Raw genomic sequence first — 72,089 nt, forward strand, 5'->3', positions numbered from 1 at the left:
GTGCTGCCTTTCATGCTCCATTCACACTCTGGACCACACTGATATTTCACACTTTACACTTAATCCTTTATTCTGTAGAAAAGATGCAGATTAAATAAACTATCCTTGAATATAAAGAAATCAAATTTCATAATTTTTAGTGGCAAAAAATCATACCCTAAGGATTCATGCAAAATTAATATTGAGTCTGTTAGTATGCCTCAAGATTCCTGGGTATTATTGTTGATGAGAGTTTGAGTTGGAGAGAACAAATTGACTGGGTTACCAAAAAAATCAATAAATCCATTGGCATTATAAGATGTGTTAGTCATCTTGTCACGACGAGTTGTCTCCTTACACGTTATTATAGTTTAATTTATCCTTATCTCTCATATTGTAATATAGTTTGGGCAAATACTTTTCCGACAAATCTTCACAAAATTCTGGTCCTAGAGAAACGTTTTGTTAGGATTGCAACTCGATGAGAGCCACACGCTTCATCTACTCCTTTATTTAAAAAACTCCAGATTCTTACTATTTATGATATAAATATTTTTCAGATATGCGTTTTTATTTATAAGCTAAATTCAAGTGAAGGTAATATTCCTGGACAGTTCAAGACTTACTTTAAATTAAATTCAAAGGTTCATTCTTATTCAACTGGACAATCCTCAGCTCTTCATCCTCCTAAATTTATCACTTGCAGAGGTCAATTTTCGTTGAGATTTAGGGACTAAATTGTGGAATGATTTTTCCCACTTGGCAAAGAGCTCGTCCTCTCTGAAATATTACAAAAGACGTTTGAAGGACCACTTGACTGCTGTTTTGTAACTGTTTTCCCAATGTATTGTTGTTTATGTATCCATGTTCTTTTTTGTTTGTTTTTTGTTTTTTTTTGTGTTTCACTCATAGTGACATGTACAGTCTTATTTGCTCAGGAGTCAATATAATATAAGTTGTAAAAACAATACCCCATGCACACTCACACACACTTATTTTTTGTCTTTATTCTTTATTATTTATATATTGCATTATTAGTTTGCCATCACTTTTGTGTAGTTTTACTTTCTGTTTTTTGTATGTTAATCTTGACATGAAATTTTAATATCTTCGGTGGAGGCTTCAAATAAGCCCATTGGGTTTTTTGCCTCTTCCTGCACCGTATAGTATTTATCATTGATATTTCCTGTATATTTTTTTAAAAAACTGTGCAAAACAATAAACTAAACTAAACTAATCACAGTGGCTCTGTGTAATTTTCTTTTTTTCTTAGAGCAAATTCATAGTGTAATCATTTTTGAAGAAGAATATCAAAATTAACTGTGTCAAAAGCTTTGGATAAATCAAGAAAGATTCCCAAAGTGTATTCATTATTATTGATTGCAGTGTGAATTTTATCAACCAATTGAAGTATAGCCATTTCTGTAGAATGATTTTTCCTAAATCCATACTGGTGTTTATACAGTATATTACAGTCCTGCAAATGTTTCATCATTCTGTTATAGACCAATTTCTCCAGGATCTTTGAGAAACATGGGAGAACAGAAATGGGCCGGTAGTTTCTAAATACACTATGGTCTCCAGATTTGTAAACAGGGACTACTTTGGTAATTTTGAGGTCATTGGGTATTATTCCAGTTTCTAGAGATTTGGTGAAAATATGGCCGCCTAATGGTCACACAGAGTAATGCACTTGTTTTCAAATATACTACATAGATGAAGGGGAAGACCGAAGGTTCAGGACAAACTTTAAACCTCACAAATACAACCAAACAATCAACACTGGGAAGCACTTTTGACTTGTTAAAATCCTATCTTTTTGTCCCTTTTTGTAATTCCAGAACTCCCACAAGAAAATGTTTGTAAGGTGGAGGAGGACGGGGTTTTCAGTGACCAGCACCTGGATAACCTGGAGAGGAGCTGCAGCCCGGACCAGGAGGAACCAGGGCATCCACAGACTACAGAACTGGAGGAAGACTCCAGCGGTCAGGAGATGAAGCACGAGGACGTAGAGGTGGATGTCTCATTGGTCAATGTCGCTGATGTGAAAGTTGAAAATGGTGAACCAGGACCAAACTGTGGCCAGCTGCTGTTGCACACTTCTCCTGAAGCTCAAAACAAAGATGAGGAAGGGACTGAAACTTTACGCTCAGACTCCAGTAAAACTGCAGATCCGGAGCCAATGAGACGACACAGTGACCACGAAGATGCTGCTGTCCCGTCAGACAGCAACTGTAAATCAAAGCTGACCAGGACCCACACGGGGAAGAAGGTATTTTCTTGCAGCACTTGCAGGAAACAGTTCAGTAAAAGTAGTAATTTAATGGATCACATGAAGATCCACACTGGTGAAAGGCCGTACCTGTGCAACACCTGCGGAAAAATCTTTACTGAATCATCAGATCTTAAACGGCACATAACCACGCACATAAACATTATTTTGGGAAGATTCTAGGTTTCAAAGACTGTAATAATTTTCCTTGTTGACTAATTAAGAAACATTTTGAGTGGATTTCTTTCCTCAAAACACTCAGAAACACAGCCATGAAACCTTTTGCATAATGTTACACAGAGAACAACCTGCCATCAAGACATTTATGAAAATATCTATATTTTTCCGTTTTGCAGGTTTCTACTGAGGAAATGCCTCCAGAAGATTCTGGTGTTACAAAGTCTTCCTCCACAATTGAAGATTTGGAACAGGTATATATTGATACTTTTAATAAACATTGTACATTATCTGACTATGAAATACTATTTTCTGAATGAATAGCAGCGGGGTGCAAAAAAGATTACTGTAGGTTTTAATCTTAACCCGCACACTGTGCTCGTAAATTATTTCTTCCAGTTTGCACATTTCCATTTTTAGGGGCAAGTGAAATACTCGCTCTGTAGAGCCCTGCAGTAACGTCACATTGGACTACCAAAACAGCCAAATCACTGACCAAGTGCAACACTATTAAAATATGCTCCGTTATCTCCATAGTAAAGCAATACCAGAATAATATGGAATATATCATATATATATATATATATATATATATGTGTGTGTATATATATCATTCAAAAAGGTGTACCGTATTTTCACGACCATATGGCGCACCGTGTGGAAAGGCGCACCCTCAGTTTTGTGTGTCATTTTTGGTTTTAAAACACACATATGGCACACCGACCCAAAAGGCGCCGTCTACAGAGACGGAGCTGCACACACACGCGCTGCAAAACACACACGCGCTAAAAATAGAGCGGAAGCAAAACTTAGTTTGATATTTTATTTCACTTTTCAAATCAATCAAACCCTTCAAAGGTTCATATTCTGTTTCCGCATTAAAGAATTAAAAAAAAAACCACTGGGTCGCTGCACATAAACCTGTCTCAGCCACCAGCCCTTTTCATTTCACTCTGGCTGGAAAAGTCTCAGCAACGCTTTTCTTTTAAAAATCACCATCGGCGGCCGTTTCTGTCCATCAGCGTGGCAGACAAGCACAAGAGTAAATAAACTTTTCATACCCCGTTGTGCTGCGGATCCCGACCGCGGCGGTCCCGGGTCCCGCTGGTCCCGCTCACACACACGCATGTCGGGGGATCTGGTACCGGGTTGTATCCGACAGGAGCTCCGCTCCGCTAATTCAGCTGCGCCACTGTCTCAGCCACTTGATCATCATCCCTTCATCCAATCACCTCTTTTCATTCGCCCTTATAATGACTCCGGCTGGAAACGTCTTATGCAAAGTTTTTCTTTTAAAAATCACCATTAAGTTTCTGTCCATCAGCGCGGCAGGCAAGCACCACATAAATGAGAATGTGTGTGTTTCGCGGCGCAACACACACACACACACGCGCATGTCGGGGTCCGGTACCGGATATTGCTGAAAATCTCGGAGGGGGAAGCTGATCCGACCTGAGACGTACCCCAGAAATCTCTGCTCGCAAAGCGGCCGGGAACCAGGTCAACGGACCGCTTGGGGAACCAGGAAGTCGGGCTGAAGCAGCGCGCATCACCGCGGCTTCAACCGGGGAAAGTGACCGGTTCCGACCGGCCGGGACCGGAGGAGCCCACATGGACTGGTAGCAGGGACTCCCGGGGAAAGAGCACCGGCATTTCTGCCGGATCTGCCCCGGGGAACCGGCGATCGGACCCCGCAAACCCACGGCAGGTGCATCCTCGGTTCCGACATGCAAAACACACGCGCGCTGCAGAACACACACACACACACACACAGTGTGTTTGTGTGCTTATTTAAATAGAGCAGGAGCAAAACTTAGTTTGATTGTATTTTATTTCACTTTACACATCAAGCAAATCCTTAAAAGTTTTCATCTTCTGTTTCCGCATTAAACAGCTCAGTGGATGGTCTCATTCACGTCTGCAAGGCTTCACCCGCCCCCTTCTCTTTTTACCGTTCTCATGGTGGCCGGCCTCACATTACCGTAATTCAGGTAATAGACACGGCGCACCGTTTCATAAGGCGCCCGGCACATTAAAAAAAATAAAATAAAAATGTATGTGCGCCTTATGGTCGCGAAAATACGGTACTTGAAAACAGGGTTTTGTTTCTGTAACTCATATTTGTTTGTATCTGTAACTGTAGTTTTGTAAACTTGTACATAGTAGTAGCTATTAAATATTTAGCTGTATGAAAGTGAGCTTGCAAGTGTCTGAATGCACAGACTTGTAAAACGGAGTTTGCACACATGTAGAAGTTTACGAAACTAAGCTTACAGATAAATGCTTGTACTTAAAAGTTTGCAAAACTATAGTTACAGTTACAAACATAAATGCACAGCTTTACAAAACTATGGTTACAGATACAAAACCCTGTTTTCAAGCACTCCTTTCTGACTGATACAATATTCCATAAAAAAGGTGCCACCAAATCATGTGCTGGTGCAACCAACTTTCTCAGTTGTCGCACCAGTGGACAAGTTAGTCTGGAGCCTGTGCAAGATATTGTTGACAGACCTTCTAAAGCTGTATTTCCACACTTATTTTTATCCTGTCACTTAACTTAAACTTAAACAAATGAACACAGGCAGACCACGGTGTTAATTTTGAACACATCTGCTCTTGTTCTCCATCTTAGATGGACACGGAGAATCAGTTCTGCAGTCCAACTGAAATGGAGACAGTTGTCAACAGTGAGAGGGTAAGTTGAATGTAATGTAGACATTTGATGGACATTTGTTTTTTTTAAATACTTTTAAGATAAATACATATGATTCTGAAATGTCTTGCTGCTCAAACTGTCTGGTAACAATAAATGTTACAATAAAAACATTCCAACAGTGTCAGAAACATAGCCTGGTGTGTGCAACTGTCTCCCCCTTGGACAAGTGTCTCCAGTGTGTGGGACCTGTGTCCTCCCTCAAGTGGCTTGGCTATAAATGCAGAGGTGAGATATTAAATGAATTGGCACTGTCTGGTGAAAGGTAGTAGGTGTATGTGCTGTGTTCTGTGGTACGATTAACCACTCTATTAACACCTATGGAAAATGATCCTGGTACAGCATAGGCTACTGTACCTACTATTGTTTCAGTTTAACTATGGTGTCATTATGAAATTGAAGACAACTACCGTACTTTATTAGAGTGAGATTGATTGCTGTGCGTGTCATATATGTCATCTAATTCAGATTACATAAAGATGTTTCATTCTGCCTTATTGGCACTGACCAGTTCTGCGAGGGTCGTACTGTAGGTTTTCCTCAATCCACCTTGTTCTCCACTTGGATGTGCGAACATTTACATCAATAGGTGTCAGTGAGGTGCTCAAACTCGTAGTCTTTCACTTTCTTTTTTAAATCAGTCACATATGCATCAACAGTCTCTGATATTCCTTGCACTTGAATAAAGAACAGGTGCCTCAAATACGTCACATTTTTCCTTGGCTCACAATGTTCTTTCAATGTATCATAGTCATCTACGTCTTCATCAAAGTCACAAGTTTTATATACCTTTAATTGCTTTGTCCCCGGCCACATATAGGAACGTGGCTCTTTTCACTGAATCAGACTTTTCGGCGATTCCGCTGGCGACAAGAAACAGTTAAAATCTCTGGATCCAGACTCCAATTTTCTGCTAGGTTTCCTACAGTCACAGTGCCACCTAATGGTCACACAGAGTAATGCACTTGGTTTCAAATATACTACATAGATGAAGGGGAAGACAGAAGGTTCAGGACAAACTTTAAATCTCACAAATACAACCAAACCATCAACAGTGGGAAACACTTTTGACTTGTTAAAATCCTGTCTTTTTGTAATTCCAGAACTCCCACAAGAAAATGTTTGTAAGGTGGAGGAGGACGGGGTTTTCAGTGACCAGCACCTGGATAACCTGGAGAGGAGCTGCAGCCCGGACCAGGAGGAACCAGGGCATCCACAGACTACAGAACTGGAGGAAGACTCCAGCGGTCAGGAGATGAAGCACGAGGACGTAGAGGTGGATGTCTCTTTGGTCAATGTCGCTGATGTGAAAGTTGAAAATGTTGAACCAGGACCAAACTGTGGCCACCTGCTGTTGCACACTTCTCCTGAAGCTCAAAACAAAGATGAGGGAGGGACTGAAAGTTTACGCTCAGACTCCAGTAAAACTGTAGATCCGGAGCCAATGAGACGACACGGTGACCACGAAGATGCTGCTGTCCCGTCAGACAGCAACTGTAAATCAAAGCTGACCAGGACCCACATGGGGAAGAAGGCGTTTTCTTGCAGCACTTGCAAGAAAGAGTTCAGTAAAAGTCATATTTTAATGAATCACATGAAGATCCACACTGGCGAAAGGCCGTACCTGTGCAACACCTGCGGAAAATTGTTTAGAAAGTCATCAACATTCAATAAGCATAAAATGATCCACATGGGCGAGAAGCCCTACATCTGCAAAACATGTGGAAAAAGTTACACAGAACGTTCCAGCCTGCTGGTTCACTCGAGGACCCACACCGGCCAAAAGCCGTACCTGTGCAACACCTGCAGCAATGCCTTTACTTATTTATCAGCTCTTAAGCGCCACATAACCACACACACGGGCGAGAAGCCCTACATCTGCAAAACATGTGGAAAGAGTTACACAGAACGTTCTACCCTTGTGATTCACTTGAGGACCCACACCGGTGAAAGGCCGTACCTGTGCAACACCTGTGGAAAAACCTTTACTAAAACATCACATCTTAAACGGCACATAACCACTCACATGGGTGAAAGTGATATTTGTGCAAGACGTGCAACAAAGGTTTTAGCTGCAGAATGGATTTGCTGAGTCACATGAAAAGTCACCCGGAGGAGAAGTCTGGTGACTCGTGACAAGTGAAGCTCATGTTGTCGTCCTCCGGGGGCAGCTGTCCACTCCTGTCTGACCCACAGAAGAAGAACCCGCAGAAGTCCAACCACCACCTCCTGTGGCTGATGGGCCTAATCCCCTCCCCACAAGGGTTGCAGGTTCAACCCGGATTTATGCTTCTCCGTCAACTTGACGCAGAGGGAACGATGTGGTTGTGTACTTTTTTTAAAGTTCTGCATTGAGTTTGTTTGAATCCCTGTTCCTTCTTAAAATCGTTATTTGTTGCTGTTGGTAACTTGCCGTCTCCACGGTGCAAATAAAGAGCTGTTAGTATTTGCTGAAAGTTTCTTTAAACGTGACAGTTTATTTCATTCATCTACAAAGCCTCTCTCACACGTCCTTTTTCCCGTCTGTTTCTTCTTCACTCACATTCTCTTTGTAAAGTTAATCTGCAGCTCCATGTTGTTAAAGGTATTGTGACATCATTTTTAACATGCTTTTAACACTATTAAAAGTCTTGGCCAACATCCCTCAAATGTGTCTAAAAGAGTGTAACAAGAAAAACTTCACTCTAGTAATCTTTTCCTGGCTTTTTATTACAGTGTTTTTTTGCGCCGTGAAAAATGCTTCCTTTTCTCCCTTTCCTGTCAATCATTGCTCCGCTCCTCCTCCAAACCTCCTCCTCCTCCAGCCATACGCTCACAGCGGCGTCGGAGAGAGCCGGGAGCGACAGGCGAAGCATGCACGGAAAAGCAGGAGGGCGAACCACAGTAAACAATCATAAAAATAAAGGCATGCAAGCAGCAGTGTCCCCTTATCTTAAGTCCAGTCAGTGGCCGCGGGTCTTCTTAGCAGTTTTCCTCCGGTGATTAGAACAAAATAGGCTCTAAACAGCTCCTTGTTAAGCCTCATTTATGGTTCTGCCTTAAATCGACGCAGAGCCTACGCCGTAGGGTTCAGCGTACGGTGCGCGTCGCCACGTAACCCTACGCCGTAGGTTCTGCGTCGGTGTAACGTGGAACCATAAATCAGCCTTTATGGCGCGCTGGAGAGGAGAGGAGACAGGGAGCTGGGTGGAGGGGTGGTGATTTAGCGGATCGTTACGTAACGATCCGCCACCAAACCACATGCGCCGTTTTTGCATAGTTATGCAGAAAATCCCAGAAAGCACACAATACACTGAATGTTAAAAGTTCCTTGTTTTTTGGGTGTAATTGATGTCAAGACACCCAACAAAACACAAAAAATCAAGAAAAATGTGTTTTTCATGTCACAATCCCTTTAAACTCTCTCCATCGTTCAAAGGTTAGTCCAAGTTTGATATTTTTACGTGTTCAGTTTTTACAACGTTCCTCTGAAAAACATGAAGAAACTTCAGAGAAACGAGGACAAAAGAAGAAACGCAACCATCAACACGTCAGAAACAGAACAGCCAACCATCAGTCACCATTTTATAAACTTTGATATCTGCAGCATTAAACAAAAAAACTTGAAGATTTCAGAAGTCAGTGCAGTCAGATACGGTTTGCTTTTATCTCCCCTTTAAAATGTTTTTATTGATTTAGAAAACAAGAACATTTGGTTTGCAAATGAATGAGGAAATGAGTGTGATGTGGGAAACACATCACGATACTTGAGTCACGATACAATACGATATTGCGGTATCCAAATTTTGCGGTATATTGCGATATTATACATAATTCGCTGAAAACTGTAAAAGGCTTTATGCGTTTTAAAATCTGAGCTGCACGTACATCAGATTATCGTGATAATTCATGGGACAAACTAAGTCAAAACAATGCAATTCAAATGATCCATGCTGTGTTATTGTAACTATACAAGCTAAAGTTACAACATATCTGTGTATGTTTTTCATATTATTTACATAATGAGATTTTAACAATATTATTGAATCACATGTATAAAATCAAGTTGTACTAGATTTACAACTCGTCTGACACATGATTTATTTTAAAGCTGATGTTGAGATCCGTCTTGAAGCTGCAGATCTGCAGGTTGGAGAGCAGGAAGAAGAGGGAGGATCATCGGGATCAGATTCCAGGAAGAGGACACACTTTGGATTTAACCCCTTTATATCAGACATCCGTTTAGGAGTAAATGTCTTTTTACCTCACCTCATATGTAGTCAGAAATAATAATAAAAAATGTAATTAAGCTTTCATTTTAGATGGATGAATTATTTTATTGTTAATTCTGGAATATTACACTCTCCATAGAAAGAGCAGCAGTGCCCCCTGGTGGTGAGTTATAAAAGCTCAACAGAATCAGAATCAGAAAAAGGTTTATTGCCAAGTTTGTTAAACACACAAAAGGAATTTGTTGTGGTGATTGGTGCAATACAATACAAATATAAAATATAAAAGCAAATATATAAAAGAAAATGTATAAGCAAAAATGAACAATATGAGGTTTTTAAAGTGCCGGATATGAGTCTGTGCAAAAGTGACTTAGGATGTGCGTTAAAGGGGACCTACTATGGCATTTAATGTATATTTTAAACAGGCATTGAATGTCTTAAAAACAATCTAAAGATTGTTTTTTCTACATAAATCAGAAATTCAGCCTCTGGGCCATGTCTCTAGTTTTACCGCTTCTAACCTCCTCTGTGAGGGATTCTGAGGGGGCGGGGTTATGATAATGAGGCTCTGCGCTGATTGGCTGCTTGAATGACGTGTAGCAGGGGTGGGAACAAAGCCTCTCCGGGCAGAAGAGCCGGCTGTGTACACAAAGCGTGTCCCATGAGATGCGATCGAACTTGAGTGACAAAATAAATTCCATTGCTTTATTTTTTTTGTATTGGACTGTCCTAACTGGCCGCGAGTTTAACGGTTTCAGTGTGGACAGAGAGCGTCCGATGTCACGCAGCTCGACACGATAGTTGGACGCTCGCATGCAGTTATGACACGGTGTGAACGGATCTTAAAGCCTGAATTACGGTTCTGCGTTAAATCGACGCGTACCCTACGCTGCGGCTCTGCGTTGGTGTAACGCGGAACCATAAATCAGCCTTTAGTCACCTCGTCTTCACACAGGAAGATTTAATTGAATTCTAAACAGGTACACCACAGTTATTTACTCTGATTCCTCATCATTTCATTTTATTATGTTACAAGACAAATGAATCACGTTAACTGTAAAGAAATCACAACACTGAATTTTCACAAATGGCAACTTTATTGTTAAAAAAAAACAACATAAGTTGTATATAAATAACATTTATGCACTATTGCTGGCTCAAGGAAGGACCGTGCATCTTCTGAAGGTGTCGTTGAACAGCTTCAGATAATGATCTTAACTACGCTGCAGCCGTCTGGACATGTGGTTGGGTGGAGCGGGTCGTCCTCCATCCTGAAGGTCGTGGACTGACCCCAGTCTGAGGAGTCTTTGAGCAGGACACTGAACCCCACACTCCCACCTGATATGACGACTGGGCTACGATGTAGAACATGATTACTACTGTAAATATCCAGTACTGATACTTGAAAATCAAACTTGTCGTCAGTTCAACATTTACTGGAATTTAAACTGAGCAGAGAGAACTTGGAAGCAGGACTGAAGATCACAAAACTGCATCTGGACGAACCAGCAAACTTCAGGAACCGTGTCATCAAGATTCAGGTGTCTGTTCCGGGACTCTCCTGTGTTTCCATGGAGATGCCCTCTGACCCTGATCTCTTCCTCATCTTCATCATCAGCACCAGCAGCAGGATGGCAGCAACTATCAGGACGACGGAGCAGAGATGACGTGGACTCTGAATGTGCGGAAAGACTCCGCCCTCCAGCTCACGTCCAGCCGGTTGTCCAGACTCAGGTGAGACGCTGCACAGGTGTACTTGTGCTTCCTCTGCAGCTCCTCTTCATCCACCACCAGCGTCTTCCTCAGCTGGTAGAGACCGTTGCCGTTGGGCAGCACCGAGCCAACGGTCATTTCCTCCCCGTCCACGGGTTCACCGCCCCGCAGCAGCGTCAGGTTGATGTGGCGAGGGTAGAAGTCTGTGGCCAGACAGGTGATCTGGGCCCCGCCCCCCCCCCCGGCTGTGATAGGAGGCGTAGTCGAGGTCGAACACGACGCATCACCAGGTGCTTGTTGCTCTCCAGCAGGTGTTGCAGAGTCCGGGCACAGAAGGGCAGGTAGATGTTTGAGAAGCGCATCTGAAAGTAAATCTGCTCCATGGTGTCCAACTGGAACTCCCAACCATCACCACCGCCGTACAGGAAGTGGGTCGTGTTACACACTACGCTTTCGGCATCATGACCATTCACACCATCCCTGACCATGAGGAAATGATGCTGATCGTCTTCCTGGTCCCCACAAACCACCATCCTCTGTTGAATGTAGATGCCTGGAGAGGTCAGGTTCAGCTGTTTTCTGGCTATGTCCAATGTTGTGGAATTTATCAAAAACCAGTTCAGAAGTCCGCTCGTGGTATAGAGAGTTTTTTAATCAGTTAAGCCGGCGTTCGACATGACCAACACAGATCGTGTCTGTATTTGGTGTGTCGACCCAGATGGGTTCAGTCAAAGGGTTTTTATACAAAAGTTACAGGAATAAACCAGCCCAGTGAGAGAGGTGGGACCCTTTAGCTTTGGGACCACCCCTGAGGGATCAGGAAGTCCGTATATGTTCTTTGTCTCTGTGGGGGCTGGAAGTCTCGGCAGGGACGCCGGACCTTGCGTGACAATGTCCCGGCAGGGGTCCCCAGGAACTGGAACCCGCATGTCTATGTCATAAGGGGGGGCACAGGCCAAAAGCAATCCGCAAAGCGCCGCTGTGTCCCTGCAGGGGGGCCAAACGGCCAAAACGCTTCATCAATTCACAATTTTTTTTTTTTTTTTTTTTTTTTTTTTTTTTTTACAGTGGAGTACATCATTTTAGTAATAGTTTGAGTGATACATATGTTTGCAAGTAAACCTTAGACATGTGGTCGGAAACCAAATAACAACAAACCAACAAAGCAAATTCAAATATCAAGTAACCAACGTGTCCTAATTGTTCTTTAAACCAATTAAACAAACTACTTATGACAGGTGTATGTAACATTTTGGCAATATCTTTCAAGTGATGCGTTATTTCTTGGACTGTGGCATTGCGGGTATAAATGTACAACATTCAGTTTTAATGACAGCACAAGTTCCCCCTTGAGAAGCTAATAAATCCATCATCCCTACAGCAGTCATTTCTTGTGAGAGCATAGGCATGTCTTTTGCAGTGGTGTTGGCTAATCTTCAACTGCATGGGATAAATCTCTTATCTGTTCCAAAGCTGCCATGACTCCGTAATTTGGAACGAGGGCACCAAAAAATCTTGACCATGGTGTTTGTGTGTGTGTGTACAATTCTCTTTTAACAATGTGAACGATTCTCATGGCTGGTACCGCATGGCCCAGACCACATATTCCAGACCAACCGTTTGGAAGATATTCACAAGCCTTCACACCACAAATCCAGTAAACATCCTTTGGTAGAGGTATGGAACAGCGATTAACCATTGTAGCAAGGTAGCTATAATCCTCAATGGAATCGGGCAGTGGATTTTGGCTTGTTTTAGGCTTAACAAGCGGTTCTTCAGAAGGAGAGCATGTGGAGTCACAGTTTGGCCTGTGCTGCTCCTTTGCTCCCCTGCTCCCCTGCTCCCCTGCTCCTCTGCAGAGGTCCCAGGTGCTGGAGCTCAGCTACTTCCGGGTAGGAAGAAGAAGGAATCGGCTGGTTTCCGCTGCATGGTCGAGGAGTTGTGTTCTTGCAGTGGGATGCGTGGAACCAGGTTAGCGCCCCTCACACTCGAGTGTCGGTGGTGCAGGACGTGTTGAGCCTTGGACCAGCGAGGTTTTCTCTGACACAAACCCAGTCTCCGGGTTGTGGCATGGTTTGCCACTAGGAGGAGACTGGACAGCTTTTACTTGTCTGTGGATTGACTGGACAGCAAAAGTTAGAGCAGAACAGAATGATATCATGGATTCATCCATGGCATGGAAGTCCATCTTCTTCATATATACAGAACTGAATTGCTTGGTATGGTCATAGGTCTACCCATAATCCTTTCATGAAGCGTGAGTTTTGTGCTTCCTAATGGGTGTTAACAGGTGTCAACATTGTCCATTTAAGTCCAGTTTAAAATTCTCTGCACATACAAAAACATTTTCATACATGAACATTTTCATACAAGAATAATTTCATATCCCTCACATAATGTCTATTTGCAGAGCTTCAAAAAAAAAAATCACGGTGGGGGGAAGTGTTGATAATGTTTGCAATATTTTTATAGGATGCAAATCTTGGAGCTTATCAGTCTTTCAACACTATCTGACACATTCCCCCTTTTGCTCATCTGTGATTGCCAACTGTGATCAGCTATTCACGTGTACAAGGATGTGGGTGCAACAACGCGGCCGTCGTTGCTGACCCATAATTGTTTACATTTTTACAACCATGGGAATGCTACAATCCGTTTTTTCTTCACCTCAGTAGTCTTCTTGTAGGAGGGCTACATCCTTAGGAGAAACCAGGTCGTTAGCGGGTATTACAGGTAAGCCAAATTTGGCTGGACCCTGGAGGAAATCCATCAATCTGATCTCGTGACAGACCACAATTCTCTTTTGCTGTCAACATTATTTTAGCATAAAGTTCCCTGGGATTATCATCTACTTCCCTTTGAACTGTTAAGGCGATACATATTATAAAAAGGTCTGAGCTTGCTCTGGTGTGATTTTGGCGACAGCTGTGGGATTAAAGAGAATTCTTCAGGCATCAAGTACTTTACTTTTCAAATCATGTGGCAGTTAGTTTAACAGCTGTTTCCTCTAGCCATTTTTGTTTATTTATTTAAAATCTCTTACTATTATTTGGCTCCAAATTTTGTAGGCAACAGATCTTGGATTTTTTGTAAAATCTAGTCGTCATCAGAAGTGTCATTGTCACTTGATTCTTTAATCAGTTTCACCGGATAAAGGTTTTGATTTTATCATTTAACTGGTTCTCTAATTTCATTTTTGTCTGCGTTGTGTTTTTGAATCCTTCTAGTAGAGCCATCAGCTTTTTATTTTGATCAGTAAGCGAAGCTATTTGGGATTCTGCATTACGGCATCTACTTTCATCAAAGATCTGAGGGAGTTCGAAGTGCTTTTAGTTATTTTAACAATATTTAATACTAACTAAGTAACAAACAAAACTAACAAATAAAACTATCGGTACCGTGATTACCATACATGTATTTAAAGAACTGAAAAACTTCCCAAAAACTTTCCAACTATCAGTCTACTTGAGCATACAAATCATTCGGCTTAATGTAAGGAGAGCGAGTCGATTCTTACTGAAATGAAATATACCCCAAGTATTTGGGAGAGCTAGTCATCCCCACTTATAAAATAAAGAACAGTTCCTCTACATACAGTATGTCTATTTCTCACAAATATATCAGTGTTCTAACACTTACGGACCCCACGTCCTGCATATGCATAAGAATAGTCCCCCTGGACTATCTTTTTATTGGTACCAGACCAACCATGGCGCTCTTGGCCATTTCTCTCTTTAATGTTACCCGAGATATTAAACCTTTTTTTAGAAGAGCGAGTCAGATTCTTAAGGCAGGAGAAGCAGAACATTCTCACAACACAATCAAATTCAAGTGTTATGAAATTGCCAGCGTTCCTAAAAACATCTCTACAATAACGTTCCCAATAACACAAAAGTAATAAAATAACCCTCACAACCACACAGCGGACTTACCTAAATTTCAAGATAACGTCAACTTTCTCTGGCACTCCAGTTCACAGACTTTCGACAACAGCCCAGAAACAATAATTTGGGATTTTGAAAAAATGGACCCCTTACCTCTGATTTAATTTAGATAGAAGTCGCTGGTTGTGTCGTTGGTCTGGAAAAAGGAGTTCCCATCAAAAGTCTATTGTTATCCGGGTCAACGGCACCAAATTGTTGTGGAATTTATCAAAAACCAGTTCAGAAGTCCGCTCGTGGTATAAAGAGTTTTTTAATCAGTTAAGCCGGCGTTCGACATGACCAACACAGATCGTGTCTGTATTTGGTGTGTCGACCCAGATGGGTTCAGTCAAAGGGTTTTTATACAAAAGTTACAGGAATAAACCAGCCCAGTGAGAGAGGTGGGACCCTTTAGCTTTGGGGCCACCCCTGAGGGATCAGGAAGTCCGTATATGTTCTTTGTCTCTGTGGGGGCTGGAAGTCTCGGCAGGGATGCAAGACGCCGGACCTTGCGTGACAATGTCCCGGCAGGGGTCCCCAGGAACTGGAACCCGCATGTCTATGTCATAAGGGGGGGCACAGGCCAAAAGCAATCCGCAAGGCGCCGCTGTGTCCCTGCAGGGGCCATCCACTGCTGGAATGCTCCGCAAGGCGCAGCCATGTCCCTGCAGGGGGGCCAAACGGCCAAAACGCTTCATCACCAACCTGATCCTCATCCCCTTCATATTGTTCCACAGCCCATTCAAGGCGAAGTGTCCCACGTCAAGCTCCTCCCCTTTCTCACCTCCAGCACCGACCTTCATCACTCTGTTGGTCTCTGAGTCATAGTACCCCACCTGGATGTCGTCCAGCAGCAGGACCGCCGTGTACTCTGGGAACTGGGTTGATCCTGAGATGTAGGTGAGCAACACCGACAGCGAGTGCCTGGAGCCTAAAAAAATGCACAGAATTATGAGTAAGACCAGGGGTGAAAGTAAGCCGGATCGGTCCGGAACGGGAATCTGGAAAGAAATATAGACCCGGATCCCACAGGAAGGCATTTTGAGCAGAGTGGGAGGAGAGAGAAGAGTGGAGAGGACAGATGATCCAGCTGTTATTCTCAGTTTACTGATGCTCACAACACGAGCAGAAACTAATCAAATGTTAACTAGAAGGAAAACGTATCCCTTTATCTAACGCTGACAGTTTGTCCCTTCAGACGAGCAAACTACACTACAGCGGTGTAACGTTACATTTACACCGCTGTAATGTAACGAGCTGCCCACAGCGCCTCCTGGTGGCAGAACACAGGAATATACAGTGAACATATACAGAACACACCTGTCAAGTCTCCCGTTTAGGTGGGAAACTACCGTATTTCACCCCTCTTTCCCGCTGTCTTCCCGTATTAGTATTTTCCTGTAAATTTCCCGTTTTCTAATAGCCTATAATTATTTTTAAACCGCAAACTGAATTGTCACTAGTCTCGCCAGAAACTGCCTCTTGCTGCAGCCTGGGGGGCAGTTCTCACGAGGTTAGTGGAAACAACGGGAACAAACTCGGAACAACAAATCAGAGATGGATGGATGTAACCAGAGAGAGGAGACATTTCTGACAAAAAAGCAAAGACCTCGTGTAAATATCTCTAAAAAATGGAAACCGGATTTACTTTCCTAAAGAGGAGCAGGACCATGAACAGTTACGAGTTCTGAAAGTTATTTCAGCTGGAGACACAGAAACGTGCGTCTGTGTCATCAGTCATTGATGGCAGAGAGCCACATGAGTGAAAATGACAAATTAAAATAAAATGTAAATGTTTCACTTGAAGACAATCAATGCATATATAAACTAAAAATGTTTAAAATAAATAAGTGTGCTTTAATTCACTAGTGTTTTCATTTAGGCTCTATTATAGGAATTACCAACACAGGAATGTCCACAGCATTTCAGTGTCAACAAAGGTAGAACTAGCAGATTCTGAGCTCATAATTGTAGTTTGTAAGTGGTTGACAGGTAGTTATTTTAGATTTCTCATAAATCTGTCTTAAAATGTAATAATAATATAATACTGGACCTCGTTTGCGATGGTGGGACAGCGGCGGAAAATTTAACTTATTTTAAAATCCAAAACTTGACAGGTATGATACAGAATCGCCATCAAAATGCAGAGAAAGATTTACGACATATTTAAGAGAAAAAGGAAGTCCGACTCCGAAGTTAGAGATGAAGAAAAGAGGGAGGAAGCAGCAGCAGAACCAAAAAGAGGGGCAGGCTATTGACAGAATTAAGGGCCAACTAACTAAATAATGTTAAACTTTACTGTCTCAGAACACACACACATAACATTACACTGGAAATTATATTAAAATATTTTTTTTTATTTATTTAGATGGGATAATGCATATTGACACATAAAGCAGTGTAAATACAGGCTATTATCTAGCTCTGTGCAGCTCTCATCTAGAACATTACATGTCTATGTGAGAACAGCCTTTTTACAGTTAGTCTTACTCTGAATTAGGTAAACTAGTTTTACTTAACTTATAAACTATAAGCATACTATAATTTTAAAATTGTAAAATTGAATTTGTGTCTGAGGTTTGGCCCGTGGGGGGGCGATTAGTTCCTACAAGAACTTTATCCTACTGTAAATAAAGAAACACAGCTGTTTCCAGCAGTATTTGTTACCTGAACTCATCACCAGGTGGAGGAGCAGAAACCCCGACATCAGCTGGAGAACAAACATATTTATTACACTGCTGGTAAAAACCCGACCGTCTGTTTCTGAGTTTTTACTTTCAGTTTTGCAGATGAAAACACACGAAGACCCACGAAGACCCACGTAACAGCAGCGGAATTGATGAGTAGAGTCTGGTTCCTGACGGACGGACAGAGGAGGAGGACGGACGGTTCTGTTGTTTCCTTTCTTTTTCCTCTTCAACAATGTCTAAGGTGAATCATCTGAGAGAGTTTATCGGTCAGCGACTAACAGCAGCTGCTGTAGAAATATTGTCAGTGTTTGAAAAAAGCATCTTGGAGTATGAAGAAGAGCTCGACCGTCAGCGCAGACTGTTGGACCTCGCCTGGAAACCTGAAATCAGACTCCACAGAGTCGGTACGTAACCCTGGAAAGTTGAATGAATGAACACATGAGTATGACTCCTACAAGATCCCTTTGTTTCCAGTTAAAAGCCGTGGTGATGAAGCAAACCAACTAAATGGGAAACTCCCCAGCTCAAGCAGCTGCTGATGTGGGATTCGGAAACATCCCGAACTAACTTGTTGTTCTGTTTACTTGGTGCTGCCTTTCATGGTCCATTCACACTCTGGACCAGACTGATGTTTCACACTTTACACTTAATCCTTTATTCTGTAGAAAAGATGCAGATCACACTGGCTCCGTGTAGATTTTCTCTTTTTTTTTTTAAAGCAAATCCACATTGGAAGAATAATAACAAAATTAACTGTGTCAAAGGTTTGGATAAATCAAGAAAGATTCCCAAAGTGTATTCATTATTATTGATTGCAGTGTGAATTTTTTCAACCAATTGAAGTATAGCCATTTCTGCAGAATGATTTTTCCTAAATCCATATTGGTGTTTATACAGTATATTACAGTCCTGCAAATGTTTCATCATTCTGTTATAGACAAATTTCTCCAGGATCTTTGAGAAACATGGGAGAACAGAAATGGGCCGGTAGTTTCTAAATACACTATGGTCTCCAAATTTGGCAATTTTGAGGTCATTGGGTATTATTCCAGTTTCTAGGGCTTTGGTGAAAATATGGGTCAAAGTAGACTGGATTTTCATCACCAAATTGAGATGGAAGAGTGGCTGTAGACTTATCCATATTTAAAAGCTGGTTAATGACTCCCCAGGTAGTTTTTATGTTATTAGAAGCCTCATTGAAGTTGGCGGAAAAGTTATTTTTCTCGGCAGTTCTAACAAGATGATTATAATAATGTTACGAAATGTCTTATAGTTTGCTATATTCATTGGGGATGGATTACTGATGAATTTCTTATACAATCTATTCTTAGCTTTCAGAGACTTATGGAGATCTGGTGTAAACCAGGGTTTTCTAAATGCAGAGACCTTGTTTGATTTTTTGCTGACAAGAGGAAAGCACCTGTTGAATACAGAGTTGAAAGACTTGAAAAATGACTGATATGCTTGTTCAACATCATCATGGGTGTATACATCATCCCATAGGATGTCATCAACCTGCTTCTCAAAAACCGGCCAACATTTATTTTGTTATACACTCTATACCTTAGAACTAGAACTTGTAAGATGTGAGATGACACTGGCAAAAAACACGATGGTTGGAGGATGCTCATATAGGTGTTGATATGCAGTACTTGTATTTAGATCGTTATATATGACGCGGAAGAAGCCATTTCTAGGTTTCATCTGCTCCATTTTATCTTCCTATCTTTGTTTTACTTCAAGTTTTTACTCTGACACCATGTTATGATGCGGAAGAAGCCATTTCTAGAACAACAACTTTATTCTTCAACTGTCTCGATACCAACGCAGTAACACAAGAGTACAGTCACAGTGCCGCCTAATGGTCACACAGAGTAATGCACTTGTTTTCAAATAACTACATAGATGAAGGGGAAGACCGAAGATTCAAGACAAAGTTTAAACCTCACAAATACAACCAAACAATCAACACTGGGAAGCACTTTTGACTTGTTAAAATCCTATCTTTTTGTCCCTTTTTGTAATTCCAGAACTCCCACAAGAAAATGTTTGTAAGGTGGAGGAGGACGGGGTTTCCAGTGACCAGCACCTCGATAACCTGGAGAGGAGCTGCAGCCCGGACCAGGAGGAACCAGGGCATCCACAGACTACAGAACTGGAGGAAGACTCCAGCGGTCAGGAGATGAAGCACGAGGACGTAGAGGTGGAAGTCTCATTGGTCAATTTCGCTGATGTGAAAGTTGAAAATGGTGAACCAGGACCAAACTGTGGCCAGCTGCTGTTGCACACTTCTCCTGAAGCTCAAAACAAATATGAGGAAGGGACTGAAAGTTTACGCTCAGACTCCAGTAAAACTGCAGATCCGGAGCCAATGAGACGACAGGGTGACCATGAAGATGCTGTCCCGTCAGACAGCAACTGTAAATCAAAGCTGACCAGGACCCACATGGGGAAGAAGGCGTTTTCTTGCAGCACTTGCATGAAAGAGTTTAGTAAACTTAGTATTTTAATGGATCACATGAAGATCCACACTGGTGAAAAGCCGTACCTGTGCAACACCTGCAGAAAAACCTTTACTCATTCATCACTTCTTAAACGCCACATAACCACGCACACGGGCGAGAGGCCCTACAGCTGCAAAACACGTGGAAAGAGTTACAGGCAACATTCCCACCTCGTGGTTCACTCGAGGATCCACACGGGCGAGAAGCCCTACATCTGCAAAACATGTGGAAAAAGTTACACAGAACGTTCCAGCCTGGTGATTCACTCGAGGACCCACACTTGGGAAAGGCCATACCTGTGCAACACCTGCAGCAAAACCTTTACTAATTTATCGGATCTTAACCGCCACATAACCATACACACGGGCAAAAAGCCCTACATCTGCAAAACATGTGGAAAGAGTTACAGGCTACGTTCCCACCTGGTGATTCACTCGAGGATCCACACCGTTGAAAGGCCGTACATGTGCAACACCTGCGGAAAAACCTTTACTAAATCATCAAATCTTAAAAGCCACATAACCATGCACACGGGCGAGAAGCCCTACATCTGCAAAACATGTGGAAAAAGTTATAGGCTACGTTCCCAACTGGTGATTCACTCGAGGATCCACACCGGCGAAAGGCCGTACATGTGCAACACCTGCGGAAAAACCTTTACTGAATCATCACATCTTAAAAGCCACATAACCACGCACACGGGCGAGAAGCCATATTTTGTGCAAGACGTGCAACAAAGGTTTTAGCCGCATAATTGATTTGCTGAGTCACATGAAAAATCACCCGGAGGAGAAGTCTGGTGACTCGTGACAAATGAAGTTCATGTTGTCGTCCTCCGGGGGCAGCTGTCCACTCCTGTCTGACCCACAGAAGAAGAACCTGCAGAAGTCCAACCACCACCTCCTGTGGCTGATGAGCCTAATCCCCTCCCCACAAGGGTTGCAGGTTCAACCTGGATTTATGCTTCTCCGTCAACTTGACGCAGAGGGAACGATGTGGTTGTGTACTTTTTTTTTTTTTAAGTTCTGCATTGAGGTTGTTTGAATCCCTGTTCCTTCTTAAAATCGTATTCTTTGTTGCTGTTGGTAACTTGCCGTCTCCACGATGCAAATAAAGAGCTGTTAGTATTTGCTGAAGTTTCTTTAAACGTGACAGTTTATTTCGTTCATCTACAAAGCCTCTCTCACACGTCCTTTTTCCCGTCTGTTTCTTCTTCACTCACATTCTCTTTGTAAAGTTAATCTGCAGCTCCATGTTGTTAAACTCTCTCCATCTACTCCGTTCAGAGGTTATAGTGATGTTATACATAGTTCGCTGAAACCTGTTAAAGGCTTTATACATTTTAAAATCTGAGCTGCGCGTACATCAGATTATCATGATAATTCATGGGACAAACTAAGTCAAAATAATGTAATTAAAATGATCCATGCTGTGTTATTGTAACTATACGTTACAACATATTTGTGTACGTTTTTCATTATTATTATTATTATCATTATAATCATATTATTATATTATATTATTTAAATAAAATAAAATTAACAATATTATTGACTCACATGTATAAAATCAAGTTGTACTAGATTTACAACTCGTCTGACACATGATTTATTATAAAGCTGATGTTGAGATCCGTGTTGAAGCTGCAGATCTGCAGGTTGGAGAGCAGGAAGAAGAGGGAGGATCATCGGGATCAGATTCCAGGAAGAGGACAGACTTTGGATTTAACCCTTTTATATCAGGCATCCGTTTAGAAGTAAATGTCTTTTTACCTCAACTCATATTTAGTCAGAAATAATCATGAAAAATGTAATTAAGTTTTCATTTTAGATGGATGAATCATTTTATTGTTTATAATTCTGGAATATTACACTCTCCATATGTAGAAAGAGCAGCAGTGCCCCCTGGTGAGTTATAAAAGCTCAACATAAACCCAAGTGTGAACAATCTATCTTAATAATAATAATAAAAACACAAATAAAAAAAGACTTTAGTGCATCAACAAGAGGAAAGTTGTTAGTGACGCAGATTATTGGTACAGCGTGATCAGTACAACCAGCATTTAGCTCAGAAAACAATGTTGAAAGAGAAATGTCGTCAAATGAAGTTGAAAAAAGGGGATGCACTTTTGTCCTTTATCCTCAACTTCCTCAAACACGTCATTTTGATCCAGTTTGTTATTTCACTGGTCTTGGCTTCATCAAATGACACATCCAGGGACAGAAGCCGTGCATAGGTGTTCATCCTGTCCAGGTGTTGGAAGGTGAAGTGAAGCCGAAGCCATCGCTTCATCCACTGATCTGTTGGCACGGTAGGAAAACTGATAGGAATCCACTGTGTCAGGAACCATGGAGTTGATGTGGGTTAAAAAAAGATGATCTGCTCTGTTGGTCTCTGGAGAAGGTTTAATGAAAATGTTTCTCCATGAATAAGGACTAAAAAGAACGTAAAAGTTCAAGACAGACTAATTAACCACAATATTTAACCAATAACGATGAAGTCATTAATGATATGAATGAGGTGGTTAATCATTTTAACAGGTATTTTGTGAGTGTTGGACCAAAGCTGGCAGAAAAATGTGTGATCCTGGATCAGCTGATGGATGGAAGGAAACATTAATAAGTAGAAATCCAGATTCAATGTTTCTCACAGCTGTGGAGGAGAGAGAAATCATAGATATTGTAAGTAAATGTAAAAACAAGGTGTCAACTGACTGTGGTGATATGACAATAGTCAAAAAGGTTATTGATGGATTGTTAACTGACATACAGCTGTAATCAGTCGCTCAGAACTGGGACATTTACAAAAACAAAAGAAAACAGCAAAAGTCATCCCACTGTACAGAACTGGAGACAGACACCAATTCACTAATTACAGGCCTGATTCTTTACTCCCAACACTTTCTAAGATCGTAGAAAAAGTATTTATTTACAGGTTGGACAAATCAATGCCAATCAAAAGGCCACGCCCCTAATTACGCATTAAACTTCTTGCTTTATATAATTCCAACCTGCCACAATACGAGGAAAAAGAGGCTTCAAACCCCTGCAGAAAACCTGTGGGTGATTCATGCATGAATGAACCGTCATTCTGAGTTTGGGGGTTAGTTTGGGATCTTTATTCCCTCTAGTGGTTAAAAGTTGGAAACTGCAGCTTTAAATGAGTCTTGTATATCTATATATTTCACACCAAAATCAGTTTGAAAGTTTGATCAGTTTGATATTTAAATGTTTTAATGTCTCAAAGACTTACCATGTGTATTATTTTGAAGCCCATTGCAATAAAAGTTTCTTAACAACATAAATGTTTTATGACAAATAATAAAGAACACATGAATTAAAAAATATTTTTATTTTATATATTGATATTAACAATCAGAAGCTTATCATATAAATTGCGTCAGCTCTCATTGTGTCAGAAAAAATAAAACTCTTTCTAAACCTTCTTGCTTGTGTTGTTTTCTCAGATGTAAATCACTTTGGATAAAAGCGTCTGCTAAATGACAGAAGTCGTAGTAAACCAGTGATGGAAAGAATGTTGTATGCATTTTGTTCTAAATACTTTCGTTGGTAAATGAAATACTGACTGTAACTGCGAGAAGGAACTATGTCATTTGTTCAGACTCCACTGCAGCCCTTCAGAGTTTGACTTCAAATAAAACAACAAGAGAAGATCTAGTGTTGGAAATATTAATGGTATTGTGGAGGTTATGCAGAACTGGAATTACTGTGCAGTTTTGTTGGGTTCCTGCCCACATGGGTGTTGATGGCAATGAGAAAGCAGACAATATTGCTAAAAGAGCATTGAAATTGAGTAGTGAGGTAATTATGGAAATTCCTTTTGGTAAAGGTGAAGCAAAATCATGAATTAGAAAGGCAGTGAGGGATTCATGGCAGAAGGTGTGGGACAACGGTGTAAAAGGGAGACATTTTTATAACATACAGAAGTCAATTAACGTGAAGGTTTTCAAAGGAAAGTGTAGGAGAGAGGAAGTCATCATTTCTAGATTAAGATTAGGTCATACTAGTTTAAAATCAACTCTGTATTTAATGTCAAAGTCCGTGTGTGATAAATGTGATGAGTGTGATGTCACAGAGAATGTAGAGCATGTGATTCTTAAATGTGGCAAGTATGAGGTAGAAAGGAACGCTTTAAGAGACAGGATGTACGAGCTGGGACGGGAATGGAGTTTAGTAGGTTATTAGGGAGGAGTGAGGTGATGAGGGATTGTTATAAGGAAATCCTTGTCTTTCTTAAAGATGCAGGGATAGATAATAAGATTTAAATGTGGTTATCTTATTTTATTTAGGTATTTCCTTTTTCCCCCCTTTAAGTTAGACTGTAACCTGGTGTAATAATGATCCTGATGTTACACACTCCGGTACAGCAGGTGGCGGTAGAACCTAATAACGTTGGTTGTGATCCGCCATTAAACCTAGAGAAGAAGAAGGAGAGGACGGTTCTGTTGTTTCCTTTCTTTTTCCTCTTCAACAATGTCTAAGGTGAATCATCTGAGAGAGTTTATCGGTCAGCGACTAACAGCAGCTGCTGTAGAAATATTGTCAGTGTTTGAAAAAAGCATCTTGGAGTATGAAGAAGAGCTCGACCGTCAGCGCAGACTGTTGGACCTCGCCTGGAAACCTGAAATCAGACTCCACAGAGTCGGTACGTAACCCTGGAAAGTTGAATGAATGAACACATGAGTATGACTCCTACAAGATCCCTTTGTTTCCAGTTAAAAGCCGTGGTGATGAAGCAAACCAACTAAATGGGAAACTCCCCAGCTCAAGCAGCTGCTGATGTGGGATTCGGAAACATCCCGAACTAACTTGTTGTTCTGTTTACTTGGTGCTGCCTTTCATGCTCCATTCAGACTCTGGACCAGACTGATGTTTCACACTTTACACTTAATCCTTTATTCTGTAGAAAAGATGCAGATCACAGTGGTTCCGTGTAGATTTTTTTTTTAGATTTATTTATTCAGCACAGTATAAAAACAGAACAAGTAACATACAAATGTAAAAGAGAGATTGGTAATGTGCTAGGCTGAGGCAAAAAGCCCAAGGGGCTTATACGAGGCCTCTACCTGTAAAATACAGCAAAATATTGTACAAATATTTAAAATATGCAGAATACATGATTGCAGTCTAAAAACAAAGACAAAGCAAATAAACAGCAGCATGAATAGAATACATGGTATCTTCATGATTAAAGAAAAAAATAACAAATCTAGAAATATAATTAGGTAATCTGATCAATTAAATGTGTCCTGAGTTTACGTTTAAAATGATTGAATGAAGTAGAGGTAGACGAGATTGCTGTAGGTGTTCCATAACTGTATCTGATGGAGAACTGACACAAACCAGTACGGAACTTCAGGAGATTTAAATGATTAGCCTGTCTTGTATTAAAATGGTGCATATCACTGTTGAACTGAAAACAATCTTTACATGGCAAAGAAAATGAAACTGGCAGGAACAATACTTTGAAAATAAAATTGCAGGTTTGATATGTATTTAATCCATCGTAGGAACAAAGGGTACTGGAAATTTAACGCAAGTTTATTGAAATGCCAGGCCTTTCATGATGGAATTGAAATCATAATCTCAGATGTAAAGTGTGATGAATCAATAATATCTTATGTTGCTAAATGGGAATTCTTAAAATTTAAAATTCTAGAATTTGCTATTAGTTTTGGAAAATCACGTAACAGAAGTAACAAATGATCAGACATTATTAAAGAAGTAAACTACTATTGCAATAAAATTTTACAGACTGATGAGGATAAACAAAAATGACAAATTTAGCAAATTAAGCTTGATGAAATCTATCTCAGGAGAGCCGAAGGTTCTTATATAAGATCAAGAGCAAAATCGATAGAGGAAGGAGAAAAAAGCACATCATACTTTTGTCGATTAGAAAAAAGAAGACGGGAAAGAAATTAAATCAAATCACTGGTGATTAAAGATCAAACTGTCACAGATCCAGCTGTGATTGCCAGAGAAATAGTTTCCCTCTACAGTAAGTTTTATTCCTCATCTTTCTCTAGAGATGATGCTGACAACTTTTTTAACTTTAACAAAGATCTTATTCCAACTATAGAAAAAGAGTTTGCAGATTTATGTGATGCTGATATTTCTTCTGTTGAACTTGACCAGTTAACAGTTTGTCTTTGGACAAATCCCCAGGGAGTGATGGTCTTACTGCAACTTTTTATAAACATTTCTGGGATTTATTAAAGAACCGTTCTCTCTTATGTTAAAAGAAGCAACTAACAATATCACATTTCCCTCTAGTATGAAACAAGGAATAATAACTCAAAACCCAAAAGTGTTAGAAAATCTTAGACCGATCACCTTATTGAACAATGATTACAAAATTGTAACCCTCATTTATGGTAACAGATTAAAAAAGCACTTGCACAAAATCACAAGTGACTCCCAATCTGGCTTTATGAGGGGTAGATCCATTCACAACAATATTCGCTTAATCCTCGATCTTCTACACTATAATAATTTAATAGAAGATGATGGTTTTATTTAGATTTTTATAAAGCGTTTGATTCGATTGAGCACCCATTCATTTTTCAGTGTTTAAAATGAATTGGATTTGGTGATAAATTCCTAAATATCTTTGAATCCCTTCATCAAAGTTCAAATAGCTGTATATCTTTACCAGAAGACACATCACCTCGATTTACAATTAAACGAGAAGTAAAACAAGGCTGTCCTATTTCTCAATTTTTCTTCATAATAGCTACAGAAATGCTCTCTATCCTTATCAAAAATTCCAATATTGCACCTTTAGAGGTACTTGGAATACATGTAATCATTATCCAGTTAGCAGATGACACTATCTTCATGAAACAATTATCTGAAGTCCCAAAAATATTGCATAATATTGATATTTTCTCCAAAGCCTCAGGGCTGAAATTAAATTTGAACAAATGTGAGTTAATGCCAATTCACCATAGTCACTTATCAGAGGCATTTCCATCTCTAAAGATTCAGCAGAACGTCAAAAATAAAAATGTGTGGAGGGTAATTAATGAATGCCAAACCAAACTTAACTCCTGGTTATTAAGAGACATCAGTTTATTAGGTCGTATCTTCTTAACCAAAAATGTCTATTCCCAATTACGTAATCAAAAAGATTAATCAGGTTAACTTTGATTATATCTGGAGAAAGAAAATTAATTACTTTAGGAAAACTGAACTTACCAAAGAATTCAAAGATGGAGGCCTGCAAGCTATAGATTTAGATTTTATTAATGGAAACCTAAAAAAGGAACTGGTTGAAATCTTTTCTACACAATAAGAGCTTTTGGTATCATTTTTAATAAACTGGGAGGCATTGAACTGTTACTAAGATGCGACTTTACCGTTCAAATTTCATGCTTTAGACTTAATCGCTTATTTTGTAGAAAAGATGCAGGTCACAGTGGCTCCGTGTAAGATGTGAGAGGACACTGGCAAAAAACGCAATCGTTGGAGGATGTTCATATAGGAGTTCATATGCAGGACTTGTAGTTAGATCATTATTTATGACGCGGAAGAAGCCATTTCTAGAACAACAACTTTATTCTTCAACTGTCTTGATACCAACGCAGTAACACAAGAGTACAGTCACAGTGCCGCCTAATGGTCACACAGAGTAATGCACTTGTTTTCAAATATACTACATAGATGAAGGGGAAGACCGAAGGTTCAGGACAAACTTTAAACATCACACATACAAGCAAACAATCAAAACTGGGAAACACTTTTGACTTGTTAAAATCCTATCTTTTTGTCCCTTTTTGTAATTCCAGAACTCCCACAAGAAAATGTTTGTAAGGTGGAGGAGGACGGGGTTTTCAGTGACCAGCACCTGGATAACCTGGAGAGGAGCTGCAGCCCGGACCAGGAGGAACCAGGGCATCCACAGACTACAGAACTGGAGGAAGACTCCAGCGGTCAGGAGATGAAGCACGAGGACGTAGAGGTGGATGTTTCATTGGTCAATGTTGCTGATGTGAAAGTTGAAAATGGTGAACCAGGACCAAACTGTGGCCAGCTGCTGTTGCACACTTCTCCTGAAGCTCAAAACAAAGATGAGGAAGGGACTGAAAGTTTACGCTCAGACTTCAGTAAAACTGCAGATCCGGAGCCAATGAGACGACACGGTGACCACGAAGATGCTGCTGTCCCGTCAGACAGCAACTGTAAATCAAAGATGACCAGGACCCACACGGGGAAGAAGGTATTTTCTTGTAGCACTTGCAGGAAAGAGTTCAGTAAAAGTAGTATTTTAATAGCTCACATGAAGATCCACACTGGTGAAAGGCCGTACCTGTGCAGCACCTGCGGAAAATCGTTTAGACAATCATCAGATCTTAAACGCCACATAACCACGCACACGGGCGAGAAGCCCTACATCTGCAAAACATGTGGAAAAAGTTACAGGCTACGTTCCACCTTGGTGGTTCACATGAAGATCCACACCGGTGAAAAGCCGTACCTGTGCAACACCTGCGGAATATCGTTTAGACAATCATCAAATCTTAAAAGCCACATAGCCACGCACACGAACCAGAGGCCCTACATGTGCAAAACATGTGGAAAAAGTTACAGACTATCTTCCCACCTGCTGGTTCACTCGAGGATCCACGTGAGCGAGAAGCCCTACAACTGCAAAACATGTGGAAAAGGTTTCACACAAAGTGCCAGCCTGGTGATTCACTCGAGGATCCACACCGGTGAAAGGCCGTACCAGTGCAACACCTGCGGAAAAACCTTTTGTAGATCATCATCTCTTAAGCGCCACATAACCACACACACGGGCGAGAAGTGATATTTGTGCAAGACGTGCAACAAAGGTTTTAGCCGCAGAAGTATATTTCTGAATCACATGAGAAATCACCTGGAGGAGAAGTCTGGCGACTCGTGACAAATGAAGCTCATGTTGTCGTCCTCCGGGGGCAGCTGTCCACTCCTGTCTGACCCACAGAAGAAGAACCCGCAGAAGTCCAACCACCACCTCCTGTGGCCAGGGGCGGACTGGCCATATGTGTGATCTGGAGAATCACAGAACGGCCGGTAGTCCAGGACGGCCGGTGGCCGGCCACAGTGTTAGGACTCGGCCAGGCGGGGCTTTATAAATATATGGGCTTTATAAATGTATTAAATATATGAGCGCGGAGTCGGCGTGGCGAGGAGCTGTGCGGCGGTCAGTGAGTCGCGCTGTGAAGCCTGATTTATGGTTCCGCGTTAAATCGACGCAGAGCCTACGCCGTACGTTACGTGGCGACGTGCAACGTACGGCGTAGACTCGTAGCGGCTGCGAGTCTTTCATTGCTGGTTCGTTTTCTTAGCTCTGAGCTTTGTTGCTTTGTTTGTTAGTTTGCTGGTGTTTTTTCCCCTCTCTTCGATTTCTAAGTTATTTGTTAAGATGTTCTGAGTTCGCTGTGGGGTTTTTTCTGTGTTTTTCTATTAAACTACGCCTCGTTTTGACTAAAGTTTAACCCGGTTTTATTTTTAAAATTATCTTCAAAACATAAAAAGAAATCGTTCAAAAATCAGAATGAATACAGAAATTATTGGTGCTGTAAACATGTATCTTTTTGGAAAGGTGCACAACGTGGACTTTGGTAGAATAAGAACAAAAGTGCATTTGGATGAAGGGAATGTCATCCTGACTTCCCACATGAAAAAGATCGTTGGAAACAGTTAGGCACCAAATATAATATATTTAATTTTCTCAGATGGCAAAAATAAGAACTTTATTGATCCCACATAGGAGTAATTCATGTTATATCAGCTATAGAGAACAAGGTAGTGCCGAAAAACAATATATATCCCCCTCACAAAAATAAGAAAAACAGAGAAACATATTTTCTCACCAACAAAACATATTTACAAAAGTATTCAGTGGGGAGTACCCGGCCTTCTTGGAGTCCCTGGGAGGAGTACTTGATAGTGCTCCAACTGGGGACTTCAACGCTCACGTGGGCAATGACAGTGATACCTGGAGAGGCGTGATTGGGAGGAACGGCCTCCCCGATCTGAACCCGAGTGGTGTTTTGTTGTTGGACTTCTGTGCGAGTCACAGTTTGTCCATCACGAACACCATGTTCAGGCATAAGGGTGTCCATCAGTGCACGTGGCACCAGGACACCCTAGGCCGGAGGTCAATGATCGACTTTGTTGTCGTTTCATCTGACCTTCGGCCGCATGTCTTGGACACTCGGGTGAAGAGAGGGGCTGAGCTGTCAACTGATCACCACCTGGTGGTGAGTTGGATGCGCTGGCGGAGGAGGAGGTTGGACAGACCGGGCAGACCCAAACGGATTGTGAGGGTCTGTTGGGAACGTCTGGCTGAGCCCTCTGTCAGGGACATCTTCAACTCCCACCTCCGGGAGAGCTTCTCTCGGATCCCGGGGGAGGCGGGGGACATCGAGTCCGAGTGGACCATGTTCTCTGCCTCCATTGTCAACGCGGCGGCTCGAAGCTGCGGACGCAAGGTCTCCGGTGCCTGTCGTGGCGGCAATCCTAGAACCCGGTGGTGGACACCGGAAGTACAGGATGCCGTCAGACTGAAGAAGGAGTCCTACCGGGCTATGTTGGCCGGTGGGACTCCTGACGCAGTAGATAGGTACCGGCAGGCCAAGCGGGCCGCGGCTCGGGCAGTCTTGGAGGCAAAAACTCGGGTCTGGGAGGAGTTCGGGGAGGCCATGGAGGAGGACTTTCGGTCGGCCTCGAGGAAATTCTGGAGGACCGTTCGGCGCCTCAGAAGGGGGAAGCAGTACTCTGCCGGCTGGCTGACACGCCTCTGCGACATTGCATGGAGGAAGGGGACAGTACCGCTGGGGTGGCAAACCGGGGTGGTGGTCCCTCTGTTTAAAAAGGGGGACCGGAGAGTGTGTTCCAACTACAGGGGGATCACACTTCTCAGCCTCCCGGGGAAAGTCTACGCCAGGGTACTGGAGAGGAGATTACGGCCGATAGTCGAACCTCGGATTCAGGAGGAACAATGCGGTTTTCGTCCCGGTCGTGGAACACTGGACCAGCTCTATACCCTCCGCAGGGTGCTCGAGGGTTCATGGGAATTTGCCCAACCCGTCCACATGTGTTTTGTGGATCTGGAGAAGGCATTTGACCGTGTCCCTCGTGCCATTCTGTGGGGGGTGCTGAGTGAGTATGGAGTCCGGGGCCCTCTACTAAGGGCTGTCCGGTCTCTGTATGATCGGAGCAGGAGTCTGGTTCGCATTGCCGGCAGTAAGTCAGACTTGTTCCCGGTGCATGTTGGACTCCGGCAGGGCTGCCCTTTGTCACCGGTCCTGTTCATAATTTTTATGGACAGGATTTCTAGGCGCAGCCAGGGGCCGGAGGGGATCCGGTTTGGGAACCTCAGGATTTCATCTCTGCTTTTTGCAGATGATGTTGTCCTGTTGGCGTCATCAGACCGGGACCTCCAGCATGTGCTGGGGCGGTTTGCGGCCGAGTGCGACGCGGCAGGGATGAGAATCAGCACCTCCAAGACCGAGGCCATGGTTCTCGACCGGAAAAGGGTGGCATGCCTTCTCCGGGTGGGTGGAGAAGTCCTGCCTCAGGTGGAGGAGTTCAAGTATCTCGGGATCTTGTTCACGAGTGAGGGAACAATGGAGCGTGAGATTGACAGGCGGATCGGTGCAGCGTCCGCAGTAATGCGGTCGATGTACTGGACCGTCGTGGTAAAGAGGGAGCTGAGTCGAAAGGCAAAGCTCTCGATTTACCGGTCAATCTACGCCCCTACCCTCACCTATGGTCATGAACTTTGGGTAGTGACCGAAAGGACAAGATCGCGGATACAAGCGGCCGAGATGAGTTTCCTCCGCAGGGTGGCTGGACGCTCCCTTAGAGATAGGGTGAGGAGTTCGGTCACCCGGGAGGAGCTCGGAGTCGAGCCGCTGCTCCTCCACATTGAGAGGAGTCAGCTGAGGTGGCTTAGGCATCTGTACCGGATGCCTCCTGGACGCCTCCCTAGGGAGGTGTTCCAGGCATGTCCCACCGGGAGGAGACCCCGGGGAAGACCCAGGACACGCTGGAGAGACTATGTCTCTCGGCTGGCCTGGGAACGCCTCGGACTCCCCCCGGAAGAGCTGGAGGAGGTGTCTGGGGTGAGGGAAGTCTGGGCATCCCTGCTGAGGCTGCTGCCCCCGCGACCCGGTAACGGATAAAGCGGGAGAAGATGACCTGATGACCCTGACCTGAAAACATATTTAAAATTTTCAAAGTAACAAAATAACATATTTTCGGGCAATGAAATAACATTTGAACCATCTTTTAGACAATTACATTTGTTCATGAGAAAACATGTTTCTCTGTTTTTCTTTTGTGAGGGGGAACACACAGTCACATGAATACCTGGAAGCGTCCATGCTTATGACCACAGAGAAAGATCCTCATGTCCCTTGACAATGACAGAGTTGCAGAAAAAAGTGACCTGTTGAAGAAACTCGTTATCTAAACATTGAGAAAAATGGCATTGCTGGTTTGTTTTTTTAGGTTAACATTCAACCTTCATTTCTATATGAGTATTCAAGTTAAACTGAATATTTACACCCTCTTTACATTGTGATTTATCATAACTATTTCAGATAACTGTTTTGTATTGGTTCAACCAGAGGGACTGCAGTGAGACCTAGAACTAGAATAATATGCCCTTAACACAACATCTAGTCAAATCAGTGCTATTGCTATAATTTGGATGGTATAGTATCATGAGCCACTCATGCCAGGCGTTTTAGTTGTTGAGTTTCCACGCGCCGATTGCTTTGGGCCGGGCCTAGTCAAAGTCCAGGGCCGTTTTTTAGTCCCAGTCCGTTCCTGCCTGTGGCTGATGAGCCTAATCCCCTCCACACAAGGGTTGCAGGTTCAACCCGGATTTATGCTTCTCCGTCAACTTGACGCAGAGTGAACGATGTGGTCATGTACTTTTTTTAAAGTTCTGCATTGAGTTTGTTTGAATCCCTGTTCCTTCTTAAAATTGTATTATTTGTTGCTGTTGCGGTGCAAATAAAGAGCTGTTAGTATGTGCTGAAGTTTCTTTAAACGTGACAGTTTATTTCGTTCATCTACAAAGCCTCTCTCACACGTTCTTTTTCCCGTCTGTTTCTTCTTCACTCACATTCTCTTTGTAAAGTTAATCTGCAGCTCCATGTTGTTAAACTCTCTCCATCTACTCCGTTCAGAGGTTAGTCCAAGTTTGATCTATTTACATGTTCAGTTTTTACAACGTTCCTCTGAAAAACAGGAAGAAACTTCAGAGAAACGAGGACAAAAGAAGAAACACAACCATCAACACGTCAGAAACAGAACAGCCAACCATCTGTCACCATTTTATAAACTTTAATGTCTGCAGCATTAAACAAAAAACCTTGAAGATTTCAGAAGTCAGTGCAGTCAGATACGGTTTGCTTTTATTTCCCCTTTAAAATGTTTTTATTGATTTAGAAACATAACATCAGATTATCGTGATAATTCATGGGACAAACTAAGTCAAAACAATGTTATTAAAATGATCCATGCTGTGTTATTGTAACTATACGTTACAACATATTTGTGTACGTTTTTCATATTATTTAAATAATATAAAATTAACAATATTATTTAATCACATGTATAAAATCAAGTTGTACTAGATTTACAACTCGTCTGACACATGATTTATTATAAAGCTGATGTTGAGATCCGTGTTGAAGCTGCAGATCTGCAGGTTGGAGAGCAGGAAGAAGAGGGAGGATCATCGGGATCAGATTCCAGGAAGAGGACACACTTTGGATTTAACCCTTTTATATCAGACATCCGTTTAGAAGTAAATGTCTTTTTACCTCAACTCATATGTAGTCAGAAATAATAATGAAAAATTTAATTAAGTTTTCATTTTAAATGGATGAATTATTTTATTTATAATTCTGGAATATTACACTCTCCATATGTAGAAAGAGCAGCAGTGCCCCCTGGTGGTGAGTTATAAAAGCTCAACATAAACCCAAGAGTGAACAATCTATCGTAATAATAATAAAAACACAAAAAAGACTTATTTCTAGTTAAAATGTCTCAATTTTGTTAAAAAACAATCTCATTACACTTAAAACAAGACTCATCACTGGAAAAAAACAACAATTTTCACCTGTTTCAAGTAGATTTTCACTTAAAATAAGTAGAAAAAACTGCCAGTGGAACAGGATTTTTTTTTCTTGTAATGAGAAGATAAATCTTGTCCCACTGGCAGATTTTTCTACTTATTTCAAGTGAAAATTTACTTGAAACAGGTGAAAATTGTCAAATAAGTTATTTTTCTGGTGTTTTAAGTGTAATGAGATTTTTTGACTAAAAATGAGACATTTTAACTAGAAAAAAGACAAATATTATGATTTTGAGTTTTTGCAGTGTAGTGCAGCAACAAGAGGATAGTTGTCAGTGATGCAGATTATTGGTACAGCGTGATCAGTACAACCAGCATTTAGCTCAGAAAACAAGGTTGAAAGAGAAATGTCATCAAATGAAGTTGAAAAGTGGAGATGCACTTTTGTCCTTTATCCTCAACTTCCTCAATCACGTCATTTTGATCCAGTTTGTTATTTCACTGGTCTTGGCTTCATCAAATGACCCATCCTTAGTCCTAAAAGCATTGTCACACATGTCAGGGCTGGAGGCCTGAGCCTGGACTCCAAGATCTTCCACTGCTGCTGTTACCGGCACCTCAGCTGCTCCAGCAGCTCCACGTTACACCAGTTCTTATATTTTCCTGCAGCTTTGCCGGCACGTCCCAATACTTTAGCTGTCTGTGAACCACAGTCTGCTGTGTTTCTGAATGTCTTTACATTTGTGTTTACGTCATCCGTCTCTCTGTTGCTGCATTTTCCAGAGCGGGCAGCAAGACCTCAAACACCATAAAACAGTTGAGATGTTAATTTATTTTATTTTGAACATTTCGCACTTCACCATAAAAACTGTTACTTGAATTGAACTGAAAAAATGTTTATTGAACTAATTAGTATTTTGAGTTGTGGAGATTAATGATATTAAGACATTTTACTGAATGCCTAAAACTTAAGTAGAATGTAAGATAAATGTATGAGAAGTGGAATAAATGCAATGTCAAAAGCTTTAAGATCTAAAATTAGATTTCTATAAAAGACGATAAAGAAATCATGACCTCATTAATTTTCATTAATCCTTGTATGATTCTACACATTTACCGTAATGCAAAATGTAAAATTTAGACCAGTATCTACTTTGAACATATACTGAATTATTTTATTTTTAACCACACAGTTGCAATAAATAATGGTGTGCATTCATGTCCATCTATGGGAAGAATAAACCCAAACCTTTGATTTAAGCTTTAAAAGTGCAGTTTAATGGGCAGCTCGGTGGCGTAGTGGGTTAAGTAGCGGCTCATGTACTGAGGCTACAGTCCTCCTGCAGCGGTCCTAGGTTCAAATCCTGGCCTGCACCTTTGCTGCACGTCATCCCCATTCTCTCTCTCTACCCCCTTCCTGTCTGCAACTTGAATAAAGGGCCACTAGAGCCACAAAAAAAAAATGCTGTTTAATGAAACCTTCACAGTATCAAGTGCAAATCTTGAACATGAAACTTTGCTCATATCAACTAATTCAGCATTTGACGTTAGAAACAGCCAATCATACCTGCCCTAGAAACAGAATATTTGCAACAGCTGCAAGTCTGTTTCATCAACTCTTTCTCTGATACAGGTACAGTTAAAAGTGATGACATTCCCCTTCAAAATATTAACATGGACAACATCATAAAGTGCATCCTAAAAACACCTTCACGATACTTTGTTTGGGTGGAGAGGCTGAAACACACTGAGATATAACAGCCATCATTTCTGAACTAGCCAGAAATCCTGAGAGGGAAGCTTGATTTTGAGAGTCAAACCTAACATTTAGTTTTGGGAAATTCCTGCAAAAATAAACTTTGGAAGTCTCCAAAAATGTTTTCAAGTTTAGTGAATTCTGAAGGTCGATGGTGAACGTAGGACCGGATTTAACCAGAACCACTAAGGAGTGCAGGGAGAATATTAGGGGGGGGGGGGGGGTTCACACCCAAGAGTGAACCATCTCACTCTCTTCATAATAATATTAATGATGATAATAATAATAATAATAATAATAATAATAATAATAATAATAATAATAATAATAATAATAATAATAAATAAAAACACAAGTAAAAAAAAGACTTTAGTGCATCAACAAGAGGAAAGTTGGTACTCCTAGGTCAGCCAGTTTGGCGTTAGCTTCAGCTAACGATGGTATTGAAGGCGTGTTGAGCCGCATTTTGTAATAACGGTGCATTTTGTAATAAACGTCCAAAATGTAATAACTTTTTCATTTCATTTTGTAATAAAGCCCCATTTTGTAATACATTTTGCCACATTATGTATGGTAATAAGTTATTGCATTTTGAGAAGATTATTATAAAATGCACTTGCAACTTTTTTATTTTCTAGGAAATGTAATAACATAGTGCATTATGTAATAATACCTTTTATTATTGTTTGTTTAACAATGAATTTATACAAGAATGACTGTTGTTTTTTATGCAACTTCCCTTAGAGCTATGTAGCCCAATAAATCTATAATACTCCAAATATAACTTTAGTTTCCTATTTGAAGTTTGAAATTAAATAGGCCAATAACAAATAAATAAACTATGCTTTAGAATTGTTATTACATAATGCACCATGTTATTACATTTTCTAGAGAATAAAAAAGTTGCAAGTGCATTTTGTAAAAATCTTCTCAAAATGTAATAACTTATTACATAATGCTGCAAAATTTATAACAAAATGCGTTGGGGTAGTTTATTACAAAATGCGGCAGTTTATTACAAAATGAAATGACAAAGTTATTATATTTTGGACGTTTATTACAAAATGCACCGTTATTCCAAAATGCGGCTGAACAAGGCGGAGCAGTAATCCAGGGACAGAAGCCGTGCATAGGTGTTCATCCTGTCCAGGTGTTGGAAGGTGAAGTGAAGCCGAAGCCATCGCTTCATCCACTGATCTGTTGGCACGGTAGGAAAACTGATAGGAATCCACTGTGTCAGGAACCATGTAGTTGATGTGGGTTAAAAAAAGATGATCTGCTCTGTTGGTCTCTGGAGAAGGTTTAATGAAAATGTCTCTCCACATTTCTAGTCCATGAAAGAAGGCAGATTTTATGTCCATCAAATGCCGTGTCCATTGTTTTTGATAACTTCCTGCCACAAGGAGCCTCAGAGACTGAAGCACAGGTTGGAGATTCCTTCTGTAGCAGAAACTTGCACTTCCTCAAAACCTTGTGCAACAAGCCTGGCTTTTGGTACCAGTCCATTTTCCATCTCTTTCAAAGTGCAAACTCAACGAGTGGAGATGCACTTTTGTAATAATAATTATAATAATAATACAAATAATAATATGATAATGGAGGGAGGACTTTGCTGTTTCAGGGCCGAGACCACTTGCTTTCATGGAGAGGGACATGAATTCCTTCATGAATAAGGACTAAAAATAACGTTAAAGGTATTTGGAATATATTGAACGATGCCATTAGGAAAAGTTCAAGACAGACTAATTATCCACAATATTTAACCAATAAAGATGAAGTCATTAATGATATGAATGAGGTGGTTAATCATTTTAACAGGTATTTTGTGAGTGTTGGACCAAAGCTGGCAGAAAAATGTGTGATCCTGGATCAGCTGATGGATGGAAGGAAACATTAATAAGTAGAAATCCAGATTCAACGTTTCTCACAGCTGTGGAGGAGAGAGAAATCATAGATATTGTAAGTAAATGTAAAAACAAGGTGTCAACTGACTGTGGTGATATGACAATAGTCAAAAAGGTTATTGATGGATTGTTAACTGACATACAGCTGTAATCAGTCGCTCAGAACTGGGACATTTACAAAATAAAATGAAAACTGCAAAAGTCATCCCACTGTACAGAACTGGAGACAGACACCAATTCACTAATTACAGGCCTGATTCTTTACTCCCAACATTTTCTAAGATCTTAGAAAAAGTATTTATTTACAGGTTGGACAAATTAATGCCAATCAAAAGGCCACGCCACTAATTACGGATTAAACTTCTTGCTTTATATAATTCCAACCTGCCACAATACGAGGAAAAAGAGGCTTCAAACCCCTGCAGAAAACCTGTGGGTGATTCATGCATGAATGAACCGTCATTCTGAGTTTGGGGGTTAGTTTGGGATCTTTATTCCCTCTAGTGGTTAAATGTTGGAAACTGCAGCTTTAAATGTGTCTTGTATATCTATATATTTCACACCAAAATCAGTTTGATAGTTTGATCAGTTTGATATTTAAATGTTTTGATGTCTCAAAGACTTACCATGTGTATTATTTTGAAACCCATTGCAATAAAAGTTTCTTAACAACATAAATGTTTTATGACAAATAATAAAGTACACATGAATTAAAAAATATTTTTATTTTATATATTGATATTAACAATCGGAAGCTTATCATACAGGACTGTCTCAGAAAATTTGAATATTGTGATAAAGTTCTTTATTTTCTGTAATGCAACTAAAAAAAACAAAAATGTCATACATTCTGGATTCATTACAAATCAACTGAAATATTGCAAGCCTTTTATTATTTTAATATTGCTGATCATGTCTTTCTTAAAGATGCAGGGATAGATAATAAGATTTAAATGTGGTTATCTTATTTTATTTAGGTATTTCCTTTTTTCCCCCCTTTAAGTTAGACTGTAACCTGGTGTAATAATGATCCTGATGTTACACACTCCGGTACAGCAGGTGGCGGTAGAACCTAATAACGTTGGTTGTGATCCGCCATTAAACCTAGAGAAGAAGAAGGAGAGGACGGTTGTGTTGTTTCCTTTCTTTTTCCTCTTCAACAATGTCTAAGGTGAATCATCTGAGAGAGTTTATCGGTCAGCGACTAACAGCAGCTGCTGTAGAAATATTGTCAGTGTTTGAAAAAAGCATCTTGGAGTATGAAGAAGAGCTCGACCGTCAGCGCAGACTGTTGGACCTCGCCTGGAAACCTGAAATCAGACTCCACAGAGTCGGTACGTAACCCTGGAAAGTTGAATGAATGAACACATGAGTATGACTCCTACAAGATCCCTTTGTTTCCAGTTAAAAGCCGTGGTGATGAAGCAAACCAACTAAATGGGAAACTCCCCAGCTCAAGCAGCTGCTGATGTGGGATTCGGAAACATCCCGAACTAACTTGTTGTTCTGTTTACTTGGTGCTGCCTTTCATGCTCCATTCAGACTCTGGACCAGACTCATATTTCACACTTTACACTTAATCCTTTATTATGTAGAAAAGATGCAGATCACACTGGCTCCGTGTAGATTTTCTCTTTTTTTTAGAGCAAATCCCCATTGGAAGAAGAATAACAAAATTAACTGTGTCAAAAGCTTTGTATAAATCCAGAAAGATTCCCAAAGTGTATTCATTATTATTGATTGCAGTGTGAATTTTATCAACCAATTGAAGTAAAGCCATTTCTGTAGAATGATTTTTCCTAAATCCATATTGGTGTTTATACAGTATATTACAGTCCTGCAAATGTTTCATCATTCTGTTATAGACCAATTTCTCCAGGATCTTTGAGAAACCTGGGAGAACAGAAATGGGCCGGTAGTTACTAAATACACTATGGTCTCCAGATTTGTAAACAGGGACTACTTTGGTAATTTTGAGGTCATTGGGTATTATTCCAGTTTCTAGAGATTTGGTGAAAATATGGTCACACAGAGTAATGCACTTGTTTTCAAATATACTACATAGATGAAGGGGAAGACCGAAGGTTCAGGACAAACTTTAAACCTCACAAATACAACCAAACAATCAACACTGGGAAGAACTTTTGACTTGTTAAAATCCTATCTTTTTGTCCCTTTTTGTAATTCCAGAACTCCCACAAGAGAATGTTTGTAAGGTGGAGGAGGACGGGGTTTTCAGTGACCAGCACCTGGATAACCTGGAGAGGAGCTGCAGCCCGGACCAGGAGGAACCAGGGCATCCACAGACTACAGAACTGGAGGAAAACTCCAGCGGTCAGGAGATGAAGCACGAGGACGTAGAGGTGGATGTCTCATTGGTCAATGTCGCTGATGAGAAAGTTGAAAATGGTGAACCAGGACCAAACTGTGGCCAGGTGCTGTTGCACACTTCTCCTGAAGCTCAAAACAAAGATGAGGAAGGGACTGAAAGTTTACGCTCAGACTCCAGTAAAACTGCAGATCCGGAGCCAATGAGACGACACGGTGACCACGAAGATGCTGCTGTCCCGTCAGACAGCAACTGTAAACCAAAGCTGACCAGGACCCACACGGGGAAGAAGGTATTTTCTTGCAGCACTTGCAGGAAAGAGTTCAGTAAAAGATGTAATTTAATGGATCACATGAAGATCCACACTGGTGAAAGGCCGTACCTGTGCAACACCTGCGGAAAAACCTTTACTGAATCATCAGCTCTTAAGCGGCACATAACCACGCACATAAACATTATTTTTGGAAGATTCTAGGTTTCAAAGACTGTAATAATTTACCTTGTTGACTAATTAAGAAACATTTTGAGTGGATTTCTTTCCCTCAAAACACTCAGAAACACAGCCATGAAACCTTTTGCATAATGTTACACAGAGAACAACCTGCCATCAAGACATTTATGAAAATATCTATATTTTTCCATTTTGCAGGTTTCTACTGAGGAAATGCCTCCAGAAGATTCTGGTGTTACAAAGTCTTCCTCCACAATTGAAGATTTGGAACAGGTATATATTGATACTTTTAATAAACATTGTACATTATCTGAGTATGAAATAGTATTTTCTGAATGAATAGCATCGGGGTGCTAAAAAGATTACGGTAGGTTTTAATCTTAACCCGCACACTGTGCTCGTAAATTATTTCTTCCAGTTTGCACATTTCCATTTTTAGGAGCAAGTGAAATACTCGCTCTGTAGAGCCCTGCAGTAACGTCACATTGGACTACCAAAACAGCCAAATCACTGATCATTCAAAAAGGTGTACTTGAAAACAGGGTTTTGTTTCTGTAACTCATATTTGTTTGTATCTGTAACCGTAGTTTTGTAAACTTGTACATAGTAGTAGCTATTAAATATTTAGCTGTATGAAAGTGAGCTTGCAAGTGTCTGAATGCACAGACTTGTAAAACGGAGTTTGCACACATGTAGAAGTTTACGAAACTAAGCTTACAGATAAATGCTTGTACTTAAAAGTTTGCAAAACTATAGTTACAGGTACAAACATAAATGCACAGCTTTACAAAACTATGGTTACAGATACAAAACCCTGTTTTCAAGCAGTCCTTTCTGAATGATACAATATTCCATAAAAAAGGTGCAACCAAATCATGTGCTGGTGCAACCAACTTTCTCAGTTGTCGCACCAGTGGACGAGTTAGTCTGGAGCCTGTGCAAGACATTTTTGACCTTCTAAAGCTGTATTTCCACACTTATTTTTATCCTGTCACTTAATGGAAATGAACACATGAACACAGGCAGACCACGGTGTTAATTTTGAACACGTCTGCTCTTGTTCTCTATCTTAGATGGACACGGAGAATCAGTTCTGCAGTCCAACTGAAATGGCGACAGTTGTCAACAGTGAGAGGGTAAGTTGAATGTAATGTAGACATTTGATGGAAATTAGTTGGGTTTTTTTTAGTACTTTTAAGATAAATACATATGATTCTGAAATGTCTTGCTGCTCAAACTGTCTGGTAACAATAAATGTTACAATAAAAACATTCCAACAGTGTCAGAAACATAGCCTGGTGTGTGCAACTGTCTCCCCCTTGGACAAGTGTCTCCAGTGTGTGGGACCTGTGTCCTCCCTCAAGTGGCTTGGCTATAAATGCAGAGGTGAGATATTAAATGAATTGGCTCTGTCTGGTGAAAGGTAGTAGGTGTATGTGCTGTGTTCTGTGGTACGATTAACCACTCTATTAACACCTATGGAAAATGATCCTGGTACAGCATAGGCTACTGTACCTACTATTGTTTCAGTTTAACTATGGTGTCATTATCAAATTGAAGACAGCTACCTTACTTTATTAGAGTGAGATTGATTGCAGTGTGTGTCATATATGTCATCTAATTCAGATTACATAAAGATGTTTCATTCTGCCTTATTGGCACTGACCAGTTCTGCGAGGGTCATACTGTAGGTTTTCCTCAATCCACCTTGTTCTCCACTTGGATGTGTGAACATTTACATCAATAAGTGTCAGTGAGTCGGTGAGGTGCTCAAACTCGAAGTCTTTCACTTTGTTTTTTAAATCAGTCACATATGCATCAACAGTCTCTGATATTCCTTGCACTTGAATAAAGAACAGGTGCCTCAAATACGTCACATTTTTCCTTGGCTCACAATGTTGGCAGAAATGTTCTTTCAATGTATCATAGTCATCTACGTCTTCATCAAAGTCACAAGTTTTATATACGTTTAATTGCTTCGTCCCCGGCCACATGTAGGAACGTGGCTCTTTTCACTGAATTAGACTTTTCGTCGATTCCGCTGGCGCCAAGAAACAGTTCAGATCTCTGGATCCAGACTCCAATTTTCTGCTAGATTTCCTACAGTCACAGTGCCACTTAATGGTCACACAGAGTAATGCACTTGTTTTCAAATATACTACATAGATGAAGGGGAAGACAGAAGATTCAGGACAAACTTTAAACTTCACAAATACAACCAAACAATCAACACTGGGAAACACTTTTGACTTGTTAAAATCCTGTCTTTTTGTAATTCCAGAACTCCCACAAGAAAATGTGTGTAAGGTGGAGGAGGACGGGGTTTTCAGTGACCAGCACCTGGATAACCTGGAGAGGAGCTGCCGCCCGGACCAGGAGGAACCAGGGCATCCACAGACTACAGAACTGGAGGAAGACTCCAGCGGTCAGGAGATGAAGCACGAGGACGTAGAGGTGGATGTCTCATTGGTCAATGTCGCTGATGTGAAAGTTGAAAATGGTGAACCAGGACCAAACTGTGTCCAGCTGCTGTTGCACACTTCTCCTGAAGCTCAAAACAAAGATGAGGAAGGGACTGAAAGTTTACGCTCAGACCCCAGTAAAACTGCAGATCCGGAGCCAATGAGACGACACGGTGACCACGAAGATGCTGCTGTCCCGTCAGACAGCAACTGTAAATCAAAGCTGACCAGGACCCACACGGGGAAGAAGGTATTTTCTTGCAGCACTTGCATGAAAGAGTTCAGTAAAAGTCGTAATTTAATGGATCACATAAAGATCCACACTGACAAAAGGCCGTATCTGTGCAACACCTGCGGAAAAACCTTTACTAGATCATCACATCTTAAACGCCACATAACCACGCACACGGGCGAGAAGCCCTACATCTGCAAAACATGTGGAAAAAGTTACACACAACGTTCCCAACTGGTGGTTCACTCGAGGATCCACACCGGCGAAAGGCCGTTCGTGTGCAACACCTGCGGAAAAACCTTTACTGAATCATCAAGTCTTAAACGGCACATAACCACGCACACGGTCGAGAAGCTATATTTGTGCAACACGTGCAACAAAGGTTTTAGCTGCAGAAGTAATTTGCTGAGACACATGAAAAATCACCCGGAGGAGAAGTCTGGTGACTCGTGACAAATGAAGTTCATGTTGTCGTCCTCCGGGGGCAGCTGTCCACTCCTGTCTGACCCACAGAAGAAGAAACCGCAGAAGTCCAACCACCACCTCCTGTGGCTGATGAGCCTAATCCCCTCCCCACAAGGGTTGCAGGTTCAACCCGGTTTTATGCTTCTCCGTCAACTTGACGCAGAGGGAACGATGAGGTTGTGTTGCAATGAGGTTTTTTTTTTAAGTTCTCCATTGAGTTTGTTTGAATCCCTCTTCCTTCTTAAAATCGTATTACTTGTTGCTGTTGGTAACTTGCCATCTCCACGGTGCAAATAAAGAGCTGTTAGTATTTGCTGAAGTTTCTTTAAACGTGACAGTTTATTTCGTTCATCTACAAAGCCTCTCTCACACGTTCTTTTTCCCGTCTGTTTCTTCTTCACTCACATTCTCTTTGTAAAGTTAATCTGCAGCTCCATGTTGTTAAACTCTCTCCATCTACTCCGTTCAGAGGTTATATATTGTGATGTTATACATAGTTTGCTGAAAACTGTAAAAGGCTTTATGCATTTTAAAATCTGAGCTGCGCGTACATCAGATTATCGTGATAATTGATGGGACAAACTAAGTCAAAACAATGTAATTCAAATGATCCATGCTGTGTTATTGTAACTATACAAGCTAAAGTTACAACATATTTCTGTACGTTTTTCACATTATTTAAATAATATGAAATTAACAATATTATTTAATCACATGTATAAAATCAAGTTGTACTAGATTTACAACTCGTCTGACACATGATTTATTCTAAAGCTGATGTTGAGATCCGTGTTGAAGCTGCAGATCTGCAGGTTGGAGAGCAGGAAGAAGAGGGAGGATCATCGGGATCAGATTCCAGGAAGAGGACACACTTTGGATTTAACCCTTTTATATCAGACATCCGTTTAGAAGTAAATGTCTTTTTACCTCAACTCATATTTAGTCAGAAATAATCATGAAAATTTAATTAAGTTTTCATTTTAGATGGATGAATTATTTTATTTATAATTCTGGAATATTACACTCCCCATATGTAGAAAGAGCAGCAGTGCCCCCTGGCGGTGAGTTATAAAAGCTCAACATAAACCCAAGAGTGAAAATTCTATCGTAATAATAATAACAAGCAGTGGCGGCTGGGGATAAAAAATGTTGGGGGTGCGCACTGGCGAGTGAGGATTACAATACAACTATAAACTCTACTTGAACATAAATTTTTTTGTTATTTTTTATTGCATATCATTACATATACTACATATACTAAATATTCATGTAGCATATTTTACATAAACATTTAAAATGTTTCAAGTAACAAAATAACATTTTAACAATTTTTCAGATTTTTTCAGTTATTATATAGAGATATTGACAGATATTGTCTGAAAAATGGTTCAAATATGTTATTTTTTATTTGAAAAATCTAAAATTTGTTTTGTTGATGAGAAAATATTTTCTTATTTTTGTGAGGGGGGATATATATTGTTTTTCGGCACTACCTTGTTCTCTATAGCTGATATAACATGAATTACTCCTATGTGGGATCAATAAAGTTCTTATTTTTGCCTTCTCAGAAAATTAAATATATTATATTTGGTGCCTAACTGTTTCCCAAGTATATTAGTGCATGTGTGAATGAATAAATGAGACGTAAAACGTACATTTCTTTGTAGAAAGGTGCTTTATGAAAATAAGTCCATTTACTTGTATTAGTTTACAGCGCAGTCTTGAACATCCAATATGGCGGCGACGTTGACGTATCAGCAGCTCCATGGAAGGAGGAGGAGACATGTCTATGCGGAAATCCAGATTGTAACACCTGGCGGAAGAGCGAAAGTTTGGAGCGAACGGAACACGTGAGCAGTGATTCCTTTGAGGAGGACGGTTCTGTTGTTTCCTTTCTTTTTCCTCTTCAACAATGTCTAAGGTGAATCATCTGAGAGAGTTTATCGGTCAGCGACTAACAGCAGCTGCTGTAGAAATATTGTCAGTGTTTGAAAAAAGCATCTTGGAGTATGAAGAAGAGCTCGACCGTCAGCGCAGACTGTTGGACCTCGCCTGGAAACCTGAAATCAGACTCCACAGAGTCGGTACGTAACCCTGGAAAGTTGAATGAATGAACACATGAGTATGACTCCTACAAGATCCCTTTGTTTCCAGTTAAAAGCCGTGTTGATGAAGCAAACGAACTCAATGGGAAACTCCCCAGCCAGCCGTCATTCGTACTTCCGTGGTCAAATCAGCCGCTCCTAAATGTTCATGTGCTCCTATTTCAGCCTTTACGGTAAATGAATGCGGCTCAAAAACGGAAATATATGAAGTTCTGAGTTTGAGATAATGCAGATGTGTTTTTCATATACCCATACTTCCACTGTAATATTTACAAGCTCTTACTGTAAAAGAAAAGGATGAAACACTTTTCTTAAGATCTAAACTGCAAACACCTTTTCTAAAAAGGTCAGTCTCATTTTTCTCTTAAGCTTCTGTTTTTCAGAGACTATAAAAATGAATTCTACTATAATTTCACCCAATGCCTCATATAGCCCTCTTCACACCTACAATCACTACAAGCACACTGGATTTCAAACAATTTTACTGTGGAAAAATTGAAATATTAAGGTGTAAACTTCAAACACCTTACTTTTCTAAAAAAAGGGATTTGCCTTTTTTCCTTCAGGTTCTGTTTTGCAGAGACTGTAAAAATGAATTCTCCCATAATTTCACCCAATACCTCATATATCTCTTCATAACTACAATCACTACAGGCACAGTGAATTTCAAACAATTTTACTGTACAAATATTAAATAGAAAACACCTTCTTCTCACCGTACTCGTGTTTATTGGGCCAACGTTTTGGTCATAAACCTTTTTCAAGGCATCAAACAGATCGGAACAAAAGCTTGTCTATTATAGGCTGGTAGGACTATGTGGTCCAATCAGGCGCCGCCACACAAACACCTGAGCACCTTCAAACAAGGTCACATACCGAAATACAGTCAGTAAGCATCACCAAAAACCAGGGAAGAAGAGACAACACCCATAAAGTGCATGCATGAAATGCATCAATCAATGACCATCGAATCCAAAGGTATAATCATTAGAAAGGGAGGATGATTATACCTGTAAAGTGTCAATCTTAGGTAGCAATCAATTAAAAATATTTACAATGAGGGAAGAGAGTCATACAGCAGAAATCCCATCTAAGGGCCTGATTTACTAAAGGTTTGCGTGTGTAAAAACCTGTGCAAACTTGACATCACCCGCAAACCAATGTGCGAGCTGATCTACTAACGGCGTGCAAAGACGACTGCGTCTCTCAAATGCGCAAAATTGCACACGCAATTCAGTTAGTACTTTTGCCCTGATGAATAATCAATATGGGGCGTACCCGGCAGAAATCCTAAATACTGGGAGGGGAACATGCAAATAGGTTAATTTACCACGCGCAATGAGATTTACCAAGCCTGAAAGTAATTGCGGGGATTGTGATTGCGTCTATATTTAATACGTTCGAAAGGAAGGTGCTAATCTGCTGCTGCCATTGTGGCAAGGAGGCGACATCCAAAATCAAAGAATACGCAGAGAGAGAGTCTTTGTTCTGCTGCATGCTATTTTAAAAATGGTTGCACAAGTTTTATTAAAGGCCACTTTTTCTTTAGTTCTTCGTCTTATATCTTGCGACCTTCTCTTATTGTGCCCCCCTCCACTCGCCCACAAGCAGGCCAAGCCTTTGTGCCAAACTGCCAAATTAAATTACATTTAATTAAAACCCGTGCTTATTAATCACAAAACACAGGTTAAACATCATGACCAAATCCGCTCCGACCCGCTGTGTCATCAGCGCAGAGACTTCAGCTTCGCCTGAATTATGGTTCCGCGTTAAATCGACGGCGTAGCCAACGCGTAGGGTCGCGGTGCGTTGTGCGTCGCCGCGTACCCTACGCCGTCGGTTCTGCGTTGGTGTGACGCGGAACCATAAATCAGCCTTTAGTGTGCGCTCTGTAGGCTGTTCTGAACACTTCTCTTCTCTCGGCCATATGATGGTCCCGTCTGTCACACATTTACTGTCAGTGTTTGCTATATAATATATAATATTTGTAATATACTGTGGACATCTGAATAAAAACTTAACTCATAAATAGATGAATCAAAGCGCTCTCCAGCTCTGCGTCTGATTGTCTTTTTCTCCTCAGATCATGCCGAGCACCGCCGGGTCACGCAAACCCGACCAATTCAATATTAAAATCAAATTCAGTCCTGTGGCCCGTTTTTCGATTTCGTATTTTTGATCTGTGCCTAAAATTGAAATATGAAAAACCAGCCGTTTTTCCGTTTTTTGTGTTATAATAAAAAACTAATAACAACATAACCAGTCACTTTTTCATGTTTTGGTTTTTGATTGGCAATTGAAAATGGAAAGAACTCTCCATGCAAAGTTTGCGCTCGCAAACCGTAAGACGCGCAACACCTCATTTAAATACTGCAGTTTGCACCTGTTATCAATTGCGCACGCAATCTTAGTTGATCACCCGCAAAACACACAACAACAGCACGCGCAAACTTTTTCAGTGCACACGCAATTTAGTACTCTTTATTTAGGATCTTAGTAAATCGGGCCCTAAGTGTTCTGATCTTATACAGTATAACAAATAGGGAGGATGAATGTACTGTAAAAACACAAAGTACATCAAAACTTATCATAAGGAGAACATCTTAGAATAAATAGGAGTCAGGTCCAGTCTCCTAATCGACCCCTTCCCTGGAGAAAGGAAGGGAAAGGAGAACTGGTCAAATTCAACTCTCAAAATGTTTAAATATACTTAAAAGATGTTAACTTTATTTATTTATTTATATATATATATATATATATATATATATATATATATATATATATCTCACACACACACATGACACAAGTTATACATATTGATACTGGCTATCGTTATTGTGGGGGAGTGTGAGGAAGGAAACTACACATGATAAAAAAACCAAATCATAACATAACACTCAAAGGCAGTTCATCATTCAATCCCTTCGGTGCCAGTGTTTGCAAAGTAAAAATCCAGAAGAGCTCTCGACGTTTTAGCAGCAAGTCCAGATTCCCACCCCTCCGTGGAAGGCTGACTTTTTCAAGCCCACAAAAACGTAAAGTTGAGATATCATGTTTGTTCTCGTTGAAATGAACAGCCACAGGCTAGTTAATGTCTTTTCTCCATATGGAGCTTTTGTGTTCACTTATCCTTTGTTTTAACTGTCTGGAAGTTTTTCCCACATATGCTAGACCTCAACGGCAGCGTAGCATATATATATGACATGTGTAGATGTGCAAGTAATCACCTCTTTGATGGAAATTTTTTTATTAGAGTGGGGATGATAAAAAAAGTTGGTCTTGGAGGTGTTGTTGCATTGTGCGCAGTTACCACACCGGTAATTTCCAGCAGGTAAGGGAGCCAACCGTCTCTGAGTAGGTGGCTTAGGTGTTTGGGTAGTATAGTCAGCGGGAACAAGCAGGTCTTTTAGAGTTTTTTCCGTTTATATACAAAGGGGGGGGATCTTTAAAAGTGGGGGCCAATTCAGGGTCCGAGGTCAGGATGTGCCAGTATTTCTCTAATAATAATAATAATGATAATAATAAATAATAATGACTTGGATTTATATAGCGCCCTTCTAGGCACCCAGAGCGCTTTACAGAAATCATTATTCATTCATACACATCCTCACTGGTGGTGGTAAGCTACATTTGTAGCCACAGCTGCCCTGGGGCAGACTGACGGAAGCGTGGCTGCCATTCCGCGCCTAACGGCCCCTCCGACCACCACCAACATTCATACACATTCACACGAGGCAAGGTGGGTAAGGTGTCTTGCCCAAGGACACTACGACAGCAAACTGGGACAGAGCGGGATTCGAACCGCCGACCTTCGGATCATTGGATGACCCGCTCTACCACCTGAGCTACTGCCGCCCCAAATGTGGATTTCACAGAGTGATGCAGGTCACAGAGAACTTCCTTTCTTTCTTTTGGGGTTTTTGTAGCAGTTCTGAGCGTGATTTCTTCCGTGCCGCATCATACGCCCTCTGGATACAATCCGTAGGATATCCCTGCTGGACAAATCTAGAGCTCATCTCTGATGTCTTGGCTATGAAATCCTCTGTACTGCTGCAAATTCTCCGGAGTCTAAAAAACTGGCTTTTGGGTAGGCCTCTTTTGAGGGGAGGAGGATGAAAACTACTAGCCAATAAGAACGTATTTCCTTCGGTTTCTTTGCAGTAGAGTGAAGTGGATGAGGAGCCATTCTTTTGTTCAACCCACCTATCTAGAAAATGAACTTTTTCACTACTATACTCCATTGTAAATTGGAGGTTGCTGTTGAAGCTAATTCAGTAAGGTAAAAAAGTCTTCCAGTTCATTAGCATCAGCTTTAAAGCAGCACAACATAACTTTCAGCTTTTCTGAGTTTGAGGGCATCTTTTGGACAAAAGCGGTAGTGCTTTACCAGAAAGATCACTACGTTTCCCATGAGCACCAGCACGTACTGCCGGAAAACTCCTGTCCCGTCGCGTGCATTTGTTTTGAGAGAAGACGGGACGCTTTTCTGTTTCACCAAGTGAACAGACGGAACGCAAAAAAAAGATGTTAAACTGCTGGAAAGGAACTGGAATTTACCGGGATACCTTAAACAAGGAAGCCAGGGAGCGGTATCTGGAGAAAATAATGATTATTAACAATCTGGATCCATATGAAATCCCTACTAAAGAATGGAGCTCCTCGTCGGAGCGCCACTCTTTAGAAGGATTTACTGCCGCAGTTCTGCACAACCCACGTCTTAGGCTACCTTGTTTAGGAGTGTTTGGCAGCTGCTTTGGTAAATGTTAGTATAATAAATTAGTATAATAGTACAACATACAGTACATGTTTTGTATTACTCTTACTTTTTTTTTGTTTTTTTTGACTGCTTTGAAGAGGCTCCGAGGCGTGAGCAATATTTTTTTTTCCTCCTGAGATTATTTTTTTCCTCTGCAGCAACAAATCAAACAGTTAATATTTTTTCCTCAACAAAATTAATCCCACCGCAGAGAGCTGGCCAGCAACTGCGTTTAGCTGGAGAAGTGGGGAATAAAACCCGTTTGAATGATCCGACCCCGGTCTGTGAGTGTTTGTTTGTGGTTTAATAAACCCGTGTTTTGATCCGACGCCCGTCTGTGTGCGTGTTTGTTTGTTTACTGAGGAACGTTATGTTTGGTCGGACTCGTTACAGCCGCGATCCAACCGAGCCGACGACTCTTTTACTCTTTTAATTTGTTATCTCAGATAATTGGCCGGCCTCCGTGGTTCTGCCTCCGAGCAGGAAAGCAGTGAAAAGTTAAACCATTAGCGATCTTTTCCCCACGTCTGTTATGTGGAGCTGCTGCAGCCACAACGCAGCAACGGGTTACCAGCTTCTGCAGAGCTGCGCTCCCAGCCACGCCCATTTTCGTCTCGACTACGAATCGGGAAGGAGGGGGAAGTGACGTATGCCGTAAAGCAGTCAAAGCCGTAAAAATTTGTAGTTTTTTAGTGTGGCAGGGTTCCTACCATGCTCCTCAAAGTTACATAGTGCCAGTGAAGGTGATACAGACCCCCCCAGACCATGACAGAGGTGTCATTAAACCTGTTGGAAGTTGATGTACCATCACAATGACTCTGGAAATATGATATTAAGGTGGAAAAGTTACATAGTGCCGCTTTAATTAGACAGAAGATGCCATCAATGAATCTGTACCATTTTAAGATTTTTGGCAAAAAAATATTGTGCTCAGGATTTCACACAAAGTTTTTTTTCAAAGTGACCCACATGTAGATTTGTGTAATTCGGAGCACAAATAGAGCTGGTACCAGATACTTGTAAATAATATTCACCATTAAAGTTAAAGTAGTTTTTCTTCATGATTAAACTAGCTAAGTCAACAATAAACGTACCCAGGGGCATGAGTAAGTCCTGCAAATACAACTTTTAGGATTCTCTACCTCCATCATGGGGAATATTGGTGTAGCGACTGGGGATGTCAAAGGTGCCCAACAGAAGATCATCAGGAAGGTTAGTGAGGTTAAAGATCTTATTAATGAAATCCGTGGAGTCTCTAATATACGCTGGTAGTGTTTGGACATAAGGTTTGATATAGTGATCCACAAACTCTGACAAAGGTGATAGTAAAGCGTTCATCTGGGTCACAATAGGGCGACCAGGAGGATTTGACAGGCTTTTGTGCACTTTGGATAGTGTGTAAAAGACTGGACAAACGGGATGCTGACAATACAAGAATTCAGAAATGCTCAACCTGAAATGCAACAACTTTATTCTTCAACTGTCTCGATACCAACGCAGTAACACAAGAGTAGAGTCACAGTGCCGCCTAATGGTCACACAGAGTAATGCATTTTTCAAATATACTACATAGATGATGGGGAAGACCGAAGGTTCAGGACAAACTTTAAACCTCACAAATACAATCAACACTGGGAAGCACTTTTGACTTGTTAAAATCCCATCTTTTTGTCCCTTTTTTGTAATTCCAGAACTCCCACAAGAAAATGTTTGTAAGGTGGAGGAGGACGGGGTTTTCAGTGACCAGCACCTCGATAACCTAGAGAGGAGCTGCAGCCCGGACCAGGAGGAACCAGGGCATCCACAGACTACAGAACTGGAGGAAGACTCCAGCGGTCAGGAGATGAAGCACGAGGACGTAGAGGTGGATGTCTCATTGGTCAATGTCGCTGATGTGAAAGTTGAAAATGGTGAACCAGGACCAAACTGTGGCCAGCTGCTGTTGCACACTTCTCCTGAAGCTGAAAACAAAGATGAGGAAGGGACTGAAAGTTTACGCTCAGACTCCAATAAAACTGCAGATCCGGAGCCAATGAGACAACACGGTGACCACGAAGATGCTGCTGTCCCGTCAGACAGCAACTGTAAATCAAAGCTGACCAAGACCCACGCGGGAAAGAAGGCGTTTTCTTGCAGCACTTGCAGGAAAGAGTTCAGTAAAAGTCGTAATTTAATGAATCACATGAAGATCCACACTGGTGAAAGGCCGTACCTGTGCAAAACCTGCGGAAAATCGTTTACTGAATCATCTGATCTTAACCGGCACATAACCACGCACACGGGCGAGAAGCCCTACATCTGCAAAACTTGTGGAAAAAGTTACAGTCAACCTTCCAACCTGGTGATTCACTCAAGGATCCACACAGGCGAGAAGCCGTACTTGTGCAACACCTGCGGAAAAACCTTTACTAGATCATCAGTTCTTAAACGCCACATAACCATGCACACGGGCGAGAAGCCCTACATCTGCAAAACTTGTGGAAAAAGTTACACAGAACGTTCCAACCTGGTGATTCACTCGAGGACCCACACAGGCGAAAAGCCATACATGTGCAACACCTGCAGCAAAACCTTTACTATTTTATCGGATCTTAAACGCCACATAACCACGCACACGGGCGAGAAGCCCTACAGTTGCAAAACATGTGGAAAGAGTTACAGGCTACGTTCCTACCTGGTGGCTCACTCGAGGATACACACCGGTGAAAGGCCGTTTGTGTGCAACACCTGCGGAAAAACCTTTACTAAATCATCAAACCTTAAAAGCCACATAACCACGCACACGGGCGAGAAGCCCTACATCTGCAAAACATGTGGAAAAAGTTACAGGCTACGTTCCCACCTGGTGGATCACTCGAGGATCCACACCGGCGAAAGGCCATACCTGTGCAACACCTGCAACAAAACCTTTGCTGTATCATCACATCTTAAACGGCACATGACCACGCACACGGGCGAGCAGCGATATTTGTGCAAGACGCAGAATTGATTTGCTGAGTCACATGAAAAATCACCCGGAGGAGAAGTCTGGTGACTCGTGACAAATGAAGCTCATGTTGTTGTCCTCCGGGGGCAGCTGTCCACTCCTGGCTGACCCACAGAAGAAGAACCCGCAGAAGTCCAACCACCACCTCCTGTGGCTGATGAGCCTAATCCCCTCCCCACAAGGGTTGCAGGTTCAACCCAGATTTATGCTTCTCCGTCAACTTGACGCAGAGGGAACAATGTGGTTGTGTACACTTTTTAAAGTTCTGCATTGAGGTTGTTTGAATCCCTGTTCCTTCTTAAAATCTTATTATTTGTTGCTGTTGGTAACTTGCCATCTCCACGGTGCAAATAAAGAGCTGTTAGTATGTGCTGAAGTTTCTTTAAACGTTCATCTACAAAGCCTCTCTCACACGTCCTTTTTCCCGTCTGTTTCTTCTTCACTCACATTCTCTTTGTAAAGTTAATCTGCAGCTCCATGTTGTTAAATTCTCTCCATGTACTCCGTTCAGAGGTTATATATTGTGATGTTATACATAGGTCGCTGAAAACTGTAAAAGGCTTTATACAGTTTAAAATCTGAGCTGCGCGTACATCAGATTATCGTGATAATTCATGAGACAAACTAAATCAAAACAATGTAATTCAAATGATCCATGCTGTGTTATTGTAACTATAAGTTACAACATATTTGTGTACGTTTTTCATATTATTTAAATAATATAAAATTAACAATATTATTAAATCACATGTATAAAATCAAGTTGTATTAGATTAACAACTCGTCTGACACATGATTTATTCTAAAGCTGATGTTGAGATCCGTGTTGAAGCTGCAGATCTGCAGGTTGGAGAGCAGGAAGAAGAGGGAGGATCATCGGGATCAGATTCCAGGAAGAGGACACACTTTGGATTTAACCCTTTTATATCAGACATCCGTTTAGGAGTAAATGTCTTTTTACCTCAACTCATATTTATAATAATCATGAAAATGTAATTAAGTTTTCATTTTAGATGGATGAATCATTTTATTGTTTATAATTCTGGAATATTACACTCTCCATATGTAGAAAGAGCAGCAGTGCCCCCTGGTGGTGAGTTATAAAAGCTCAACATAAACCCAAGAGTGAACAATCTATCGTAATAATAATAAAAACACTAATAAAAAAAGACTTTAGTGCATCAACAAGAGGAAAGTTTTCAGTGATGCAGATTATTGGTACAGCGTGATCAGTACAACCAGCATTTAGCTCAGAAAACAATGTGGAAAGAGAAATGTCATCAAATGAAGTTGAAAAGTGGAGATGCACTTTTGTCCTTTATCCTCAACTTCCTCAATCACGTCATTTTGATCCAGTTTGTTATTTCACTGGTCTTGGCTTCATCAAGAATCATGAATTGAACTGAAAAAAAGTTTCGTGAACTTATTAGTATTTTGAGTTGTGGAGATTAATGATATTAAGAAATTTTACTAAATACCTAAAACTTAATTAGAATGTAAGATAAATGTATAAGAATTTGAATAAATGCAATGTAAAATTAAGATCTTAAACACATCTGACTTAATTTAAATAAGTATGATTTTGAAAAATAATTTAGATTTCTATAAAAGAAAATAAAAAATCATGTCTCCGTTTTTATTTTCATTAATTCTTTTATGATTCTACACATTTACCGTAATGTTAAATGTAAAATTTAGACCAGTATCTACTTTGAACATATACTGAATTCTTTTATTTTTTTAACCACACAGTTGCAATAAATAATGGTGTGCATTCATGTCCATCTATGGGAGGAATAAACCCAAACCTTTGATTTAAGCTTTAAAAGTGCAGTTTAATGGGCAGCTCGGTGGCGTAGTGGGTTAAGTAGCGGCTCATGTACTGAGGCTACAGTCCTCCTGCAGCGGTCCTAGGTTCAAATCCCGGCCTGCACCAACTTGAATAAAGGGCCACTAGAGCCATAAAAAAAAAATGTATGCAGTTAAAACTTTGCTCATATCAACATTTGACGTTAGAAACAGCCAATCATACCTGCCCTAGAAACAGAATATTTGCAACAGCTGCCAGCCTGTTTCATCAACTCTTTCTCTGATACAGGTACAGTTAAAAGTGATGACATTCCCCTTCAAAATATGAACATGGACAACACCATAAAGTGCATCCTAAAAACACCTTCACGATACTTTGTTTGGGTGGAGAGGCTGAAACACACTGAGATATAACAGCCATCATTTCTGAACTAGCCAGAAATCCTGAGAGGGAAGCTGGATTTTGAGAGTCAAACCTAACGTTTAGTTTTGGGAAATTCCTGCAAAAAAAACTTTGGAAGTCTCCAAAAATGTTTTCAAGTTTAGTGAATTGTGAAGGTTGATGGCGAACATAGGACCGGATTAATAATAATAGCAAATAAAAATGAAAACACAAGTAGAAAAAGACTTTAGTGCATGTTCTGTCCTCAATGCGTCTCGTATTGACAGGCAGCTAAACACTCGACTCCAAACAAGACTCTGGGTATTCTCTTTCCAGGTTTATTTCTGAAGCAAAGTGTGAAAGTACAAGGAAAAATATATAACATAATATAATTATGAATATGGTCTTTCTTCAGATGCACAGATGAATCACTTCACATCACATTTATGAACTCTGTAGCCAGAAAATGAGCATGGCTAACAAACACATGATGTTATACAGAAATACCAGTAAATAATGAGCTCATAATATAAAGTTGCCACTGAAGCGTAAACATATGATGGTAAAATACAGATAAATGTATGAATACATACAGACGATGCAACTCAAAACAAGCTGTAGTCGCCGATAATCACTGGAAACTGACATGTGCTCTAGTTGTTACTAACTCTCTACTTCCGTACAGCTACGACTCCCACGCCTCTAATAAAATACTTTTTAATGAGATAATAGTTAAATTAAAAGAACTGAACAAGAAATACCATGATTCGCATATAATTATAGGCGGTGACTTCAATGAGTGCCCAGACGACACAATAGATGGATTCCCTCCCAAACCAACTCATATCACAAAATAATAACCTTATTTCTCTTCTTTGTTCTAGCCTTTCCTTGAATGAAACGTGGCGTTTTTTCAACCGCACCACAAAAGAATACACCTGGGGTCCGTTTCACAAAGCAGGTTTAACAAACACTGAGTCTAATCCTGAACTCTTAGTTGATCTACTCTGAGATCGGAAACTCTGAGTTTTCGGTTCCAGAACAGCGGATTTGAGGTAATTTACTCAACTCTAAGTAGTTTCACCGGGAGTTAAGCGCGAGCGTGAGGGAAATCAAAAGCCATCATCAGTAGAGCGCTGATACAAGGATTCACCATGGCAACCGGCGACACAAAAGAGCACAATACATTTTCTTTTTTTTCTTTTTAACTTTATTTATCTTTTCAATTTACAAAATCCCTTTGAGGAAATATTAGTTTGCATTTCAAGATCCATATACCTCACGCCACTGGAGTTACGTACGTATGGCGAGTATGAGAGCATATTTTGGAGAAAAAAAATTAAATTTTATTGTCATTTAGATCAGGGCCGTCAATTGGGTACGGCAGCGGCCACACCTCGGCTTCAGGGGAAAATGTAAATGTTTTTTTTTTTTAAATACATTTATGGAATTACTCTGCATCTATTTGTATTGATTTATTCTATTAATTCATACATATAAAATAACTACAAATGCATATCAGAACAACATGATGGATTTCAGTAGGTATTATCTTTCCCAACACTTGTACCCCCCCCTCATATCTTGAAATGTCCCAGCGTCCCTGACGACAATGGTCTCTATCAATCTCGTTTTTAGTGCGCTCTGCAGTGTTACTAACTTACAAAAATTAAAATGAAGCAGACAACCACGCAATAAAAAAAAGAAAGAAGGCAAGTGATGGGTCCAGAAGATATTAACGAGGCTGTTAGCCACTGATGGATTAATTATGCAAGTTCATCTCAAAGTAAGATATAAATCCTCTTATACATCTGTTTAAGGGAAATATTTGACTTTTTTTACTCTCTCTCTCCTTTTTGCATTTGGACTTTAACTGTTTGAAGTTAAACTGGGATGTCCCTGTGATATTGTTGCACTGACATAGTGAATAAAATACGTTGCGTTTGTCAGATAGGCTACGCCTTTTCTGGTGCAGAAAACGGATGTGTATTGCGTAAAGACCCATTGGCTGAATTGACGCCACTGAGGGAGGAGACAGAGAGAAACTCCAGGTTCATTGAGATAAACCTGGTCCCAACCAGGTTAGATTCAGGGCGTCTGTTACTACGGTAACTGACCGAGAGCTTAAGTTACCTCTCTTTGTGAAACAGGCTAGAGTTACCTCTCTTTCTCTGGTTTGAGTTACCTCCCTTTGTGAAACGGAAAACTCAGAGTTTCCCTCATTTCAGGGTTAACAGACTCCGAGTTTTCACTAAACCTGCTTTGTGAAACGGGCCCCTGAGGGGTATTCCAGGAAGCGGGTTTAGTGAAAATCCTGAGTTTGTTAAGCCTGAGATGAGGGAAATCCAGAGTTTTCAGTTCCAGAAAGCGAGTTAACTCAAACTCTGAGTCAGTTACTACGGCAACTGAGCCTCTGAACCTAACCTGCTCGGTAGCAGGTTTACTTCAATAAAGCCTGAGTTTCTCTCTGTCTCCTCCCTCAGTGGCGTCAATTCAGCCAATGGGGCAAGCGGCAGAGAGCAGAAAAGGCGTATCTAACAAACGCAACGTATTTTATTCACTATGTCAGTGCAACAATATCACTGGGACATCCGAGTTTAACATCAAACAGTTAAAGGAGAGGGAGGAGCAGAAAACAGAAAGAGAGAGAGAGAGAGAGTTAAAAAAAGTCAAATATTTCCCTTAAACAGATTTATAAGAGGATAGGGTGATTTGATATCTTACCTTAAAATGAACTTGCATAATTAATCCATCAGTGGCTAACAGCCTCGTTAATATCTTCTGCTGGGGCAACATTGGAGCATCACTTGCCTTCTTTCTTTCTTTTTTAAAATTGCGTGGTTGTCTGATTCATTTTCATTTTTGTTAGTTAGTAACACTGCAGAGCTAAAAAACAGATTGATAGCGACCGAGCACCGGGGGGGGGGGGCGGGGGTATAAGTGTTGGGAAAGATAATACCTAGTGAAATCCATCATGTTCTTCTGATATGCATTTGTAGTTATTTTATATGTATTAAGTAATAGAATAAATCAATACAAATAGACACAGAGTTATTCCATAAATGCATAAAAAAAATAAAAGAAAACATTTTCCCCTGAAGCCGGGTGTGATCTAAATGACAATAAAATTTCATTCAATACCATTCCACCACTGCTTTCATCTGTAATACTATAAGACAGTGTGCTTTCTCAATCCTGGTCCTCATGGGCCCCTGTCCTGCATGTTTTAGATGCTACTCTGCTTCAGTGCACCGTGATACAAGTACCTGTGTCATCAACAGAGCTGTGCAGACCTTGGTGACAAGCTAATGAGGACCTTTAATTAGAATCAGGTGTGTTCATGCAGGGAAACATCTAAAACATGCAGGACAGGAGCCCACGAGGACCAGGATTGAGAAACACTTAAATGTTAAATGAATACTGCATTCAAACTTACACATTGACTGCAGCAACTTTCCCCCACGCCATTTCTCTCCTCGTGTTTCGTGTTTTTTTCTGAAATATGCTCTCATACTCGCCATACGCACGTATTAACACTTCTAACTCCAGTGGCGTGAAGTATGTGGATCTTCAGATGCAAACTAATGTTTCCTCAAAGGGATTTTGTAAATTGAAATGTTAAATAAAGTTTGAAAAAAAAAAAAAAAGTAGGTGGATCTTTTGTTGTCGCCGGTTGCCATGGTGAATCGTTGTATCAGGGCTCTATAGATACTGGCTTTTGATAGTTGTGGCGCACGCGCTTAACTCCAGGTGAAACTACTTAGAGTTGAGTAAATTACCTCAAATCCGCTGTTCTGGAACCGAAAACTCAGAGTTTCCAATCTCAGAGTAGATCAACTAAGAGTTCAGGATTAGACTCAGAGTTTGTTGAACCTGCTTTGTGAAACGGACCCCTGGTGTAATAACCGACAATCCTTAAAATCTAGAATAGATTTATTTTTAATTTCATCCTCTTCAATATGTAAAAGAGATTATCCATTTTCCTGCCCGTCTATCAGACGACAAACAAATCATCCTGAAATTAACTGCTAACCAAAAGACCTTTGATATAAGACGTTACTGGAAATTCAATCATTGTCTCCTAAAAGATGTATCTTCTAATACTGCAGTTAAAAATCTTGTTAAAGAGATGCTCAATGATGGTTTGAATGATAAATATAAAAACAAATGGGAATTATTCAAGTATAAAGTCAGAAATGTTGCTATAAAAATAAGTAAAGAGCTAAAGAAGGAAAAACATAGGCTATAATCTGACTTGATGTATAAACTTGATCTCCTCTCAAAAGAACTACTTACCTTAGAAGATGAACTTGAATTAAAAACATCCAGCTACACCTGGATCAGTTTTATTTAGACTTGGCTAAAGGAGCTTTTATTAGGTCTATAGCCAAATGGCTAGAGGAAGGAGGAAAGAACACAAGTTACTTTTTAGCTTTATTCACAAACAAAGATTTGCTGGTGCTACTCCTAAATTTGCCCCTTTTCTACTAGAATAAAATTCTCTCATTAAATCTCTTTATTTGATAAACAACAAAAAAGCTATATATTTTTAATCAACTATGAAAAGTTTTTCCCTGTATCCTCTGACTAACCTTTTATTTATAACTGTCTTGACCTTTCCTTATTGTTTTTTATGCATCTGATTCTATTCCTCATACCTGTTTTATTCTCCTGTTTTATTTATCTATATATTTATTATTATTCTCTATTTATTTACTTACTCATATTTATTATTATTGTTATTATTGTTATATTATTATTATTGTTATATTATTGTTATATTATTATTATTATTATTATTATTATTATTATTATTATTATTATTATTATTATTGTTATTATTGTTATAATTTACTCCATCATTGTATCAGCTGTTCCACACTATTGTAAACCTTGTTGGTGTTTGTATAGCAATATTTATTAATACATTAAAAAGAAAAGAGTTTGGGGGTTAGTTTGGGATCTTTATTCCCTCTAGTGTTTAAATGTTGGAAACTGCAGCTTTAAATGTGTCTTGTATATCTATATATTTCACACCAAAATCATGTTAATTGATCCTCATTTCCTTCCCTGTGTTCCCTCTGGTCGTACCATCCGAAGTTTACCTTCCCTCTGACTTAACTTACTTTTTTATTTTAATGCCAAACGGTGACTCATGAGTCCTGCATGTGCACGTCAATAATAAATCCACCGACTGGAAGCGCTGAACTAAACTAAGTTGGATATTTAAATATTTTAATGTCTCAAAGACTTACCATGTGTATTATTTTGAGTCCCATTGCAATAAAAGTTTCTTAACAGCATAAATGTTTTATGACAAATAATAAAGTACACATGAATTAAAAAATATTTTCTTTTTTTATTGATATTAACAATCAGAAGCTTATCATATAAATTGCGTCAGCTCTCATTGTGTCGGAAAAAATAAAACTCTTTCTAAACCTTCTTGCTTGTGTTGTTTTCTCAGATGTAAATCACTTTGGATAAAAGCGTCTGCTAAATGACAGAAGTCGTGGTAAACCAGTGATGAAAAGAATGTTGTATGCATTTTGTTCTAATTATTTTCGTTGGTAAATGAAATACTGACTGTAACTGCGAGAAGGAACTATCCGTAGAACCGTGATTTCTACCGGAACTCCAGATTGTAACACCCGGCGGAAGGTCGGAAGTTTGGAGCGAACGGAACACGTGAGCAGTGATTCCTTTGAGGAGGACGGTTCTGTTGTTTCCTTTCTTTTTCCTCTTCAACAATGTCTAAGGTGAATCATTTGAGAGAGTTTATCGGTCAGCGACTAACAGCAGCTGCTGTAGAAATATTGTCAGTGTTTGAAAAAAGCATCTTGGAGTATGAAGAAGAGCTCGACCGTCAGCGCAGACTGTTGGACCTCGCCTGGAAACCTGAAATCAGACTCCACAGAGTCGGTACGTAACCCTGGAAAGTTGAATGAATGAACACATGAGTATGACTCCTACAAGATCCCTTTGTTTCCAGTTAAAAGCCGTGGTGATGAAGCAAACCAACTAAATGGGAAACTCCCCAGCTCAAGCAGCTGCGGTCAAATCAGCCGCTCCTAAATGTTCATGTGCTCCTATTTCAGTCTTTACGGTAAATGAATGAACGCGGCTCAGAAACGGAAATATATGAAGTTCTGAGTTTGAGATAATGCAGATGTGTTTTTTTTTCATTACCTTGATTACACCCAAACTTCCACCGTAATATTTACACACTCTTACTGTAAAAGAAAAGGAAGAGGAAAACACTTTTTTTTCACTTCAGGTTCTGTTTTGTAGAGACTATAAAAATGAATTCTCCCATAACTTCACCCAATAGCTCATATAGCCCTCTTCATAACTAGAATTACTACAAGCATGCTTAATTTCAAACAATTTTACCGTGAAAAAATTTAAATATTAAGGTGTAAAACTTCAAACACTACTTTTCTACAAAGGTCAGTCGCCTTTGTTGCAGAGACTGTAAAAAGAATTCTAAAACTAAATCAAATATCCACATAGTGTGCTTAAGGATGATTATAAAACAATGAGGCGATTGTGGTGACGGGACTGAGCCTGTGATTCTGTGTGGATTATAAAAGTACAGTGAATGTGAAATTGAGCCGACCTGTAGTGAAAAGGTTGAAGTTCAGATCTTAATATTTTTACAGTAAAATTGTTTGAAATGAAGCATACTTGCAGTGATTGTAGTCCTGAAGAGAGGTATATGAGGTATTAGCTGAAATTATGGAATAATTCATTTTTACAGTCTCTGCAACAAAATCAACTGACATTTGTAGAAAAGTAGTGTTTGAAGTTTACACCTTAATATTTCAATATTTGTACAGTAAAATTGTTTGAAATTAAGCATACTTGTAGTGACTGCAGTTGTGAAGAGAGATATATGAGGTATCGGGTGAAATTATGGGTGAATTCATTTTTATAGTGTCTGCAAAACAGAACCTGAAGTAAAAAAGGCGATTGACTTTTGTAGAAAAGTAAATTGTTTGAAATTTACACCTTAATATTTCAATAATTGTACAGTAAAATTGTTTGAAGTTAATTGTGCCTGTAGTGATTCTAGTTATGAAGAGGGCTATATGGGGTATTGGTTGAAATTATGGGAGAATTCATTTTTATAGTCTCTACAAAACAGAACCTGAAGCAAAGAAGGCAAATTACTTTTTTAGAAAAGGAAGGTGTTTGAAGTTTAGATGTTAATATTTCTATTTTTCCACAGTAAAATTGTTTGAAATTCACTGTGCCTGTAGTGATTGTATTTGTGACGAGGGCTATATGGGGTATTGGGTGAAATTATGGGAGAATTCATTTTTACAGTCTCTGCAAAACAGAACCTTAAGCGAAAAAGGAGACTGACCTTTTTAGAAAAGGTGTTTGAAGTTTAGATCTAAAAGAAAAGTGTTTCATCCTTTTCTTTTACAGTAATAGCGTGTAAATATTACAGTGGAAGTATGGGTATATGAAAAAAACATATCTGCATTATCTCAAACTCAGAACTTCATATCTTTCCGTTTCTGAGCCGCGTTCATTCATTTACCGTAAAGGCTGAAATAGGAGCACATGAACATTTAGGAGCGGCTGATAAGACCGTAAATACGAATGACGGCTGGCTGGACCGGAGTAGTGCTCAGTTGAGGCAAAAAGCCCAAGGGGCTTATACGAGGTCTCTACCTGTAAAATACAGCAAAATATTGTACAAAGATTTGAAATATGCAGAATACATGATTGCAGTCTAAAAACACACAAAGCAAATAAACAGCAGCATAAATAGAATACATGGTATCTACATGATTAAAGAAAAAAATGGTCTAGAAATATCATTAGGTAATCTGATCAATTAAATGTGTCCTGAGTTTATGTTTAAAATGATTGAATGAAGTAGAGGTAGACGAGATTGCTGTAGGTGTTCCATAACTGTATCTGATGGAGAACTGACACAAACCAGTACGGAACTTCAGGAGATTTAAATGATTAGCCTGTCTTGTATTAAAATGGTGCATATCAATGTTGAACTGAAAACAATCTTTACATGGCAAAGAAAATGAAACTGGCAGGAACAATACTTTGAAAATAAAATTGCAGGTTTGATATGTATTTAACTTAAAGATGGGTAAAATATTGAATTGTTGTTGAGTTGAGAATGAGCAGACCAATTACTGTGACTGAATGAATGAATGAATGAATGAATGAATGAATGAATGAATGAATGAATGAATGAATGAATGAATGAATGAATGAATTGTTTATTAATGTGTCATACACCTCTAAGGTTCCAGCCTATAAGGCCTTACAAGACACAGATACTACGCCAGCAAACAAACATCAGCTGCATACAAACACAAAATTATAAATTTCACGTATACATTACAGATCAAATTACAGATCCTTTCTCAGTTTCCATATAATTTGTCCTTTCTCTGTTTCCAGGCTCTCTTTATAACGGTAGCTATAGAGAAAACCTCCTCTGAAAAACCATTCCAACTGCAAATTAATTACTTAAAAATCATACAATGTGATTTTCTTGATTTTTTTTTTTTAAGATTCCATCACTCACAGTTCAGTTGAAGAGTACCTATGATAAAAATGACAGACTTCTACATGCTTTTCAAGTGGGAAAACCTGCAAAATCGGCAGTGTATCAAATACTTGTTCTCCCCACTGTACTGTTTATACTTTTACTGTGACCACCAAATACTGTGGTTTTCCTGCCTCCACCTCATCAACAACATCTCCATCTCAGTCTCTGTGAAATTTAGTGGCACGGTGGCTCGACACGTCTCATTCATCCTGACGTGCAAACAGCAGGAAGCCGCTGCGCATGCTCAGCAGGCTCATTCATATGCAAATATAATCATCATGTAGTTTGCATTGCCCATTTATGGTATCAAGCAGGTGTGTAGAGGGCGGGGTATGAGGTGAATTCAGGTGCGCAACCTTCCAGCTGGACTGTGATTTATAAAGAGAACATTGCGTGCAAGTGTGCGTGCACACGGTTTTATGAATCCAGATTTTTTTTTTGTGCGCACGCCATTTTCGGCTTTTGGTTGCATGTGCACTTTTAGTATGGATCCTACACACTGCTTATTACGTACTCTGCTACTAGGGATCACAGAATATGTAAATGAAAGGCAGGTTTTGCGAGTAAAGATATGTTTTATTTTGACCCATGGTTCTTTTGTTCAAGGTGAAAATGATGCAAGTGATTATTTACAACAGTATGGAAAGCAGTTTACAAATTAAACCAAAGAACTAAAGTTTATATAAAGAAAATGACCCCAACGTAAACCAAAGAAACAAGCATAAAAAACTGGACCCTAACCTTAAAACAATAAATCCACTAACTAAACCTAACCTTTAACCAAAACAAAATTACAACAAAATTAACTATACTAAACTAACTACTCTAAATCAATCCTCAACAAATTAGGCTTTTACATCACTCAGGCGTTGGAGCCATCTAATATTTACCTTACTGCTCCCATTACTTTTGTAAATCATTCAACCAACAAGATTTAGCAGGAACCAACAAGATTTAGCAGGAACCAAACTGCTTGGGCAGAAAGGCTGAGGGAAACCAAACATTTGGCCCCAAAGCTCACACAACAGCCAGAACGGACAGCACATCTTCACACATGGGTGGAGTGAGACGACTGCCAACGAGCACTGCTCCAGCAGCAGCTTTGTAGGGGGAGAGGTTCCCTCTGGTTGGCTCCGGTAGAGGTGGGCGTCGCTCTCCATCAGACCTGCAGCAGCTCCAGCTCCTCCCACACCAGTGGACCTGAGCTGACAGGTGAATTGGTAAAGGCCACCTCCAACAGGAAACACTCTCCCAACCAAACCTCTGCACCCCAGTACCAGATACTCACAAATAATAAATAAACAAAAACAGTAAATTTACAGGGATGTAACACTGCTTTGTAAAATAAACCGTTAAACCCAGCCAACACAAGTTTAAACTCCAACAAATCTCTGTGCACACAATGAAAAGCTTTTTGAAAATCAATAAAACAAACGAAAGACTTTCCTTCAAAAGTTCTAGCTCGTATTACAGTACACAGGTTATAAATATGATCTAGACAGGATCTATGTTTTCTGAACCCATTCTGCTCCTCCACTAACATGTTTTCCTCCTCTAGGTACTGATACAGCCTACACTTTAAAATATTAGAAAACAGTTTATGAACTGTACTTAAAAGGCTGATTCCTCTATAATTAAGAGGGACCCTAGGGTCGCTTTTAGTTGACTTTGGAATATGTTTAATAAGTGATTTATACCAATCAGAGGGAACAGTAGCAGATTTAAAACATACTTGTAACAGAGAGGTCAGAAACTGTAACAATTTAGTACTTTTAAAACTTCATTAGTCTTTGGCAATCCTGCAGAATCTTTTTTTACAACATATGAAGTTTATGAAGATGTGTGTTGTAGGTAGCTCCCCAAATAATATTACAGTAAATGAGATATGGATATATCAAGCTATAGTAAAGAGTTTGGGAGACAATTTTCATTCACCAACCAACGGAATTTGCCAATAATACCAATATATTTAGATATTTTTTACAGACATGGTTGATGTGGTTTTTCCAGCTTAAACTTTCATGGATAATTACACCAAGGAAGGTTGTTGATGTAACCTGAGTGAGCGGGTCATCTCCTATAAACAGACCGGTGTTAGATTTACAATATATTTTGTATTTTGATGGAAATATAATAAAATTAGATTTTTTATATTCAGTGATAGTTTGTTAATTTTAATTCAATTTTTATTTATATAGCGTCTAATACAACAGATGTTGTCTCTAGACGCTTTCCACAGATCCAGAACATGAACATAAACGCCTTTTAAACCATTTTGAAATGTTTTGTAAATCATGGTTAGCCTTTCCCATTAGAGATGAAAAATCATTATGTGAAATAAATATGTTTGTATCATTGGCAAAAAGTACAGGAATCAAGGAGGACAAGGCTGCGGCCAAATCATTTATATGAATCAAAAACAACAGGGGCCCTAGTATAGACCCCTGGGGGACCCCACATTTTAAGGCGGCCCTCTCTGATGATTTAACATCAATGATAACAAATTGCTGACAGTTATGAATATAATTCAAAATCCACACATGAGTGATCCCAGCAAATCCATGGTGTAATCATTTTTGAAGAAGAATGTCAAAATTAACTGTGTCAAAAGCTTTGGATAAATCAAGAAAGACTCCCAAAGTGTATTCATTATTATTGATTGCAGTGTGAATTTTATCAAGCAATTGATTATTTATTATAGCCATTTCTGTTGAAGGATTTTTCCTAAATCCATATTGGCGTTTATACAGTATATTACAGTCCTGCAAATGTTTCATCATTCTGTTATAGACCAATTTCTCCAGGATCTCTGAGAAACATGGGAGAACAGAAATTGTTCGGTAGTTACTAAATACACTATGGTCTCCAGATTTGTAAACAGGGACTACATTTGGTGAAAATATGGGTAAAAGGCTTAGCAATTGAATGTCTAGTTTTCATAATTAAGTTAGATCTGACCTCATCATGACCAGCAGCTGAGTCTTTCAGACACATCATTATGTCCAAGATTTCCTTCTCTGTAGGAGGCTTGAAGCTCTGAATAGAAGGATGGAAATGTGTCAGAAACCAATATTACCAATATTAACAAAATAATTGTATGCAATGTCAGATGGGTCAGAGTAGACTCGATTTTCATCACCAAATTGAGATGGAAGAGTGGCTGTAGACTTATCCATATTTAGAAGCTGGTTAATGACTCCCATGGTAGTTTTTATGTTATTAGAAGCCTCATTGAATTTGTCGGAAAAGTTATTTTTCTTGGCAGTTCTAACAAGATGATTATAATTGTTACGAAATGTCTTATAATTTTCTATATTAATTGGGGATGGATTACTGATGAATTTCTTATACAATCTATTCTTAGCTTTCAGAGACTTATGGAGATCTGGTGTAAACCAGGGTTTTCTAAATGCAGAGATAGGGCTGGGGGATATGGACCAAAAGTCATATCTCAATATTTTCTAGCTGAATGGCGATACTCGATATATATCGATATTTTTTCTGTGCCATAATTGGGGTTTCCCCCAAAGCATTATAGCATAGCATCTCTGTTAGCTTCATTTTTTTCTGAGGCAAACCCTTAAAAAAACAGTCAGTTTTAATACAAAGCCTCGTGCCAAATGTCACACAGGTTCCTTTATTAACAGAGGTCTGCACAATATCAAAATGTGTAAAACAAATGAAATAAAAATAAACTGCCTGCATATATAGAATAAAAATGCTTCTTGAATAAAATAAAACAAATATCCCTTTCCTGCATAACAATTAAATTAAAATACACTGTGCAATTAATACAATGTAGACAGTAACAGGCAGACTTTTCCACTGAGGTTGACAGTTGTGCAAATAACAAAACATTTGTGCAAATCTCAAATAAAACATAAAATTTTTTCAAAATCCTAAAAAAAAAAAAAAAAAATGTAATAATCGATATAAACGATATTGTCTCGTACCATATCGCGTTGGAAAATATATCGATACATATTAAAATCTCGATATATCGCCCAGCCCTATGCGGAGACCTTGTTTGCTTTTTTGCTGACAAGAGGAAAGCACCTGTTGAAAGACTTGAAAAATAACTGATATGCTTGTTCAACATCATCATGGGTGTATCCATCATCACATAGATTGTCATCAACCTGCATCTCAAACCGGTCAACATTTCTGTTGTTATACACTATACCGTAGAACTAGAACTTGTAAGATGTGAGATGACACTGGAAAAAAACACGATGCTTGGAGGATGCTCATATCGGTGTTCATATGCAGGACTTGTAGTTAGATCGTTATACATGACGCGGAAGAAGCCATTTCTAGAACAACAACTTTATTCTTCAACTGTCTCGATACCAACGCAGTAACACAAGAGTACAGTCACAGTGCCGCCTAATGGTCACACAGAGTAATGCACTTGTTTTCAATAAACTACACCTCCCTTTCTCAAGTGTATTTGTTTTCCTCATAACAGTTTCTATTTATTATATGGACATGACAGTTATGAAAACAGCATTACAACATTTAACCAAGTTTACACTAAAGGCACTGTAAATAACACAATACGGTCCTCATGAGACTAAATTTACCAACCAAAATTGCCATCCAATATCACAGATCCTTATTAAGTCTGCATATCTTTGGAGCAATTGGAAAAACAATTGACTTAAGCATAACAATATAACTTTCAATTCAAACAAAACATTAATGCCTAAATCTTGTGACTGAATTTGAAAAGATCACAATTAGCGCATAACAGCTCGATCGCTAACATTTACATCATACTTGTTCCATTCTTTTTTTTTCTGTTTTTTATTCCAGATAACACCATGGCACTCTTAACAGGCCTTCCACAGCGAGTTGTTCTCACAGGGTTGTTCTTGGATACAGCATTGTCAGTCGCTACTCTTGGACTATGCAGTACAGCGGAACAGTATGGAGTAGAGCTAGTTGGATCAGCACTGCGATTTCTCCTGTACATTTCTCCTCTTGTGGTTTTGATAATGTTTGATCTGGGCTGAATGAGTTTCTCTACCACAGTGGCTGGTTCCCACTTGTTGCCTTGTGTAACCCGCACATTTTCACCAACTTGGAGGTCAGACATGACCTCTTCATGTAGACTTTTTAGCTGACTCCGACTCAACTCACTGGCTCTGCAAATGTCTATTGCTTTATTTAGCGTGAGGTCCGGTTCTCTCAGGAGTCGTCCTCTCACTTGGTCATCTGTGATTCCACACATGATTCTATCTCGTATCAGTGAGTCGGTGAGGTGCTCAAACTCGCAGTCTTTCACTTTGTTTTTTAAATCAGTCACATATGCATCAACAGTCTCTGATTTTCCTTGCACTTGAATAAAGAACAGGTGTCTCAAATACGTCACATTTTTCCTTGGCTCACAATGTTGGCGGAAAAGTTCTTTCAATGTATCATAGTCATCTACGTCTTCATCAAAGTCAAAAGTTTTATATACCTGTAATTGCTTCGTCCCCGGCCACATGTAGGAACGTGGCTCTTTTCACTGCATCAGACTTTTCGTCGATTCCGCTGGCGACAAGAAACAGTTCAAATCTCTGGATTCAGACTCTCCAATTTTCCGCTAGATTTCGTTCTAGACTTAATGAGGTCGGATGTTTCATCTGCTCCATTTTGTCTTCCTATCTTTGTTTTATTTCAAGTTTTTATTCTGATACCATGTTATATATGACGCGAAAGAAGCTATTTCCAGAACAACAACTTTATTCTTCAACTGTCTCAATACCAACGCAGTAACACAAGAGTACAGTCACAGTGCCGCCTAATGGTCACAAAGAGTAATGCACTTGTTTTCAAATATACTACATAGATGAAGGGGAAGACCGAAGGTTCAGGACAAACTTTAAACCTCACAAATACAACCAAACAATCAACACTGGGAAGCACTTTTGACTTGTTAAAATCCTATCTTTTTGTCCCTTTTTGTAATTCCAGACCCCCCACAAGAAAATGTTTGTAAGGTGGAAGAGGACGGGGTTTTCAGTGACCAGCACCTGGATAACCTGGAGAGGAGCTGCAGCCCGGACCAGGAGGAACCAGGGCATCCACAGACTACAGAACTGGAGGAAGACTCCAGCGGTCAGGAGATGAAGCACGAGGACGTAGAGGTGGATGTCTCATTGGTCAATGTCGCTGATGTGAAAGTTGAAAATGGTGAACCAGGACCAAACTGTGGCCAGCTGCTGTTGCACACTTCTCCTGAAGCTCAAAACAAAGATGAGGAAGGGACTGAAAGTTTACGCTCAGACTCCAGTAAAACTGCAGATCCGGAGCCAATGGGACGACACGGTGACCACGAATATGCTGCTGTCCCGTCAGACAGCAACTGTAAATCAAAGCTGACCAGGACCCACACGGGGAAGAAGGCGTTTTCTTGCAGAACTTCCAGGAAAGAGTTCATTGAAAGTAATATTTTAGTGGATCACATGAAGATCCACACTGTCGAAAGGCCGTACCTGTGCAACATCTGCGGCAACGCCTTTACTTATTTATCACATCTTAAACGCCACATAACCACGCACATGGGCGAGAAGCCCTACATCTGCAAAACATGTGGAAAAGGTTTCACGCAACGTTCCAGCCTGGTGATGCACTCGAGGATACACACCGGCGAAAGGCCGTACCTGTGCAACACCTGCGGAAAAACCTTTATTAATTTATCACATCTTAAACGGCACATAGCCACGCACATGGGTGAAAAGCCATATTTGTGCAACACGTGCAACAAAGGTTTTAACCGCAGATTTGATTTGCTGATTCACATGAAAAATCACCCGGAGGAGAAGTCTGGTGACTCGTGACAAATGAAGCTCATGTTGTCGTCCTCCGGGGGCAACTGTCCACTCCTGTCTGACCCACAGAAGAAGAACCCGCAGAAGTCCAACCACCACCTCCTGTGGCTGATGAGCTTAATCCCCTCCCCACAAGGGTTGCAGGTTCAACCCGGATTTATGCTTCTCCATCAACTTGACGCAGAGGGAATGATGTGGTTGTGTACTTTTTTTTTTAAGTTCTGCATTGAGTTTGTTTGAATCCCTTTTCCTTCTTAAAACTGTGTTATTTGTTGCTGTTGGTAACTTGCCGTCTCCACGGTGCAAATAAAGAGCTGTTAGTATGTGCTGAAGTTTCTTTAAATGTGACAGTTTATTTCGTTCATCTACAAAGCCTCTCTCACACGTCCTTTTTCCCGTCTGTTTCTTCTTCACTCACATTCTCTTTGTAAAGTTAATCTGCAGCTCCATGTTGTTAAACTCTCTCCATCTACTCCATTCAGAGGTTAGTCCAAATGTGATATATTTACGTGTTCAGTTTTTACAACGTTCTTCTGAAAAACATGAAGAAACTTCAGAGAAACGAGGACAAAAGAAGAAACGCAACCATCAACACGTCAGAAACAGAACAGCCAACCATCTGTCACCATTTTCTAAACTTTAATGTCTGCAGCATTAAACAAAAAACCTTGAAGATTTCAGAAGTCAGTGCAGTCAGATACGGTTTGCTTTTATTTCCCCTTTAAAATGCTTTTATTAAATTAGAAAACAAGA

At 40.1% G+C, this 72,089-nt stretch overlaps 4 protein-coding genes and 1 pseudogene across 4 annotated transcripts; 4 read left to right on the forward strand and 1 right to left on the reverse strand.

Moving 5' to 3' along the window:
* Positions 1–6,268: 6,268 nt before the first annotated feature.
* On the forward strand, positions 6,269–7,553 carry LOC133440435 (zinc finger protein 182-like). Its single transcript, XM_061717694.1, has one exon. It carries the CDS (start codon positions 6,400–6,402, stop codon positions 7,234–7,236), a length of 837 nt encoding a protein of 278 aa, XP_061573678.1. The 5' UTR covers positions 6,269–6,399; the 3' UTR covers positions 7,237–7,553.
* A 3,446-nt stretch (positions 7,554–10,999) lies between these two features.
* On the reverse strand, positions 11,000–16,031 carry LOC133440716 (hereditary hemochromatosis protein homolog; annotated as a pseudogene).
* Positions 16,032–20,158: 4,127 nt separating this feature from the next.
* LOC133440447 (zinc finger protein 3-like) lies at positions 20,159–20,850 on the forward strand (the record flags this gene model as incomplete). Its single annotated transcript, XM_061717706.1, has 1 exon — positions 20,159–20,850. A coding segment is annotated over exon 1 (690 nt), but the record flags the coding sequence as incomplete, so codon positions are not given.
* Positions 20,851–28,175: 7,325 nt separating this feature from the next.
* Positions 28,176–43,945, forward strand: LOC133440417 (zinc finger protein 239-like). Its single transcript, XM_061717675.1, has 2 exons — positions 28,176–29,013; positions 43,527–43,945. The coding sequence occupies exons 1-2, from the start codon at positions 28,337–28,339 to the stop codon at positions 43,876–43,878; spliced, it is 1,029 nt and encodes a 342-aa protein (XP_061573659.1). The 5' UTR covers positions 28,176–28,336; the 3' UTR covers positions 43,879–43,945.
* An 8,933-nt stretch (positions 43,946–52,878) lies between these two features.
* LOC133440436 (zinc finger protein 271-like) lies at positions 52,879–54,016 on the forward strand. The gene has a single exon (XM_061717695.1). The coding sequence runs from the start codon at positions 52,925–52,927 to the stop codon at positions 53,738–53,740; it is 816 nt and encodes a 271-aa protein (XP_061573679.1). The 5' UTR covers positions 52,879–52,924; the 3' UTR covers positions 53,741–54,016.
* Positions 54,017–72,089: the final 18,073 nt, after the last annotated feature.

The sequence above is a fragment of the Cololabis saira genome, chromosome 3, assembly GCF_033807715.1.
Source record: "Cololabis saira isolate AMF1-May2022 chromosome 3, fColSai1.1, whole genome shotgun sequence".
Taxonomy (NCBI): domain Eukaryota; kingdom Metazoa; phylum Chordata; class Actinopteri; order Beloniformes; family Belonidae; genus Cololabis; species Cololabis saira.

Bases quoted from the DNA above. Each gene is read 5' to 3' on its own strand.
- LOC133440436 (XM_061717695.1), top strand. From the start codon at position 52,925: ATGAATCACATGAAGATCCACACTGGTGAAAGGCCGTACCTGTGCAAA.
- LOC133440417 (XM_061717675.1), top strand. From the start codon at position 28,337: ATGAGACGACACGGTGACCACGAAGATGCTGCTGTCCCGTCAGACAGC. The intron at 29,014-43,526 runs GTGATATTTGTG...CACTGACAAAAG, and splicing joins ACCACACACACGGGCGAGAA to GCCGTATCTGTGCAACACCT.
- LOC133440435 (XM_061717694.1), top strand. From the start codon at position 6,400: ATGAAGCACGAGGACGTAGAGGTGGATGTCTCTTTGGTCAATGTCGCT.